The 72,089-nt window shown below is 44.6% G+C and overlaps 3 protein-coding genes and 1 pseudogene across 3 annotated transcripts; 2 read left to right on the top strand and 2 right to left on the bottom strand.

The window, feature by feature from the left end:
* Positions 1-6,449: 6,449 nt before the first annotated feature.
* On the bottom strand, positions 6,450-7,788 carry LOC136501980 (zinc finger protein 8-like). Its single transcript, XM_066497480.1, has one exon. It carries the CDS (start codon positions 7,452-7,454, stop codon positions 6,540-6,542), a length of 915 nt encoding a protein of 304 aa, XP_066353577.1. The 5' UTR covers positions 7,455-7,788; the 3' UTR covers positions 6,450-6,539.
* Positions 7,789-30,111: 22,323 nt separating this feature from the next.
* LOC136502244 (uncharacterized) lies at positions 30,112-31,328 on the top strand. Its single transcript, XM_066497703.1, has one exon. The coding sequence runs from the start codon at positions 30,180-30,182 to the stop codon at positions 31,110-31,112; it is 933 nt and encodes a 310-aa protein (XP_066353800.1). The 5' UTR covers positions 30,112-30,179; the 3' UTR covers positions 31,113-31,328.
* Positions 31,329-39,602: 8,274 nt separating this feature from the next.
* LOC136498869 (uncharacterized) lies at positions 39,603-40,810 on the top strand (annotated as a pseudogene).
* Positions 40,811-42,376: 1,566 nt separating this feature from the next.
* Positions 42,377-47,341, bottom strand: LOC136501312 (protein Brevis radix-like 1). Its single transcript, XM_066496823.1, has 5 exons — positions 47,212-47,341; positions 46,421-46,833; positions 43,697-43,832; positions 43,164-43,597; positions 42,377-42,869 (listed from the first exon to the last, which is right to left on the bottom strand). Exons 2-5 carry the CDS (start codon positions 46,822-46,824, stop codon positions 42,791-42,793), a joined length of 1,053 nt encoding a protein of 350 aa, XP_066352920.1. The 5' UTR covers positions 46,825-46,833; positions 47,212-47,341; the 3' UTR covers positions 42,377-42,790.
* Between the last annotated feature and the right edge of the window lie 24,748 nt (positions 47,342-72,089).

The following is a 72,089-nucleotide window of genomic DNA, read 5'->3' as shown; positions in this document are numbered from 1 at the left end:
TCCATCGATAGTCTCTATTCGAACGCCGTTGTTTTGGTTCACATATTTACTATCTTTTGCGTGGGTATATTACGTATACACATTGATGTCATAAGCATTCCAAGATGTCATTTGTCCCGATGGCCCCTCCGCTAACCTACTGATGGTAATAGAGTCTATGGTTTCTCCAGGCGGTATGTTTTGGTCCTTCAACCATGTAGTTAGTTGTTGCTTGTGTTGTTTTATGACCTAATCATCCGAACGACTATTTCTCTCCGCCATAATGATAGCCAAGTGTTCATCAATGTACGGTTGCATCAGTTGTGTACTCTGCAAGAAACTGTAATGCGCCCAACTCACCTCTTTGTAATCATGATCGATGAACACTTTTCTACCACTGGTGCCCTTCCCAGCTAGCCTACCCTTGTGATGAGAATCGGGTTTACCAGTCCCTTTATGTACTTTTAGGTACTCTTGACAGCACTCGATGACTTCTTCAGTACTGTAACCCTCTATCATGGAGCCCTCTAGGTATGCTCGATTATGCACGTATCGACTTAGAACCGACATGAACCGCTCGTAGGACCACATTTCATGCAAGTAGCAAGGGCCCAACGCCTGTATCTAATGAACTATGTGAATCATGAGATGTGGCATTATATCAAAAAAAGCAGGGTAAACACATCTCCAGTTGTTTTTGTGTCTCCACCACAAATTCATGTAGGTCACTCAGCTCTTGCTTGCCAATCGTCTTCTGTGAGTTCTTCGAAAAGAAGTAGCACATGCAGGTGATGGCCATTTTCAAGAACTCTGGCTTTATAGCCCTGATTGCAATAGGTAGAAACACTATCAGCATCACATGGCAATCGTGAGCCTTATAGTGTATTATTGACAAGTCCTTCATCGACACTAGCTTCTTCACATTTGTTGAAAACCCAGTCGGGACTTTGATCCCCCTCGGGAAAGTGCATATAGCTCTATTCTCGTCTGGTGTTAGGTTGAAGCACGCCGCGGGCAGAGTGTATTTTCCATTAGCCTCAGGTACCAGATGAAGCTATGGCATCATGTTTAGCTGCACTATGTCTTTCCGTGCTTTCAGACCATCCTTTGACTTGCTTGTGTCCATCAAGGTAGCAATGAGACTCTCAAAGACATTCTTCTGCACGTGCATAGCATCAATGGCATGGGGGACCTCCAAGTCTGGCCAATAAGGCAGATACTAAAAGAAGATCGATTGTTTCTTGAAAGGTACTCCTTCAACAGGAGGTGTGCTTCTATCTCTGTTCATCCCATCTGGATTCTTCTTTTCATAGACGACGCGTATGTTTTTTACCATTCTGTACACGTGTTCTCCGTTATGACATCTCTCCGGAGGGGGTTCAATCTCCGGGGCATTGTCATAAAATCTAAAGAACAATTTGCTGCAGTACTTGTGACTTGTCTTTAAGAAGCGTCGGTTCCTTAGGTAAACTATCTTTTTGGATGCATCTAGGTACACCCATGTAGTACCATCCAAGCAAACCAAGCATCATGTCTTCCCTTTGATCTGTCCAGACAAAGCAAACAACGCGGGGTAATTATTGGTAGTAACAAATATTATTGCTCTACATATGAAGTCCTTCTTTCGGAACGCATCGTACATCTGCTCCCCATGCCTCCATAGCCTCTCCATTTCTTGCATCAAAGGCTCGAGGAACACGTCTATATGAATGCCTGGTTGTTTAGGGCCAAAAATAAGAATAGTGAGGAGAAGGTACTTGACACAACCATGTTGGGATGTTGTACATGGTCAAGATCACTGGCCATGTACTGTGGTCGCTCATCCTCTCATTGAAGGGATTCATTCCATCGGTGCTCAAGCCAAACCGTACATTCTTTGGGTCATCGTTGAATTCTTTGTGCTTCTCATCAAACATTTGCCACTGACTACAATCAGCCGGGTGTGCAATCTTATCATCATCCACCTTGCGCTCATCATCCCACCATGTCATGAGTACGGCTTCTTTAGGGTTTAGAAAGATACATCTCAAGCGATCGGTCACTGGCAGGTACCACGTTACCAAGGCAGCAATTCTTCTCTGCTTTGCATCATTGCCTAATGGAGTGTCCTCTGGGGGCTGAGATTCTTGTACCACCTTTTTTGTACCCTTCTTATTTCTCTTTTTCCCCGTGGAGGCTTCGTCCTCACCGTAAAGGTCATTGTTCTTGTACCGACTGGCCCCACACTGGGGACATTTATCCAGTGACTTGAATGTTTCGCCATGAAAAAGTATACAGTGGTTGGGGCATGCATGGATATTTTCAACCCCCATTGTCAATGGACTTATGGCCTTCTTCGCTTGGTATGTGTTGGTGGGAACTGAGTTTGGTTGTGACAGCACCCATGATAGGAGATGCAATAGATCATTGAAACTACAGTCTGACCAGCCGTACTTAGCCTTCAGGATGAGCAGCTCAAGCACAAAACGTAGCAATGTCCAATGTGTCGGACAACCCTTTTCAACACTATACACAGTCTCCTTCGATGCTTTTGTCACCCTTTTCAAATTTTCTAGACCTTTCAGGCTATTTAGTAAAATCTCTGGTCTAAGGGCTCGAATCATGTCCTTCAAATCATCTTCATCCCCGACATGTGCTCCACCATCATTATTGGCACCACCTTCGTCGTTACCATCCCAACCACTAGCATCACCACCTTGTTCATTGCCAAACTCGAAATCCATTCGTGCATCAAGCTCTGCTAAATATTGGGATAGGGATTCTATGGTTTCGTCGTCGTATTCCTCCTCATCCTCGTCGTTAACAATAACCGTTTCACCATGATGAATCCACACTGTGTAGTCCTCAACAAATCCTCACATAATCAAATGTGATCTGATCATAGTCATATCTGTCCATGCCATACGGTTCTTGCAATCTTTACATGGGCAAATAATTGTATCCTTATTATCTTTCAATATCGTTGCATGCTTCTTTGCGGCTTCAATAAATTTATCCACATCTTCATGGAAACCTGCCTTGAACCTTAACGAACCATACATCCAAGAGTTCCTGTACTCCATCTTTTACAACAACAACAAAACAAATATTAAAGGACTACTTATTCAGATATATATAAAAATGAAACAAATTAATAATTACTTGAGTATAATTGTATATACTTCAGATATATATGAATATAAATCTAATATAATTACATGAAGCATACAAACACACCACGGTAAAGGAAAATTAATTAATAACCCATTTATCCATAAATAATTAAAATACATATTTATTGATTACAATAAACAATTTCAAAGACAACAATTAGCAACAATTATACTTTACCCAATATCTTTCATACAAACCCTAGTCCAATTTCATCAAACATAAATTTACAAAAATGAAATTAATAAAAAAACCAAACCCTAGATCTAGATCCACATGCACATAAAACATCCATAAAACTAACTAATTGTTCACTAAAATCAAGAAACATGGACCAAATAAGGGTATGATCTTGTCTCCCTCCCTAATTTACCCTAGTACATTTAAAACTTGGATCTAATTTGCTTCATAAGTAGCTCAAGCACCATAGAAGAGAGAGAAAAATAAAACTCTAATTACTCACTAACCAACCATTAAAACTTCAAAAAAAGTATGGAATAGCATTTTCTTACCTTCTACAACTTCTCCACCAAAGGATTTGAGACCAAAATCTTCGCCCCTTAGTAGAGCAATTTTTGGGAGGTACCCAAGGCCTCCCCACCTTTCTTTCACGGGTTGGAGTGAGTGACCTGAGGAGGAAGAAGGTGCTGCATCTGTTTTATATGGGGGGCATTTGTAGGGGCGGCTGGTGATTGAGCCGCCCCTACATATCGAAGCTATAAATACTGGGCCATTTGTAGGGGCGGCTCAATCACCAGCCGCCCCTACAAATAGCATTTTCAGGGGCGGCTGGTGATTGAGCCGCCCCTACAAATTAGACCCCATTTGTAGGGGCGGTTCGTAACACCAGTCGCCCCTACTGTTCCATTTGTAGGGGTGGCTGGTGTCTGGGCACCCGAATATGCCACTGTAGGGGCGGCTCCATCAGCAGCCGCCCCTAAAAAAAAATCAAACTGTTACTAAAAATCATTTTTTACATAGTGCGAGTGACAAGCAATGGTGGCGGCTTGGAACAACTAGCAGGCTAACCAATGATCGAAACGGGTCGTTGGTGAGAAGAGAGAGGATGTGAGCCCCAAGATAGCGTCTCAATTAAAGAGTGAGGCCATTAGAAAGCTTGTCTTTTGTGCTCTCTCTTAAATGAAATGGCAATATGAGCGAGTTGACCGACTCGACTGTTAGAAGTGCCCCATTTTGAGTAGCCACATATTTATAAAAAAATATATTATCTTACATTGGAATAATTATATATGGTTAAGTAAGTATTCTTCATGAGGAGTGTATATCGTATATTAATTTTGTAATGTCATTCTATATATATGAGATTTGATATTTGAATAGTCAAAATTAAAAAGAATAGTTTGATTTAGGCATATGACCTAGATGAAATTATATTTATTATGACCGAAGGAAGTACATGATACCACTGCTGGTAACTAATGTTATTTGACAGTAGTAAACTCTTAACATGAATACTGCTCATAAATGTGATTCCATGCTTTATTGTACAGATTGTTTTATAGTACTGTATGGCGCAACCTTGCTAGTTTCCATTAATTATCGGCTCAAAACTCAAATGTAAGTATATACGTTTCAAGAGATTGAAAACTATCTAAAGAATACAGAGTACAAACAGAAAGTTCCGACTTTGAGTAGGGTATACATGCATATATCCCAACAAGAAATGCAATAGCTTGTACTAGCTAGTAGACCTATATATGCGCTGCACTGCACCTAGCTGCTTGTTATTCAAAACTAGCATCGGATAATAAGGAGCACTAAAGAGATTTGTTTTAGTAATCTGGTGTCCTATGTATAGGATTCAAAAGCTTCAAAGTTGGCTTAATTGTCTGACTTTCCTATATGTGATGATGGATGATATGATTATTCTACTACTGCTGCACTCTTTTTAAGAAATATGCAATTATTGAACAACAGCTTTTCAGACTTTTCCGTAAAGGCAGATTGCAGTTTTTGTTGGGATGCATAAGAATGCTTATATAATTTCATATACCCAAGTTCTGCATCTTATGGTTTCATGGTACACGGAAGTGAATTGTAGGGAGCTAAGAGAGTCATCCCACCATCATGTAAACATACCATTAGCTCAGCTAATAAACATCGAAGGTGTCACTACCTAAAATAGAAACCTCAAACAGAATGTATGTATATTTGTCTTCAGCAAAGTACGTCCCCCCACCCCACCCCCCACCACACACACACACACACAAAACCGCAAAGTGAATATTTTCATCAGTGGTCCCATCCCTTTTCTTTCACAGCCAGAACCAAAGTCTGTTTTCCCCACTTCAGAACGACGAAGAAGGTAAGTAAATCGTTCGATGTAGCACCTGATTTTCTCTTTTCCGAATTTTTTTACTAGCAGTTTGTTGACAGTCAATCGGTGTTTAAGACTAGTGCAAGAAAATAGGACTATATGCTCTTTTCCGAAGGTACTGGGCCTGATGATTAAACATTTAAGTTGCCATTCAGAAAGTATTTTCAAACCTGACGATCAATTAAACATATTCGAGTTTCAGAATAAGGCATACTAAACACCAAGCCTCCAAGTATGCTCGTTTCCTTCACAGCTTAGTGAAGGGGCCATTTTAAATTGTTTATCAAAACGAAATCAACACCGAAGAAGAAGTCATGATATTCGGATTCATAAATCATGGAGTTTGGATTTTGAAATAAATGCACTAATGTTTGAATTATAGATTAACTTAAATGGGCACGGGTTAATTAACGCACAGTTCAAATCTTTCAAGAAGTGCATGCATGCGGAGTTGCGAATGTACTTCGGCAAAGACTATGTTCATCGATAGCACAAGTTCAGAATCTAAAATTGTAAATTACTCCTTTCACCAGCTATAGTAATCCCTTTTACTCTAAAAAAATCCCTTTTTTCAGTATACGAAATTTCAGTTAAAAGAAAATGCTCAAAACGAACTGAACAATTCCAGAAGTGCAGATAAACAGTTGAGAGAGAATCATTTGTTTCTTATCTTTGATTGAACACCGTACTGGATATAGAAGGAACAATTGCAAGCATGCATGGGAGTAAGGATGAAAACGGTATGGAAATATTTCGAACCGACCACATTCGTTTTCTATATTATGATACCGTTTTCTATATTATGGTACCGTTTTTGAATTTCGCCAAACATAAAAATTTGTCATTTTCAATTGGTTTCACAACCATTTTTTGTACTATTTAATTGCTAAAATATAGAAATATCCCGAACCGATCACTTCCATTTTCTATATTGTAATACCATTTTTTACATGGGAGAGGAGGCCAAAAAAAAAAAAAAAAAAAAAAGAAGAGGGCGCTCAATTTTGTTTTGTAGAAGTCTAGAAGACCAGCAATTTTAAGTCTGTGGCCGATCGACTGTCATTTGTTGCGACTACAAGCTCAGATCCAAACTCACATTATTCTCTTTAGACTCCGGTGGGGCGGGGCGCTTATGAGGCGAAGCCGACGAAGACGAGGAGGATGTCGACGGCGAGAACGACACCGAGCCAGCTCCCGGGCGCACCACCACTGCTGGTTCCTCAGCTCCGAGCATCATCGGCAGTGGTTGCACGGGCTGTTCTTGACGCCGCGCGGCCAATGGAGCCGGAGTCCCCACTCCGATGCCGCCGGCGCCTGTGGAGACCTGCCACAGCCCGGACGACGGCGTCACCGGGCTGCCGTTGATCGGCTGCGAGATGGACCCGGGTCCGCTGTAGTACCTGCTGGTGGCACCCGCCCACGACGGGTAGTGCGGCGGCGGCGCCGGTGCGGCGGCGAAGCGGTGGTGGTGTCTATAAGCTGCGAAGGCGGGGTAGAGGTGGGCGGGGTCCGGGTAGTAGTACTGGCTGTGGTGCATGGCCATGGCGGTCTGGAACTGCGCGCGCTTGGCGTGCTGCCGCTCCCGCTTGTGCGCGTTCTGGTGCCCGCCCAGCGCTTGCGACGTCGGGAAGTTCCGGCAGCAGTAGTGGCACTCGAACTTCCGGGCCCCTCCGCCGCCGCCGCTGTCACTGCTGCCAGCCCCGGCAGCGCCTGCCGCCGGTTCGGCAGCGGCGTTGTCGGTGCTACCTTCTTCCACGTCGGCGGTGGAGGCCGTCCCCGGGGCAGCGGCGTCCGGTGGGACGTCAACGCCGAACAGCCGGATGCCGGATGTCCCGGCGGAGCTTCGCGGCGGCGGCTGCTTCTGCTTCTCGCGGGCTGCGGCCGGCTGGCGGATGAACGGCAGCTGCGAGAAGGAGTCGATGCCCGCGCCCGCGCCCGCGCTGCGGCCGGTGGTGTTCCCGCCGTCATGCGCATCTCGCTCGCTCATCCTGCTAAATCGATCGATCGATCTGGTCTATCCTGATGAGGGAGGGTATGGTGTAGCTAGGGACGATGGCAGGCGTAGGGTTAGGGTTTGATTGGGAGAGGAAGGCGAAGTGATGGAGGAAAGGTAGCTGCCGCCGCTACCGCTACTGCGTTTGGAGATCAGATGTTTGGTTGCTCCTCATGGATTGCGGCGAGGTTAGAATATGGGGTGAATGGAATGCGATGGATGGATGGAGTTGGGAGGCCAGGAGGGGCCGTGTTGCTTTGCAGTGCACAGCTGTGGGTCTCCTCCTCTCCTCTGTTTGGGACCAGCTGTGTGTTGGGGCCGGGATCGATGTGGGAGTAGGGTTGTCAACAACGTAAGTGTGGGGTGTGTGTCGTGGACCCGTGGTCCTACGTCCTGCCGTCAGTTTCGGTGTTGGCCGTGTACTTATGTGCAGTGGTAAGTGGGATGTGTTAATCTGTGCATGCCATGCTCTGCTTGAAATCAAAATTCCAATTGCTTGCTTCCTCTATCTCAAATTATAAGACATTTTGAAATCATAATTTTTATTATGTATCTAAACATAATATATATCAAGATGCATAGTAAAAATTACGAATCTACAAAGTCTTATAATTTAGAACGGTGGTGGACATTTAGAGATTCCAAAGACATGCCGCTTCTAAAAGTTCCACGGATATAAATTATTACTCCCTCTATCCTATAGTACAAGGCGATTAGAGATTTATCTCGCCCTACATATCTCATGCTCATTCGAGGCAGAACAACTCGCGTCTAGCGATGATACACGGAGTCTGATTCCTATATATATTGGATTCGATCCGTTGCAACGCACGGACACGTTTGTTAGTTAATTTAAAGACCGTTTCAGGCTCTTAAAAGAAGGTTATATATAGGTGCCAATAATACTATCCACAAATCATAGGAGGATTAGCGTACTACACTGGAATGTAAAGATGGGTACGGTTGGCGTCTGCACAATCGACACACGGTACAACTGAATTAGTAGCTGGACTGAAGCGACAGGCAGTGGTAGGACGTCTCGCACCACACCAGTACACCCATGACGCACACCAATGCGTAAAGGCCGTAGTGTACAGTAAAAGCGGCTGACACGACCGTCTGCCGGCTGATTGACGCGCTCTCCTCGTCCCTGGAAAGAACGGGACCTCCTCCGCCTGACGAGTCATTGCTCCCACACCCAAACAGTGACGGATCGGTGGCCGGATGTCGTTGGTTGGTTCGCATGGCCGGAGCCGGGCCGTGGAAGTGCATGGCGTGGTTCGCGAAAGGGATGGATGGATGATGGATCGATCCCGGGGGCGACGCGGACGGCCGAACACGCGCTGTTTCCGGTACGGTGTTCCCGTCGTCGTCAAATACACGAACGATGATATACGAGCGGTCTTGGCCTCAGGAAGGAAGACGGCCGGCCGGCCGGCCGGCCGGGCGATGCGATGGAACGTACTTGGGACTTGGGAGGGAACCATGCATTGGCTGGATAGCGTCGCTTCTCCTGTACTGTGCATGCATGGATGGATGGCACGACAAACTGACATAGGTCGATCCAGCACTTTATACAGTGAAGTAGTGCAAGATGCGTTCCATCACATGAAAGTAACACATCCACGTTAGGCATCCTACAGTGGACGTACGCAACTCAAAGTGCATCCACCTATGTAACAATCAAATCCTACTTTTCATATGTGATCCACGCAAATACACGCGACTGCTAGAATTAGTTATATACTTTTCAGACCGCTGATATATGCCTCGAGCCAAGCTACCATTACTATATATCAAACTAATCTCAAAAAACGTTTGTGTCCATATATCTCAGTACCACGTATATATATGTCGACCTCACAATACAATATACACGACGTACGTGTTGCCCGTTTACCCTTGTTCCTGCCAAACGTAGCGATATTGGTGTGTTGTGCGGACCGATGTTGCACGACGACGGCACCTGTGTGTGTGGCTGTGTTCCTTGCCAATCTTGTCGCGCTATTATGTTTAATTTCTATTTTATTTAATAAGATCTATAATAAAACAATCGCATATAGCGCCGGTCATGAACGCTCGCCTGCACTACTCACAGCGCCTCGGGCCAGCATGGTGTATCGTGGCAGGTCAAGATGCCTAAGAGCAGTGGATTGGGCCAACTTAAAGTTCGCACAAAAATTAAACAATTAGCCCACTCCACCCCCGTGCCTAACAAGTGATGTCTACATCTACAACGCAAAGTTTTGCACCCTAGTTTCAACCCTACACTGTAACACCCGTGCTTGCTTAGCACCTAGGTTAATTCCTAAGAGGAATTAGCAAAACAAGTTTTCGGTTTAAAAGTTTAAAGCACACATGGAATTATAAACAAATCTGGTGTGACTCGCTTTCGTGAATAAAACAAACAAATAAGTGTCGCTAGTCAACTTGTCTCGGTGCTTAACAACTTTTTAAATAATCTTGTGGACAAAAGTTATTTAGGACTTGTTTTGGAAAAAGTATGATGAAAGTGCTTAAAATGCCTAATAGCAAATAAATAGCAAATGGCTTGTTTATTTAATTAAGTGTGAAAAACAATTTGTATAAATAAAAATAAAATATAACCTGTAATTGGTACTTAGATAAAATTTGAAGTGCAAGTTTAGTAGAAGAAAATGTAACTTTGGTTTTGGAGAACAAATATTGTTAACTAGGGTTTTTGCCAGCTCAAAAATCAAATTTAAAGTTTAAAAACCAGCTTCTCGTGTCAACGGTAAAAATCTAAAATTATACTTAAAAGCATTGTTTGTGGCGATTTGTTTTGCGCAAAATAATTACATAACACCCTAATGTTTTGTTCCATGGCTTGGTATGGTGTATGAGCTATCGCTTGAAATGTTTATTGGTGGAAGTTAATAGGATTTAGATCTTTTAAATTGCCGACAAAAGTGTCGCTGTTCACATCCGCGTCGCGTCGTCTCACGCACAGGCTCGCAGCCAGCAGAGCTACGCGACACCCATGTGTTCAGCTACAGCGTGCTCCCTCGCGTCCTTGCTCTAGCGCGTGTTATTGAGGAGGGGCCGAGCGCGCTGCTACTCCTTCCACTCCTCTCCTCCATCGACTGCGCCATATGCCATGCCGTAGCGCGTGGAACATGCGCCGTCTTTGCTGCTGCCGTGCTGCCCTTGCGTTCATGCACTAGTGGAGGCCGAGCCCTCGCGCTGCTTCCTCTCCCTTTTTTTCTATTGCCAAGGGGGAGGCGCCCCAGCTCCAGCTCGCCCTCCCCGCTCTCTCTCTCTCTCTCGACCTCTCTCTGCTTGCCTTCTACGCCGAGCCACCGTCGCCGCGCCTCCCGCCCGCCCGTCGCCCCCTGTCGCGAGCGCTCTGTAGTCCCACAACGCTGCCCTCCCAAGTGCCTTCTCCGCCGACGTCGTGTCGCGTGGGGCATGCCACCGTGGGCCACCTCCGGCGCAGCGAGGCGTGGCCATGCCCGCTGCCCCTCCACCTCCCCACCCTTCCTTGGCCTGCGTCACCCTCACATAGGTCTTGCCACCACCGCCACACAGTTACCTCCCGTCGGCCCCACGGTTGGTCCGCTGGGCGCCGTCTCCGCCGTGGATGTTGGGCATGGGCCCGAGCTCGGCCACTGCCGCTACGCGCGTGGCGGGTGCTCCATTGGCCACGCCGGCCGAGCTGTTGCCTCCCACGCGCGCGGCCGGAGCCACCAATGACCCCATGCGCTGCCCTGCGATAGCACCGCTGGCGGCGAGCCGCCCCATTGGCCGGTGCACTGCCTCCCCTGTCGCTGCTCTGTTTCAAGGTAGGACTCTAACGCAAATAGAAAGTAGTCAAGGGTTTCCATGGTGAATCTCGTGACTCAAGTAAATAGTGCTAAATAGTGTCTTTGAACTATGAATAGAAATAGTAAGAAGTACAAGGGCCTCGGCACAAATTGGTGCCCCCACCGCTGGACTCCCCACCGTGGGCCGGCTTGCTGTGCCACCGCCTGCCGCGTCTGGGCTGCTCATGCCTGCGCCGTGGGCCACGGCCTATAGTCGCGCGTGTGCCCCGCTCGCGCACTGGGCGGCTTGCCGCCGTCGCGCCTGCGCCGAGCTGGGCTAGAATTGGCCCAAGCGGTCCTCTTCCTTTTTCTTAGTCCTTTTCTTTTTCTACCAAAACAGAGATCTTACAAAATTCATAGTAAATCGTAGAAAAATCACAAAAATGCCAAACTAATTTTGTTAGGCTCCTAAAATCATGATCTATTTATTAGTATATTTGGTTCATCTAGTTTTAAAATGTTCCTAGGGTTGCTCTAATTATTTTAAAATGTTTAATATTGATAAAATGTGAACTTATGGGAATTTTTGTGAGAAAATGGTGATAGTGTTGACTTTGAAAAATTTACAGTAAATTCCTAATATTATTAGCTGCTCACTGTAATTTTTGTAGCTGCAGAGTAATTAAATTGCTAAGATAGTAAATGAGGCCTAGTTTGAATATATAGTAAATCAAATAAATAAAATAAAGAAACACCTTGGAATTGTTTAACTAAAACTCTTGTTGAGAAATGACACCTTTCTCGATGAAGTTGATACGTAGATTAGTACGTTAGTCATTAGAGCTATCTTGTTAGTTCGTAGTATGTACTCTGTTTTAAGGGTTGTTGTTGCCTTGATAATTATCTGTTGCATCATCTCTACATCTCATTGCATACCATAATAGGGACGACGATGAATCACGGAGTCATCGGAAGTTGCTGGTGAGATGGTACTTTTGGAGATCATGTCGCCAATATGGAATACTAACTTTTGGTTATATGTTACCCTGGCAAGCCCCGGTGCATAACCCCTACTTTTCTGCACTTTATATTATGTTTGTGCATTAAGTTTTAAGGAGTTAAATAAAACTCACTTGCATATATATATATATATATATATATAATCCTATGAGTCTTACTAGTACGACAGGATCGTGTAGATTGCGATGCTATAGGACTCTAGTAGAAGTCAAGTGATTGCCTGTCACTCGCGAGAGATAGGAAATATATTATTATCACCTGGAATATATATATATATGAATGATAATTGGAGACCGGGTGGAATGGTACTTTGGATCTGGACATGGTTTGGCATTTGAGCGAGGCTCGGATTGCATTTGTTCCGCCTGTGTCGATTAAGGACCGGCCGTTGCATTAGGTTCTAGGCAGGTCATGGACTTATTATCCTGAACACATACTTGTGTATGGGTGCAGGAAGACTCATTGCTCTCTTGTCAAAGGTTTCGGCTCTTTCCTGACTGGCTAATTGGAGGCGGGGATGGTGGAGGTCTAAGCGCCACACTGAGTCTGAGACTTAGGAGCGGGGGCTTAGAGTCTAAGTTTGGATGGGGACCTAGACCCCATGACAGGAGGGTAGTGGGTTGGTCCTGCTTGTGCCTGGGGTACAAGTGGGGTGTGTGTTTCAGGGTACCCAACTGGGCACATTGATTTGTGAATCGCTGGCGATTCGGTACGACTTGTCTACAATCTAGCACCGTAGTAAGAACTGAAGACAAAAGATGGTAAAATAATTCTAATTGCTTACCACCTGCTTGAAGGTCGCACATGTGTTTACATAGAATGGTTAGTTAATGAACCAATGTTGACTGCTAATAAAGTTGAATATAAGGACGCACTTTTAGTAATGCTCCTATAGATACTCTAAACCCATAAGCTAGATAGCCTTGCATATCCTTGGAAGTCTTTTCTTTCCTCCTGTTGGGTAAGTCTTGCTGAGTACAACTAGTACTCAAAGTTTTATTTCCCCCTGTTGCAGGTGACAGACGGATGCTAGAGCCGACCCTTGTGTGAGGATTCCTCCTGGTGGGCTCAGAGAGGATTCCTTTACGCTACGATCATAGTTTTATCTATAATTCTCACTAAATGTTTTTATAAATAGAAGTTTTATAATCTATTGTCATAGTTTATATATCAATGCTTCCTCATGTCATGAATAGGTATTTAATTTCGTTAAAACTCTTATCACATGTTTATATTCCAATGTTAAATTAAATTATTCATAACTCTGATGTCATATTAAAAGTGATGTAAGAAATGGTTAATAATGATGTAAGCTATATTCTCTCATTTGTGATCCTGATAGAAAAATGTGGATTTTTTGGTTCTCCCTTGGGGTGTGCTCAACAGAACTACGTAATTTGGTGTCCTCCCTTGAGTACTTAGTGTCTAAAGGAAGACAAGTACTCTTGGAAGGCATTAGATCAGACAGTTCTGCCACATGTGGTATCAGAGAATAAATGAGGAAATAAAGCTTCAGAACCTATTTCTAAAATAAAACTTGACAACAAATTCTTTTCAAAAAGTTAGGGCGTTGCATGCGAAGTTATATAAGTAGCCCTATTATTATGGTTATGTATCCAGGATAGATGGCACTCTGCTGGCTTAGGTAGGCTTAATCAAATTTTCTATAGGTACACTGACCCCGAGCATAGTTCGATAGTATCGACTAGCTACAGGGAAAGAACGATGTGCCAAAAAAATCTAAGAACGGTTACCCTATATGTTGGCAACAATAGAAGGACGTATAGGACGTGCATTCATGCATATCCTGTTTGTGCATTGTAGTGCCCGTGTTGCTTACGGATACGCCATCCATAGATGTCACGTGTGTCGTATTGTGCACGACTAACTCATTCCCGTTCTAGAGTTATTTCTGCATTGTGGCTTCGTGCTCCGCTTTCGCCTGTGGTTCACATCGGTCGTGATCCACGTCTCCCCGTACTCTTTTTTGTGCTCTTATCGGACCCTTGCCCTATCATCGTACTAGTCATTAATGGCCTTGGACATCGCTCACCTCGAATATGCGAAAAATTTGGTCGATTCATTCATAGTGACCCCGCGCTCGAACCTTGGTGGACCACGCCAGGACCACTGACCACTCTGCCTTTAGAAGCAGAGCCTGGCTTAGCCATTGGTACTACCACTCGGCGCACTTTAGCTCATCTAGCTTTTCTTTTGAGCAAGCTTTTCGCTCAGTCCTTCTTTGCAACCATTGCCAGGAATGGCATGAGCCTAGGTTAGTAGTTACTACCTGAAAGTTGAGGGTTTTCCCAAAATCCTGCATGCCACCCTACAAAAGCTTAGAGTCAAAGATCGTCCCAAGTATGAGGGCCGTGAGTATGAAAAGCATGGCGCTGAGCGGTGTGAGGTTACCTTTTATATTAGGAAGAGTGAAGAGTTCCTCGACATCACTGAAGCCTAGAATGTGACTGTAATCGAGTTTCGCTTCGTCGACACCTACCAGGTTGTGGCCCGCAAAGCCTTGTGATACCTTTGCTAGATCTATGAAGAGCCCATTGTCCATACCCCCATGAGGTTCTTTCCACCTTTGGAAAAGAATCGATGGGCATGGAGGGCTCTCATGGAGGCTTTGCAAGGGCAGGATGCAGAAGAAGATAGTCCTACCATAGTGCACTTGACCACATATCTGCTTGCTCTGGGTGAGCAGTATGACCGACAAGCCTCATAGCTGAGGAAGTGCCTCCGGTGAGCCGAGGAAGTTGAGATCTTCTCTAAGATGCTCTAGGTGCAACTTGCTGAAGCGCATGCCAGTGCGGCAGCCGTAGAGAGTCGAGAGACTGCCATGTCAGAAGCTCTAAAGGAGGCTGAAGATCGGCATGTCCATCAGTTGGGAGAGGCCTACCTAGTCACCAAGGCCAAACGGAGGATGCTGGCTGCTGAACAGCAGGATCCCTTGATCGTGGAGGGAATCCCTATCCACCCGCCAGAAAGAAGGATAACCAGTGTGGTAGTGCCGGCAGCACCTCCACCCTCGGAAGTGTCAGAAGTAGAACCCTTGATTCCTCTCACTTAGCCATTGCCAAGAGAGGAGGCAGATCCATAGCTAGGGTGGTAGAAGAATCCGCTGAGCCCAGGAATGAAGATGCATGGTCCAAAGTAGATTAGTTGCCTTGAGATGATGTAATCGTAGTTAGTAGTGTCTTTCGTCGCTGTCCACCGGTATTGTAATCTTTTCGTTGTATTTTGGCCATAGTTGTTAAGGTAGTCCGATAGTAGGGAAGGTGAATGATGTGTCGTGAATGGGAGAGTGAGTGTCTATTTGTTGTACTAGCATAAGGATGTTCAAAATGCGTATTTCATTTATTTTGCTGTGTTTATTGCGTCCATCTGCCTTTAGGTCCTAGTAGATGTGCTTACGATTTTCAAGGATGATGTTAAGTGGGTTACAAGAGAAGTTACCATTCAGATGCTAGTAAACTAGTTGTGATTGGATAACATAGGACACTGTATCGACTAATTATGGATGTCCCAGCAGAACACTTGAATCTCATTAAATCAAATCCATCGTTGAATTTGAATTCCTTATCCCTTATTGCAAAAGGAACCCTTGTTGTTTGAATCTTCCCTTGCAATACTCCTCTGCTTCTGTGGTCTATGACCCCATCGTCTTCATGGCCTGTAAGTTGGTAATAGTTGCCTGGTTAATAGCTTATGGTGACACGACAAAACCGAGGGCCCTTGTGGAATAGCTGCCACATGGTGATGCTGCTCGACACACACTGGTATCGAGGTTGTTGACCAAGTACCTTTACCAAGCTATATCGCAATACCACTTTTGCTACAAATATTCTTCTTGAAAATATTCGGGTGTTTGAACGGGAAATCCACAGCGGGTTGATGAAATAGTGTTCCCTCAAGTACACAAGAGAACGTGGTTTTGGAGGAAGAACGTATGACATGGTCTTAGTCTACATGAAAGACGGATGTGGTCAAGAAAGGGAAAGAAAAAGAAGAGTAGTAAGAAAAGTTAGCCGTGGGTAGTCGGGAGTGATTGGAAAAGCCTGAGTGGATGTCTTGTCCCAAGCCTATGTCTAGCTTGACCGCACTATGCATGCTGGGTCAATTCGCTACATGCCCTGTGGACGTCATCTGTGTTAGGACCATTAGCATCCTGTTCTTGCATAGCCATGACATCCTGCCACCCTAGCCGTCCTTGGGTACTGTGCGCTTCCCCTTTTTCTCAGCATCCGATCGGCTCTTGACCCCCACGCTCTTGTCCCCATATCGGACCCTCCCTTTTCCCCTCTATTCTTTCTTCTTTTGGGGACATGGCTACCGCACGCCTTCCTCATCGAGCGACCCCCTCTCCTCTCCTCTCCTTATCCTCCCTATACCGCTCACGCAGGAAGCGCACCATGGCCGACTTTATCCCTAGAGTGTGAACCGATAGTGTATTCCATCCATGCCATCTCCACTGCCGGTGCATTGTGCCCACCTCCGTTCATCACTATAAGATGCCCTTGGTCCTTGCTCTTCTTCTTCATCCCCATCCCTCTCGAATCCGAAGCAGAGCTACGAGATCCAGTCATCATTGTGGAGCTAGGTTCGTTAGACAGAGGTGATGGTGTAATCTAAGAAGAAGGGATCTGGTTTCGTCGAAGAAGTTCAAGCTTGTGGACAAAAGTTGTTTAGGGCTTGTTTTGGAAAAAGTATGATGAAAGTGCTTAGAATGCCTGATAGCAAATAAATAGTGAATGGCTTGTTTATTTGATTAAGCATGAAAAACAATTTGTATAAACAAAAATAAAATATAACTTGTAATTGGTACATAGATAAAATTTGAAGTGCAAGTTTGGTAGAGGAAAATGCAACTTTGGTTTTGGAGAACGAATATTGTTAACTAGGGTTTTTGCCAGCTCAAAAATCGAATTTAAAGTTTCAAAACCAGCTTCTCGTGTCAATGGTAAAAATATGAAATTATACTTAAAAGCGTTGTTTGTGGTGATTTGTTTTGCGCAAAATAATTACATAACACCCTACTGTTTTGTTCTATGGCTTGGTATGGTGTATGAGGTATCACGTGAAATGTTTATTGGTGGAAGTTAATATGATTTAGATCTTTTAAATTGCCGACAAAAGTGTCACTGTTCACATTCGTGTTGCATCGTCTCACGCACAGGCACGCAGCCAGCAGAGCCACGCGACGCCCATGTGTTCGGCTACAGCATGCTCCCTCACGTCCTTGCTCTAGCGCGTGTTATTGAGGAGGGGCCGAGCGCACTGCTACTCCTTCCACTCCTCTCCTCCGTCGACCACGCCATGTACCGTGCCGTAGCGCGTGGAACATGCATCGTCCTTGCTGCTGCCGTGCTGCCCTTGCATTCACGCTCAAGGGGAGGCCGAGCCCTCACGCTGCTTCCTCTCCTTTTCTTTTTCTACTGCCGAGGGGGAGGTGCCCCAGCTCCTGCTCGCCCTCCTTGCTCTCTTTCTCTCTCGGTCTCTCTCTGCTTGCCTCCTATGTTGGGCCACCATCGCCGCGCCTCCTGCCCGCCCGTCGCCCCCCCCCCCCGAGCGCTCTACAGTCCCCCAACGCCGCCCTCCCAAGCGCCTCCTTTGCTGATGCCGCATCGTGCGGGCGGGGCTGCCGTGCACCACCTCCGGTGCAGCCATACCCACTACCCCTCCACCTCCTCGTCCTTCCCTTGCCTACGCCGCCCTCCCATGGGTCTTGTCACCCCCGCCGCGTGGTTACCTCCCGCTGGCCCCATGGTCAGACATGTAACACCTCTGGTGTTATGAGCTTGCTTAGCACCGAGGTTTAGACCTAAGATGATTTACCGAAACAATTTTCTTGGATTTTAAAATTTTAACTTATGTTTAAAAATGTTCGATAACGATTCTAGCAAGTAAATGCCAAATGGCTTGTTTTGTTGGATTGAGTATGAAAGCAATTTTTATAAACAAAATAAAATAAGATGCCAATTTTTTGCCATTCAAATACACAAGCCGACACAAGAACTGCATACCATCCCAGCTTCCTGGCCCTTCACATACTGGGGACTAGACATGATCGGGCCTTTCAAGCCAGCGCCATTTGGTTTCCGGTACGTGTATGTCGCCATCGACAAGTTCTCCAAGTGGATCGAGTACAAACTGCTTGTCTCGGCTACTACAAAGAAAGCAGTAGTGCTCTTCGAAGATATCATCCACAAATTCAGTCTCCCGAACAGCATTATCACCGTCCTCCGAACCACATTCACTTGTTATCATTTTTGGGACTTCTGCAAAGACCGATGCATCTCCATTAAATACATCTCTGTTGCCCATCCTAGAGCCAACGGCTAGGTCGAAAGGGCAAACGACATGATCCTTGATGCCCTCAAAAAGAGGCTATATCAGAAAGAAGAAAAGCATCTGGGTAGATGGCTCAAAGAGCTACCAGCTGTGGTCTAGGGACTGTGCACTCACGCTAGTCGCAGCACCGGTGTGTCTCTCTATTTCTTGGTCTACGGCTCAGAAGCCGTACTACCAGCGGACGTTGCCTTCCGAGCACCTAAGGTGGAAAATTATGATGAAGAGTAAGCCACAGTTGTTCGGACATAGGATGTCGACAGGGCCGAGGAAGAACGCCTAATCACCTGCGTCCGCATAGCCAAGTACCTAGAAGGCTTGCAGAGGTACTACAATCGCAACATCAAAGGTTGTTCATTTGCTGTCGGCAACCTCATTCTCCGCAGAAAGCAAAAAACTGAAGGGATGGACAAGATCTCCTCCCCATGGGAAGGGAATTACGTTGTCAAGGAGGTTACTCGACCAGAGTCTTATTGGCTATGTGACTTGGACAGAATCGATACCCCCAATTCATGGCACATCGAGCACGTTATACGTTTCTATCCTTGAAATGCTCCAGATATGTATTCTCTACTCCATGATGAATAATGTTTTGGTCGCCATAATTTGTCTCCATTATTTCTCCATTACGATTTAATCTCCACTTACGGTCGCCGAGCTCTAAGCTACTCATTAACGAACTCCAATACGGGATCGCCATAACTGCTCTGCCACGTTTCTCCATATCTCCAATACGAGATCGCCATAACTACTCTGCCATGTTTCTCTATATCTCTAATACGAGATCACCTTAACTACTCCACCACATTTCTCCATATCTCTAATATGTGATTGCCATAAACACTCCGCCATGTTTCTCCATATCTCTGAGATATTTCCACGACCACCGAGCAACACACGTTCTGTTTTGTGCTCTATGAAGAAGACCCAGTCTCCGATCTCTCCCTACATATGCTACGGGCTCCGCGCTCTGCATTGTGGGTGGTCGGCTGTGGTTCCTTGGTCATACCTATTCTTCCTACACGAGCACAGGCTCCACGCTCGACGCTATGGACTATGGGCTAGCCAAGGCCGAGAGCTCAGTGAAAGAACTAAATGCTCGGACGCCACTTATACTACGTATATCTCCAAGTTAATTCGCCAACCGCCGAGCAGCATACGTTCTGCTCTGTTCTCTATGGAGAAGACCTAGTCTATGATCTCTCTCTATACATGCTACGAGCTCCGCGCTCTACGTTATGGGTGGTCGGCTATGGTTCCTTGGTCATGCCTGTTCCTCCTATATGTGCACGGGCTCCACGCTCGATGTTATGGACTATGGGCTAGCTAAGGCCAAAGAGTTCCATAACGAACTAACTGCTCGGACGCTACTTATACTACATATAATTGCATTGGGGTTAACACTATAACGATTTTTTCACCACGCTACTAGCAAACTACATAAACATGCACTTGTCATTTTACAACATTTATACATATACATAAATGTCTGTTTGCGCCCTTGCGCATTCTAACTACTCTCTCTTCAGTTAATACAACATAACTCTCCAAGCAGATCACCGAGCTTCGCCATTGCTATCCATCTCGCCGAACAGGTCAATGTCACCAGCCAATTTCTTCTCCGCATCTTCCACCTCATCTTCCAGTTGCTGATGCTCCATCTCACCCATCCCTCTAGCGAATTTGGCCCCTATCGCTTGGAGGTCAACGGTTGGGTAGTGGGACCAGACCACCGCAAGGGCATGAGTAATGGCAGTAACAATGGCATCATGGTTGAAGCTCTTAAAGTTCTCCCACACCACCTTGCACCTCTCGACGATGGTGTTCGGACGTGGCGACCTGCCATCGGGCTAAGGAGCCACCACTAGGTCAGCACAGTCGAGGGCCGGTTTGACTCTGGTAACTATGGCATCGAACTTGTCCCTCTGGGTCCTAGCCTCCTGCTCCAGCATATCAAATTGTGCCTTAACCCTCCGACGATAGTCTATAGGCATCACAAGGATCCATCAAATTAATAAATTACCCTAGCAGTAACTCCGACCACAAAGTACTTCACCTTTTAGCTCCTCGGTCAGCTTCTCCGCGTGCTCTGATTCCTTCGCCTTCTCCTCTCGGAGTTACTCGGTAGTCTGGCGTAGCTGGCCGAGCTCCGCATATTGCTCTACAAGCACAATGGTCATCATAAAAAAATAATACTTCAGCAATACAAAAGCGCATTCGCCGATACGCCATACCTATTTTATGCTCGGATACATTCCTGAGCTACTCGAACTTCCGCAATAGTTGCTCAGAAGCACTCGATGATTGCTCAAAGATAGTGGCCAGCTGCTCAGACTTGCCTCACAGCTGCTCGAACGCGGTCACCAGCTGCTCGGATAGGATGCCCTTTTGGTATTCTAGGTCCCGCGCGTTGGACTCAGTAAGGTCTCGCTCGTGCTGGGCCATCTAGATGTTCTTCTCCATAAGTTTCATCACCTCTTTGAGTTTTTCATTCTCCTTGGCGAGGGGCTCCATCCTCTTTATCAGCTGGCGCTGCTGCTCGGCAGTCCGAGTTATCCCCTACAAAAATGCCAAGACGATGAAGAAGAACAATCTCCAACATCAAAGATGAACATTATAGATGCAGTACTGACCTTGATCTGCTTCATCACTACGGATAGGGTAGACTCTAGCCTCCTGAGCTCCCGGGTGGTGTCTTCCTCCTCAACAACCACCACTTGTCGCCACGCTTGCGGAGGATTTGGACAGCTTGGGGTCAAGATTCCTCACGTTCAATCCCTTCCACCTCGTCTTCCACCGCCATAGCTGGAGGCACCACTAGGGGGCTCCGTGGTCGGACAACGTGTCTGAGCATGCCCATCAACAAATCAGGAAGCACCATTTACTCCTCGGACACTGTAGGTTTCTCCGCTCTGGCCTTTGGCGCAGCATCAGCGACTCTAGTCTTTGCTCCCGAAGACCTGGCGGTTTCCGCCGTTGCCTCAGGCACCGTCGCCAACCCATACACTGTCGACGCCAACCTCTCACCGCAACCAAGTCCACCAGCAACAGCGGCTGACTCCTCCGCCGACTGACGAGCACCCAGGGACTTTGGGATAGGGTCCAACGGCATTGCCTCCACCCCGAGACCAGCACCTGGCTACTCATTAGTTTGGACGAGCGAGGTTAGATCCTCCGTATGCCTCGCACTGCATCAGATCAGCTCGTTAGTCGCAAAAAGAGATGAGGATACTACACCAAGATAACTCCAAGTCAAGGATACTTACGTATCGGCCTACCAGTAAACTTTTTTGAACCGGCGACGCCTACCTGAGCCACCAGGCACGGCCCTAGGGTCGACTCCCGTGCCATGGGGTAGAGGTCTTGTGGCCTCCGCCATCAGCTTCGCCTCCTCCTATCGCTCTGGGCTTCCGTCACCTGCTACTCAGGGACTCCTGTTGCTTACTGCTCGGGAACTCCAGTTGCCTGCCGCTCAAGGACTCCCACCCCTCCCTTCGATTGCTCCTCCGTGCACATGTTGCGTGTAGGTGCTTTACTGCTCAGTGGAGGAGCCACTGACACTTCGTCGTCATCCAACCACTCGGACATCGCGGCGCTCCACATCCAAGTGGTCCCATCATCGCCAAGCGAGATGCCGCCTGGCTTGTGGGGGACAGCACCCGCTGTCTTCCTCTTCTTCCAGGCCAGCTCATCTACCACTGCCCTCTTCCCATGGACATTCTCTGACTCTAGGGGTACTCTTCGTCCGACTAGCATCGGTGCCTTCGGATTCCAATGAGGCGCTAACAACACCTTCCTCAGGCTGCGTCGGTGGCCGGGCATCTACTGCCTGTGGCCAATCACCCCTCGGCATGCCTGAGAAGTACACCGATCATTCCTATGAATGGATCTTTCCATGAGTGCATTAGCTCACTGCTCGACAATCATAAAGGACAAAAAAGGATTAGGAACATGCAATTGAGATGTTTACCTAAGGTGGTGGGTTCTTACAGTTAAAGGGTCTCATCATCCCTAACACGTTGAACGAGGCAAATGGAGCGAATAGCTCTATGGCTCACTCTTGCACAACGTCCCTCAATAGCATCTCCGTCCTCTCCCAGGTACCGTCCGTGTCGCCCTTGAAGTCATAGCCCACATGGGCCCTCTCCTTGCAGGGCTAGATGCGGTGCACTATGAAGCTCGCCGCCACCAGTCCACCGTTGGTTCTCACACCCTTTATTAAGTCAAGGAGCTCCCTCACCTACTCCATATCAGCACTACTTGGCCTCTCTGACTAGCTTTTCTAGCTCTTCGGGATGTGGTCGGCGTCGTAATGGATGGTAGGGTGGCTCTGCTTCATATAGAACCACCTGGTGTTCCACCCCTTCAGCGATGTGTTCAGTGGCATAGTAAGGTACTCGCCTACCATTCCATCACGTAGCTCAAGATACATGCCGCTGACCACCTTGGAACCACCACCGCCCTTCTTCTTCAGCCAGAACAGGTGACAGAAGAGGTTGAAGTGGGGAAATATTCCAAGATATGCCTCATAGAAATGGATGAAGATAGATATGTGTAATATGGTGTTTGGGTGAAGGTTGCATAGACTGACTCTCCAAAACTCCAATAAATCCCTCAAGAAGAACGCCATAAATAATCCTCAAATACTACAACTTCATCAGTATGAGGCATTAGGAAGGGCTTACCGCTGGCTAGCCACCATCCGACGGTGACACGGTCTAGAAGAATGCTCGCCTCCACCAATCTGTTGAGCTCCACCTCCCCCGTGCGCGACGGCACCCACTCTTCGTCACGGCTGGCTCCAGCGCTCGCCTTCTTTGGGCTCGCCTTCTTTGAGTTCACAGCTCCCCTCTTATGCGCCATCTCTCAGATCCAAACTAGGGCTAGCGGCAGAAGCACGCGTGGATATGAATCTAGAAGTGTGAGGGCTGAGGAGGAAGATGAATTGGTAAAGTGGCAAAGGTGGAAGCGCGGGGTGTGGTGGCGTAGTTATAAAGCACTCCCCCACCTTTTTGTATTCGAGGGATTTTGGGAAACCGTTCCCATGATTTACGCCTCTCCGAATTCTCCACAACAGCAAGGTGGGCCGTTACCTGGGCTTTTGCGCAACCGTGGCCCGTATCGCCCATTTATCTTCGCAATTTGTTCCAGCTCACCGAATATTCACCGACTTCTCCGCCAACCATTATGGCTCAGTAATTACTACTGTACAGCCATTCCCCTGGTATTTTCTCTACGATTTGTTTTCTCTAAGATTTCCTCTTGTGGCTCGGGGACTGCATCAACATTACGTCTCGGTTCCTCACCACATTGAGGATTTTCTTCTGTTGACTGCTATTTTTGACCCTGGCACCACGTGACCATGTCACCTACTATCAGGCTCGATGACTAAGTTGGCACACTTCACCTTACGGTGAATGTGCTTTTTCTCATTTCGGGGTTACGCCCGGGGACTGCCTATCTGCTCGGCTGGTCTTCTACTACTCTTCTACTTTGGACCCTGACACCACATGACTACGTCATCTACTATCAGGCTTGGGGACTAAGTGGGCACACTTCACCTCGCGGTGAATGTGTTTGCTTTATTCTAGAAGACTCCGCACCTCTTGAAGCTGAAGAAGACTATCTCCCTTTTTCGTGGTCGGACTCTAAGTTGGCACACTTGGTCCACTACGAAGAAATTTTTAATTCTGAACTTGAGCTCCTTACACCCTTATGGCAAGCCATACTTGGGTTGCACTGCTCGGCGATGGTTCACACTGCTCGGCGACGGCTCACGCTGCTCGGCGATGGCTCACGCTGCTAAGCGACGGTTCACGCTGCTCAGCGACGGTTTGCGCTGCTTGGCGATGGTTCACACTGCTCGGCAACTACTCATAGCTGCTCGGCAACTCATCACGATGGTTGGACCATGAGTTTGACTGCTCGGCTTTGTTCGTACCTGCTCGGACAAGCTCAAGACAGCGTTGCACAACGGGTACAAAGCGCTCAGGGACTAGCTGTGGGGGGTATGACCCCGGATACCCACAGTAGACCACATGGGTTGTGCCCCTAGGGATGGCCCAGCCCACAAGACGAAGCCTTGCGGGGCACGACGCTGCTCAGCGTCTCCCGCAAGACACCGGAAAGATATCCTGAAGATAGTACGAGATCTGTTAGGATACGTATGATCCCATGATTCCTGTAATCTGTTATTACTTTCTGGTTATTTCTAACCAACTTGTAACCCTGCCCTCCGGACTATATAAGGCGGGCAGGGACCTCCTCCAAACTCACACAATATCATACGATAGCCAATACAATCCAATAGACCACAGGAGTAGGGTATTACGTCATACTGATGACCTGAACCTGTCTAACTCGTGTGTCTCTGTTGCCTTCTTGTTCTTGATTACACACCTCTCTACCGATCAATTTACCTTCGTGGATACCCCTCAGAGGACTGCCGACGATATAGTTTTATCTATAATTCTCACTAAATGTTTTTATAAATAGAAGTTTTATAATCTATTGCCATAGTTTATATGTCAATGCTTCCTCATGTCATGAGTAGGTATTTAATTCCGTTAAAACTCTGATCACACGTTTATATTCCGCTATTAAATTAAATTGTTTATAACTCTGATGTCATATTAAAAGTGATGTAAGAAATGGTTAATAATGATGTAAGTTTTATTCTCTAATTTGTGATTCTGATGGAAAAATATGGATTTTCGGGTTCTCTCTGGGGTGTGCTCGACGGAACTGCGTAATTTGGTGTCATCCCTTGAGTACTTAGTGTCTAAAGGAAGACAAGTGCTCCTGGGAGGCATTAGATTAGGCGGTTCTGCCACATACACTAGCTAGCATAACAATTCTAGGAATGTAAATTGCAAGAAATTAGTAAATGCGTAGTGTAAAGGAAAGGGGCAAAGCGGTGTTTTCTCGAGGTATCAGAGAGTCGACACTCCACTAGTTCTCATTGGAGCACCAATGCATGGTTATTGCTCTCCCATTATTCATGCACGGACTAAGTGCTCTCTAGTGGTTGATCCTTCTCTATTCTGAAACGATGTATCACCAATTGATGTGTACTCCAATGACTGGTCCCTCACAATCTCCACAGAGAGATCACCAAGCTCCTCGACACCACCATGCTGTCTAGGTGATGCCAATCACCAACAGTAACAAACATGAGCTCTCATTTGACCTAACACAAGTCTAATGAGAAGAGTGGATGGACACATGCTACTCCCTAGGGAATAATGAAATCCTTAATCTTTGATTAGAAAATCTCAATCACTTCAATAGGTCAAAGCACTCTCTTGAATGCCCATTGATGTAGCTAGAACTTTGTAATGACAAGAGAGACATATATAATGCACAAGATGAAGGGGTATATGTAGAGCTCACCCTAAAAACCAGATCTTATAAACCGACTCAGCTGAAACAAATACATATAACCAAAAGTAGATTGTATTATTAGCTTCAGCCTGTTCGCTTGCTCGTAAACGATCGTAAATTTCTAGCCGGGAACAGTGTTTTTCTCTCACACCAAACCAGCCAGCAGTAAATAATCCACAATCGTTTACGGCCTCCCGAAAGCCTGCTGGCGAGTCCATACATAGTCCGTAACTACTAGTATCTAGTACTACCCCTCCCGTCTAGTTGGTAAGGCGTACACATATATTAGGTTATATTCAAACTCGATAATCTTTAATCAGTATTTTGATCAACTGTTTTTTAATACAAATTTGATATGATTAAATTTACAATACTATCCATGATTATAAATTTATAATTATATTAAAATAAATAAATAAATTGTAATTTTAGAGACCGCGTCACATTGTGTCTGCTTATAAACTGGATACTGATCTCGGCTCCCGCTAGCCTTTTCATCACTCGACAAGACCCCATCCTTTTGCCGGCCTCTTCCATTTTCTGGAGCAGTGGGAGAGGTCGTCTAGCATGCTGCATGCATGCTCCTCCTGCCGCGCCGTGCATGCGAGAGCGTGCGAGAAGCATTTTCTGGGTGGATGTTGGCCGTCGTACTCACACGACATGTTTCTTTCTGCTTTCTCCATTGCCCTCTAACCGAGGTCTTCGTCTTGTCCATTGTCAACCGTTGAAGCGGCTTGTCTCATGTTTTAGGGCTTCATATTAATCTTGACGCGTGCCTGGGGCCATCAATGCTTAGGCTCCGTCGTTCGCTTCGCTGAAAAAACAAGCCGAAATACTGTTCCGGTTAATTTATTGTGAGAGAAAAATATAGTTTTGACTGAAAAAAACAAGCCGAAAAAAAATTATAAAAAAAGCGAATAGGGCCTTAGTTGTAGAGTAGTTCCCCGGCCATCATACAAGCTCAGTTTGCCAAAGTAGTGTACCTTTAGACTTTGGAGCGAGTTCAATAAAATACTCGTAAATTGTTTAGCTATAAAACAAGTCAAAAGTCATCCATACAGCAACTAAGTTGCAATGATCGTTTTACTTGTCTCCACAATTATTTTATATATTTTTTTATAAATCCTAGTTTTATGCTAATGATCAAGTTTCTATTGTTCAATTATTTGCACCATCTCATCTTATACCCCATCGTAAAGCTGCTCCTCGAGTTGGAATACCTGAGAGCAGATCGCGGCATCTAGCGCTAAGGCCCCTTCTCTCTCTCCTCCTCTGCTGCCTTCCAGCTAATGCGCCCGACATGTCAGAATGATACACTGCGCCTCTTCTCGGGCTTGCTCTTAATAGCACTTCGACGCTAATTATACGTCTACTCTGTGTTTCTCTTTTTTTTTCAAAAAAGTGAAATAGTTATTTTGGTCCATCAACTATTGTTTGAGACTTAGTTTCATCCTTAAACTTTTAACTGACCATTTTAGAGTCCAAATTTTACTTTGGGCTCAGTTTCATCACAGACTATTAAAGTGACCATTTCAGTCCTCAAACTTTGTATTTTGCGCTCAATTTCATCTATGAACTATCAAATGCATTGCAGTCCTCAAAATTCTCCTTTAGCTCAACTTCATCCCTCGTTGTATACGTGCAATGCCGGACTGTCAACTAGAGATAGATAAATAATATTTGAATAAAAACATCACTAGTGGACAATCTAAAAACTTTTTAGTGACCATTAATAATTATAATTCATTATTGTAAATTTTACCTTGTAATGGTATCATATATATATATATATATATATATATATATATAGGGAGAGGCTATTCAATAGCCGGCTACAAAATAAGTTATTCTGTAGCCACCTCCATTTACTATAATTTTATATACTAATTTACCATAATATAAATACATATTTACGATAGTTGGGTTACTATAACACATGGGATATTTACCATAACGTTATATTAAACCACTTAGTAAGGAGTTACTATAATCTCGTAAAATAACATAGTAATTATCGTAACTCAAAGTGGCTACAGAATAAGTTATTCTGTAGCCAGCTACATGATAGTAGTTCTATATATATATATATATATATATATATATATATATATATATATATATATATATATATATATCCTACTACATTACTTTTGTGGGAGCAATCACAACTTATACGAATGCTATTTAGTACCTTAAGAACATATTGATAAATTAAAATAACAACTAATAACCAATTGCGGATACAAATATTACGTTTTTGTCCATAATCTAAAAAAATAATTATATTCGAGGATATTCAGATCTATATTTATATTCATTTTAAAATATCGATATAAATATTGAAAGTGTGCTATTTGATTCGACAACTGGGACGATGATAAGGATGAAAAATACACTTGGGTAATTCTAAGATAAAATCGAGCCCCAATTTTTTAGAACTGAAATAGCTATTTTAAAGAAACCAGGGAGGAAACTGAGCCGGGCGTGAGTTGAAAAACATGTACTCGTCTTTTACAACAGCTGGTAGCTGGCATATGTGCCATGCTAATATAACAGCCTAGTTGTTTAGGTTACCGCTTACCAGGAACTGTCAGACGCCGAGAAAGGCATGCAAACTGACGATGACGAGCCATCTAAGGGTTATCCATCTCCAAGACTAAAGTTACAATTAAGCTAAGTTGTTTTATTTTAAAATACTTTGTTGTATTTTGTTGTAATAACTAATGGGATGAAGCTCGAGACTTCTTTCCATTTTTTTTGCAAGGAATTCTTTCCATTATTTAAAAAAAACGTAGCTGTAGAGCGGTAGAATTGGAGATAGTAAGTGGCAGGAATTGAAGATAGAAACCGAATATGAATGCTTAGAAAGTAGGATGTTTGGTCATACAAGTCTGCTCTCTTTCCCTTGCTTTTCTCACACACACGGCGGCAAAGCTCCAAGACACAGCTCACAGAGCCGGAACACACACATCTTCTACCTGGGCTTCATCCATGTCTGCTTTACTTGTTAGTTGTGATGCTTGGTGTTTTTTTTTCTTTTCTCTTTGAATTCTTGTGATGCTTGGTGTTGCCGATGCTGACACCACCAGTTTAGTGGGAGCTCACGGCCCGAGCTGGCCTGTGGGAGCACGCAGCTCGTTAAGGGCCCGTTCGCTTTCCCAGGAATGACGCCAGGAAGAGTTCCTCGCAGGAATTGCTATTCAATTTATATAAGCTTTTAGTTCCTGGAATGATTCCTGTCGTGATTTTGCCTTAACCAAAATGAGCTAGTACGTCATCTATCTATATATATAGGACAAAATGACGCAAAATCAATGGATGCCAACTAAAGTTAATCGGTATACTCGACTTCTGGCGAATGCTAATTACTTGGACGACTCGTCAATCACCACTCCGGTGAAATGGAATCGAACGCACCCCGCACTTCTTTTTGACTAGTGCATCTGCATCGTCGATCGTCCGCTCTCCACATTCCTTCCGGCAAAATTAGGTCCAACCACTAATAATGAGTTCATGACGATATCCATACAAAAGCATTCGCGTGAAATCAAGAATTCATGTCTCTGTCCTTCGCCAAATCCTGTAACATGTATGAAAAAACACTTGTTGTGTGTCCATGACAAGTTTACAGTTTGATGGAGCAATGTGGTGAAGCAAAGCACTGGTGAATATGTCGATACGGGCGTCTCTTGCCGTCCACCTGATGAAGAATGATTCTCTTTTTTAGTAGCATATCACCAGGAACAGGAAGAATCTGTGAGTGTGTTCGGATGTGGTTATTTGAATTTTTTTTTTTGAGAAACTTTTTCCTAGCTCCTCCCTGATGAGAAATTAAAAATCTTTGATTGTCTGCATCAATTTTCCTTGCTGGCAATGATATGATAAATCTAAGATACACGACAAAACAAGACACCTGAAGTAGACCCGTATTTCTGTTCTGCAGCTTTTGATCTTTTCCATGCAAGCCAGCACTAGCTTGCCTGTGCATCTTTCCCCTGGAGTGGAGTCCAAACCAGCCTGCTGCATGCTGTGCCTCCCTAACATGTCCTTAAATTCTAATAACAATAACAATGGCAATGCTATCACTAACAACGCAAGTGAAGGGCCGGACCGACACCATGATCTATTTAAGCCACTGCAAACGAACACGATCGAACACCAAGCGACCAGGGACGCCGGCGTACGAGCCAAGTTTTATGCCATGGGCACCTTCCTAGGCCACTTCCTCCCCGGCCTGACCTTCGCCATCCTCGGCGTGTGGCACACGCTGAACACCGTCAAGGGCTACAAGCTCAAGGGTGCCTCCGGCTTCCGCACCGCTACCTGGTTCCCGTTCCCGTCGCCGCTGCTGCCCGGCCTGAGGCACCTGGAGCTCTACCTCCTGCTCTCCTTCTCCGTGCTCGCCATCGCCGACCAGCTCGTGGACCTCCCCATCCTCGCGCTCTCCCTCCAGCCGGACAGCCTCGAGCACGCCACCATGTACCTCCACCTCGCCGTGTACGCATCGGTAGCGCTCGCCGCCGACGTCGTCTCCTCCCGGCGCCGTGACGCCGCCGCCACGGCCACGCCCGGCGGGGCCGTTGGGGACGTGGTGACCGCGCTCGCCGCGTCGGTGTTCGGGCAGGAGCTGTTCCTGCTCCGGTTCCACTCCGCGGACCACGCCGGCCTTGAGGGCCACTACCACTGGCTGCTGCAGCTGGTGGTGGCGGCATCCCTCGTCACCACCGCCGCCAGCGCCGTCCTACCGAGGAGCTTCGCCGTGGCGGTGGTGCGGTCGTCATCGGTGCTGCTCCAGGGCATGTGGTTCATGGTCATGGGGTTCGCGCTGTGGGTGCCGGCGCTCGTGCCGGTCGGGTGCCGCGGCGGCGTGGAGGGAAGTGGCGCGGCAATGCGGAGCGCGGTGGCGTGTGCGACGGAGGAGGCGGCACGGAGGGCCGTGGTGATGGCCAACCTGCAGTTCAGCTGGGCGCTCGCCGCCGTGTGGGTCGTCACAGCGTACCTGTGCCTCAGGGTGGACTACTGCCGGTGCTTGGATTACATGCAGCTTCAGACGCCGCCCAGCGGCGTTGTCGCCGGCGACGGGGATGCGCCGCCGCTGCAGAAGCATGTCTTTCCTGTCGAAGAGCGCGTGTAGAAAAATGTTGCTCAGTGCTCACTGATCACTTGTTCGCCTGTCTGGGATAATGTCGTTGCACGTCTAGGGTCGTGTACTCGTGCCACTTTTGTAAAGTGTGTGCGTGCAACAGCTTCACATTGGATTGCCCATGAGATTGTCCCACCAAGCGAGGGCCGAGGCCCGAGGGAACCGCTACATATTCTAGCACAAGAAAAAAAAATGTTCCACGAAGAAGTAAAATTAGTGTACAAGTAAAAATGTTGGAGTTGGTGCGACATAATGCATTCTATGCTATCGCATATGCGACATATACTATGCATGTGTATTTCGTCGTAGTAGCAACACGGAGAAAGAGGGAAAGTATATTTTTACTAGCAACAAGAAGTAAAAATGTTGTTTTATGTTAGAAGATTTTGAGATTATAAATAGTTTCAAATAAAAAACATATTAACTACAAAGTTGTAGGTCACATCGATGACTATAATTTAATATAAAATTCGCCTTCATCTAAATTAATATAAAAAAAGTTAAGATTATTTTTAGATGTAACTATTTGTAGAGAGGGACATTATCGGTACTAAAATATCAGTTTTAAATCCACTTCTCATTATCGGTTCTAAACTACCAGTTTTAAATTGATTTTACACTACCATAAAAATTGATTTTAGTAAGCAATCTCTTTAATGAACAGAGATGGTCATAATTAGTAACAGCCTCTAGTTAGGCGGTCTCCAAGCAAATGGCTGCCCCTGAAAATCATTTAAGATGTCTGTCTCTGTTAATCATCAATCTACAAATACCTGTCTCTAAAGTTCGCTATTAACAGAGGCGGACATTCTAAGTGCCTTTCTCTAAAATCAATTTTGTGGTAGTGTAAATGTCATTTTCCTTACACTATTATCATTGCCTCTTGTTCACTGCTGATTTTAAAACTGATAGTTTAGAACCGATAATGAGAAGCGGATTTAGGGGGTGTTTGGATCCAGCTACTAAAATTTAGGAGGTGTGTCAGGAGGATGTTGTATGGGGTGTTCGGAATAAATTACATAATCCGTCAGTACTCCACGAGACAAATTTTTTAAGCCTAATTAATCAGTCATTAGCACATGTTTACTATAGCAAACATTGTCAAATCATGGACTAATTAGGCTTAAAAGATTTGTTTCGCAAATTAGTCGCAAACTATGCAATTAGTTTCGTAATTAGTCTATATTTAATACTTCATGCATGTGTCCAAATATTCGATGAAACAGCGACTAAAATTTAGGAGGGGCAACCAAACATCCTCTTATAGTGGTGTTCTACAGTAGTACAAGCTAGACCACCGGACACCAAATTTGAACTTTGAAAGAGCGAGCTTTTTCTTGCGGAAGCAACCGATGGTAGGGTACGAAATAAAAGTCATGATGAGCGAAACCATGGTCTCTCGTTTGGGAAGCGCACAGGAATCTTATACCAAGTGACTTTTTTATAAAAAAAATTAAAGCCTTTGTAAAAAATGATTAATCTAATTATACATACTTGTTTAGTAAGTGCGGGCATCCTCATCTTTTCCACAGGGCCTCTCGAGACGTTTAATCGAAGAAGTCAATATTTCTTTTTGTACGAATCACACCCTAAACACTCACCCTATCTTTAAAAGATTGAGCTGACATATCTCAAAACTAGAAGGATGCCCCGCTCGTTGCTGCTGAAAATCACAGATAAACTCATACAACTTATATTTACTTATATGGATGAATAAATATCATAATGCATGTTAGTGAATGATGTAGCACCCTCTAATGTAGACAACTAAATATATGTTAGTGAATGATGTGGTTTGTTGATGTAAATAGCTTGAATGAAGATATACTTGCATGTGCTAGTGAATGCTGATGTGAATATCTTGCATGATGAGATAGAATAGTGGGGATTAAAAATATAAGAGATATGATTAACAAAGTCACCATATAAGCCTTGATGTCAACGGACATATCGTCTACCACTAAGAAAATAAGGCTGTTAAATCTGACACTTGCATTAAGTCAAAAACTTAAATTTGGATAGATAAATTATGTCATAAGAAATAAAACCAGCTGAGGTACACACTAATTTCAGAAGTCAATTATTTGGCTATGTTGAAAGGTCCTAATGGCTAGAGGGGGTGAATAGCCTATTAAAAATTTCTACAACAACACTTATCAAACCGGTTAGACAAATATAAGGTGAAGCGAGTGTTGCGTTAGCCTACTAAAAATGCAAGTTACCTACCACAATTATAGTTTATATAGTCTCTATCCACACAATGGCTATGTCACTACACTAAGTTAGTGTGCTCTCAAAGGTTAACTAAAGAGTCACACTAACTAAACTAACAAGCTCTCACGACTAGCTACACTAAAGAGCTTGACAACTAGTTTGCGGTAATGTAAAGAGAGAGTGAGCAAGATGGTTATACCGCCGAGTCGAGGAATGAACCAATCAATCACAAGAATGAATACCAATGAAGACTAATCACCTCGGAATCAAATGATGACACAATGATTTTTTACCGATGTTTACTTACTTGCCGACAAGCTAGTCCTCGTTAGTGGCGATTCACTCACTTAGAGGTTCACGCGCTAATTGGCATCACACGCTAAACCCTCAATAGGGTGCCGCACAACCAACACAAGATGAGGAATCACACAAGCCACGAGCAATTTATTAGAGTACCTTTTGGCTCTCCACCGGGGAAAGATTAAGAACCCCTCACAATCACCACGATCGGAGCCGAAGACAATCACCAACCTCTGCTCGACGATCCTCGCTACTCCAAGCCGTCTAGGTGGCAGCAACCACCAAGATGAAATGTCCTAATATGGCTAGAGGGGGGGGTAAATAGCCTATTTAAAAATTTACAAATCAACTAGAGCAATTTGATTAGTATGACAAATAGCAAAATGCAAACTTGCTCTAGCTCTACAAGGGTTGCAAGCCACCTATCCAACAATTCTAGTTGCAATGATTACTAGGCACACAACTTGTATTGTTACTACTCACTAAGAGCTCTTAAACTTGCTACTCTAAAGAGCTCCACTAGATGAACTTAAAATAACAAATCAAGCTCTCAATTCTAATTACATGAAAGAGCTTGCCATGACTAGTTTGTAAGAATATAAATGAGTGAGTAGAGTGATTATATCGTCGTGTAGAGGAGTGAACCAATCACAAGGTGAATATTAAATCAATCACCGGGAGAATACCAATTGGCAAGAGACAACTAATTTTCTTCCGAGGTTCACGTGCTTGCCAACACGCTACGTCCCCATTGTGTCGACCAACACTTGGTGGTTCGGCGGCTAAGAGGTGTTGCACAAACCTCGTCCACATAATTTGGACACCGCAAGAACCTACCTACAAGTGAGGTAACTCAATGATACGAGCAATCCACTAGAGTTATCTTTCGGCGCTCCATCGGAGAAGGTACAAATCCCCTCACAATCACCGGAGATGGCCACGAACAATCACCGACTCGTGCCAATTCTCCTCCGCTGCACCAAGCCGTCTAGGTGGTGGCAACCACCAAGAGGAACAAGTGAATCACGCAGCAAAACACAAACACCAAGTGCCTCTAGATGCAATCACTCAAGCAATACACTTGGATTCTCTCCCAATCTCACAATGATGATGAAACAATGATGGAGATGGGTGGAAGGGCTTTGGCTAAGCTCACAAGGTTGCTATGTCAATGCAAATGGCCAAGAGAGTGAGCTTGAGCCAGCCATAGGGCTTAAATAGAAGCCCCCATAAAATAGAGCCGTTGTACCCCTTCACTGGGCACAACACGGGGTGACCTGATGCTCCGGTTAGATTGACCGGATGCTCCGGTCAGATCGACCGGACGTAGGACCCCAGCGTCCGGTCGCCCGATGCTTGTCACATGTCATCGACTTCAAACGCTGATCGTCTGATCTCAACGGTCAAGTGATGACCGGACGCGTAGTTAGAAAGTGACCGGACGCAGGACCCCAGTGTCCGGTCATTTCCAGTAAGGTTCCAAACGCGAAATTTCACGATCCGGACGCGTCCGGTCATGCTCGACCAGACTCACTCGGCGTCCGGTCACTTAACGTTTCCTCTATGCGCCCCACATCAGTGTACGTCAGCACTGACCGGACGTGCCCGGCCAGTGTCCGATCACTCTTCGCGCCAGCGTCCGGTCACAAGACCGAGACGCGTGCTCACTGCTGCTATTGACTGGACTCTGAACCCAGCGTCCGGTCACTACACTACCAGCGTTCGGTCACTCTGTGAACCCCTATCTTTTTTGTCTAGGGCGTCGATGAAGTTTCTAACCCTTGCTCAAATGTGCCAACCACCAAGTGTGTCACCTTGTGCACATGTGTTAGCATATTTTCACAAATACTTTCAATGGTGTTAGCACTTCACTAGATTCTAAATGCATATGCAATGAGTTAGAGCATCTAGTGGCACTTTGATAACCGCATTTCAATACGAGTTTCACCCCTCTTAATAGTACGCCTATCTAACCTAAATATGATCACACTCGCTAAGTGTTTTGATCACCGAAACAAAATGGCTCCTACTATTTATACCTTTGCCTTAAGCCTTTTGTTTTTCTCTTTCTTCTTTTCCAAGTTCAAGCATTTGATCATCACCATGCCATCACCATCGTCATGATCTCCGCCATTGCTTCATCACTTGGAGTAGTGCTACCAATCTCATAATCACTTTGATAAACTAGGTTAGCACTTAGGGTTTCATCAATTAACCAAAACCAAACTAGAGCTTTCATAAGAGTAACAAGAAAATCCCGCAGCGAAACACGAACACCAAGTGCCTCTAGATGCAAACACTCAAGCAATGCACTTGAATTCACTCCCAATCTTACAAAGATGATGAGTCAATGATGGAGATGAGTGGGAGGGCTTTGGCTAAGCTCACAAGGTTGCTATGCCAATGCAAATGGCCAAGAGAGTCAGCTAGAGCCGGACATGGGGCTTAAATAGAGAGCCCCCACGAATAGAGCCGTTGGCTCCTCTGTTCACTGAAAAAATCAGGGCGACCGGACGTGCTGGTCAGATCGACCGGACATAGGACCCCAGCATCCGGTTGCGCGATACACGCCATGTGGCCCTGCCTTCAAATGTTGATCGCTCGATCTCAATGGTCATCAGTGCACTTAAGTTGTGACCGAACGCTCTACATTGTAGGACCGGACATAGGACCCTAGCATTCGGTCACTTGTAGTAAGGTTCTAGTCACGACCGGATGCGTCAGTTCGATCATGATCGGACGCAGGAGGGGCAGCGTCCAGTCGAGTCTAGAGAGCTCCTAGAGCTGCTCAACTATAATCGGACGCATCCGGTCGGTCATGATCGGATGCAGCAAAAGCGTTCGGTCCTTCTCCTCTTCTCTGTGCCCCCACGTTAGCGGGACCGGACGCACCCACTTGACATCCGGTCATGAAGTGACCCAGCGTCTAGTCGAAGACCGACGCCAGCGTCTTCGCTGCTTCCACTGACCGGACGTGTCGGTCCAGTTGAGGCCAGCGCCCGGTCCACTCTGTGAAACCCTGTCTTTTATGTATAGGGCGCTGGTGGCACCATCGTAGATCCTAAATACATATGCAATGAGTTTGAGCATCTAGTGGCACTTTAATAACTGTATTTCGATATGAGTTTCACCCTTCTTGATAGTATGGCTACCGAACCTAAATGTGATCATACTCGCTTAGTGTCTTGATCACCGAAAACGAAATGGCTTTTACCACTTATACCTTTGCCTTGAGCCTTTTATTTTTCTCTTTCTTCTTTTCAAGTCCAAGCACTTGATCATCACCATGGCATCACCATCATCATGTCATGATCTTTATTTGCTTCACCACTTGGAGTAGTGCAACCTATCTCAAAATCACTTTGATAAACTAGGTTAGCACTTAGGGTTTCATCAATTTACCAAAACTAAACTAGAGCTTTCACATGTTTCCTCTGACTTTCTGATATAGATATATGTTAATTCTGGGAAGCTAGCATCCGTCCGTCTAGGACAATCTGTTGCTAGGCTGCGACGCCAGCCCAATGACAGCCTCTTATCTAATCATCCGCTCCCACCACAACCGTTATAAAAAAACTCACCTCACCATAGCGCTGCAACAGCGCTTCACGATGGTGCTCTGCCATGCTGCCTCGACGACCATGCTCTCCATCGTGCCTCCCTCTCCATCACGCCTCCGCTCCACCGATCGACATCTCCATCACGCCTAAGCACGACAGATGGTCTTCCTCCCTCCCCACTGCGCCTCCCGCCCACCGCTACCTTTTCCACCAGATCTGCCATGACCTTCTCCACCGGAGCGCCGAGCACCGTGCCACCGGTGAACTCCACACGCCGATGAGCCTTCATTCACAAGTAGCAAGGAGATGTTGCGCTGAAAGAGCATGTTGTAAGCCTATATTTTAAGTGTTTTAGATGTTTCATAAGTATGTTGCAAGTGTTTCATATGGATATGACAAAAGTAGATCGAGATGTTGCATTGTTGAAATGGTTGTACACGTATGTTGTAAGCTTCTGTTCCTAATGTTTATCTATTTTTTCAGACATATGTTGCAAGTGTGTTTATTTGGATGTTGCATATGTTTCACACATATGTTGCAAGTGTTTTATCTAGATGTTACGTATATTATACAATGGTTTCAAGTGTTTTTCTTCAGGTGTTTTTGCAAGTGTTTTATCTGTCTTCAGACGTATGTTGCAAGTGTTGCATATGAATGTTTCAAAAGTAGATCGGGTGTTGCATCTTTCTCTTCGCATTATATTGTCTCACCTCGGTGTCTCCTCATCCTTCTAGCGTCGGCTGGGCATTCGAACCAGAGGCACAGCGGGCACTGCACACTCCCCCTCTTCTCGTTGCTAGTGACGTTTGGGGTGGTGCCCCCATGTGAGGCGCGCGAAACGAAGTGCAGGCGCCGGTGTCCGGATGCGAGCGTCCGTCCGGGTGGTAGCACTGCCGATAGATATAGGCTACTTGATTTGACCGTTATTGGTTTGGTCAAGAGAGCAAATGACTTGAACACCACCGATGCTAATCTCTATTCATGTGTGTGTGTAATTGTATGGACGCTGCCTCTATCTACGTGGAATTTAATCTGACTTTGCTATACTAGCTAACATGACTCCAGCGAGCCATTCGGTTCGTCCGAAAGTTCTATTTGTCAAGTCATATGAACGTGGGAGAGAGAGAGAGTTGCATTTGACTTTCCGTACGTAGGAAAAACAACAAGAGGTTTGAGCTTATACATATTCACACTCATCTTTATAAACATCTTCGAGAAATTGAGCTGAAAATCTTAAGATTTTAACAAATATATTAAGGGGTCGTTTTGATCCTTTTATTTGAAGAAATTAAAATCTACTTAATAAATTAAACTATTTGGTTTGGAATTTGATATTCCACCGCTTTTCAAAGTTCACATATAAGCCTATTTTCAAAGTTCACATATGGTGGGAGACGATAGAAATTGATTCTATAGATTATTATCTTATGTTTCTATTTTGTAACTTCTAACGCGTTCTTCAACTCACTCCCCTACAATAGAAATGCAACACATAAATATCCCCCTCATATAGCCGATAATAATATACAAATATAATCCATATACAACCATATTAGCTTAATTAACATATATCTAGATTATTATTATTAAAATAAATTCAATTCCAGGATCCAGGACCTAAAGGTTATATTACTTATCCATCGGCACTCAACTAGCTGAAATGCGTGAGCACCTATACTGAGTTGCTAAATAAGTTCTATCATCTAGATATGTTGATTGCTTGAGATCTTCGCTTTAGTCTAGCTCAAGTTCATCTTTATATCCTATGGGGTAATGTACTTATATACTAGCACACGTTGTTAGTTCAAATTATTATTATTGATAATTAACTATCAAAATCACTAAACCCTTGCCTGGGTTCATATTCCTTACAATGTCCACGAGCAAAGTACATGTTTTTAGAGTCTGTCTAGTACACAACCATGCGTTTTATGCAGTTTTAATACATGATTTTTTTGCGTCATAGGATTAAGATTTAATAGCCTCCACCCTTCTTCTACCTCCAGCCTCCACAGATCACAGATCACATATCATAACTTTTTTTTTCTATGGAAGGACAAATCACAGATCCGCCGCCGCCGGGGCAAGCTCGCCGGTCCTCGACGCTGGCGCCAGTGGTCACCGGTGAGAGAGAGAGGGAGAGAGATAAAAAAAATCAATATGTTTTTTTGCGCTAAAACACATGTGTGTTGTATATCATTTGTGAAACAAAATTTGTTAAAAAAATGTTCTAGAGAGAAGAGTGCGGCACATGCACAAAATGCAACCCCTCAAGTCCAACTCCACGGAAGAAGCTCGTAAAACCTTCCAAGCCGTAGTCGAACCATCTTAAAACCCCGAGACCTCAAACCCAAAACGGCCACACCATCGCTTGCTGCCTTGCTCTCCTACACGCCCACACCGGAGAATAAGCAGAGGCCCAACTCGGTCAACGCCGGCGCGTCATGGGCACGCTCGTCGGCCACGTCGCACCGGGCGTGGGCTTTATCGTCGTCGGCCTATGGCACCTCTACAGCCACATCAGGCTCTTCCTGCTGCGTCCCGGCTCCTACGTCGCGCCCGTATGGTTCCCCGTGCGCGGCGCGCGCCACCTGGAGCTCATCCTCGTCATCGCCGGTGCCGTCGCGTCCATCCTCATGGAGCTCGTCGTCGGCCCCGCGAGGCACCAGCCGTTCGACGACGACGGCACCGTGCCATCCGACCACCTCCACCACTTCGAGCACGCGTCCATCTCGCTCGCGCTGCTCGTCTACGCCGCGTCCGCCATCCTCCTCGACCGCGCCCGGCCCCGGGCGCCGTGCCCGGGACGCGCAGGAGCTGATGCTGTTCCACCTCCACTCGGCGGACCACGTGGGCGTGGAGGGCCAGTACCACCTCCTCCTGCAGGGCCTCGTCGCCGTCACGCTCGCCACGACGGTCCTCGGCGTCGCCGCGCCCCGGAGCTTCGCGGTGAGCCTGGTGCGGTCGGCGAGCCTGGTGCTCCAGGGCGTCTGGTTCGTGGCCATGGGTGTCATGCTGTGGACGCCCGCGCTCCTGCCCAAGGGATGCGTCCTGAGCCACGAGGACGGGCACGACGTCGCGCGGTGCCGCGACGAAGGCGGCGCGCTCGCCCGCGCCAAAGCGCTCGTCAACCTGCAGTTCAGCTGGTACCTGTCCGCCACCGTCGTGCTCGTCGTCGCGCTCTACCTCCGGATGTGCAGCCTCTACAAGGAGGAGCCGCGGTACGTGCCCGCTGGTTAGGGGAAACGACCATGGAGAAGAAGACGATGATGGTGACGGCGAAGCAAACGACATCGAGGCAGCGAAAGGCGGCTCCGGGCGTGTGTTCGGCGAAGCGAGGCCGATGGAGATATCACGGCCATAAGCGGGCCTAGAGGGAAAAAAAAGGATTTTCGGCGAGGGAACCTTTGTGTAAAATGTAATTTTGTGCCCAAATAGACTTGGTGGTAAATTGTAGCTTAGGGCGTGGTTCTTTGTTTGGTGGTCAGTCCTCACTGATTTAGTCGGTAAGTTATGCTTGTCTGATCAGGTTTGAATTAGCATATGCTGTGATTGGAGGAGAGTTTGTATGTACTTAGAAAACGGGAGTAATAGGCTAATAGCTGTTGCTATGTTATCGCCTTAATTTGGTCTTGTTCATGTCAGTTGTTTATATCTTGTCTTGATTAGAATTCTGATATGTTCTTTGGCTGTCCCTCATTTACGATCTTGTTGATGATGAATTCTGGCAATGCAAAATTGCTTAATGCTTATCTTTACATATGGCCTCTGGTTTCTGAATTGTCTTGAGAACATTATTATACTACTTGCTGAACGGAAAGGTGCCACACTGGAAATTTTTCATGACTCAGAAACAGTAAATGCAATCATATGGTTACAGCCTTTGTTTCCTGGTGCATGACACTGACAAAGAGATGGAAACCCGCTGGTCTAAAGTATGATTAATCTGCCCAAAGTAAATTCTCCTACGCCCCCCTGATTGGGACGGGCACACTGCTTTCGCCCTTTTTCGCTTCATCGGTTTTTCCAGTTCTGGTATAGCAGCCGGTAGTGAGAAGGCTTAAGAGTATCGAGGTAGGCAGGTAGCACACAATTTGAAGATGATTGGCTTCGGGGGTTTTTTCTTTTCATAAAGCCATCAATAGTTTGTAGATGCTGCCTTCAAAAATACTCTTTTATTAAAACATTGCATTCTTTCTGTTTTTTAATGTGTTCAGAACATTCGCAATCTGATAACTCAAATATTATCAGCGAATGATTATATATCTTTTCAGTTTCTCTCTTCTTGAACTATTTGCACACATAATTTTAGTTACTACTAACCCTTTTATTTACTAACCTAGATATGCACATGATTTAAGGGTCTGATTAATTAGATGCATTAGCTTATATTCAGACTTGTGTACTTGTGTAGTGTAATTTATCCATGTTTGGTTCCCCGAAGAGACTCTTATAGAGGCTTGCATGTTACTTAAAGCCCAATACAACACTAGCTGCAAGTACGCCAAATTTAATCATATTAGTCAATAAATACATATTTGCACAAACCAATGGGGCAACATAAAAAATGCAGGATCTTCACCTCCCCCACCTGGATTAGAACACGAGACTTCTAGCACATATTGGTAACCACGTGCAACACAATATAAGGAACCAAACATAATCTTACCAACTATAGGGAGTGTTCGGCTATCATTATAAGCCGGCTTATAAGCCATGATACAATATTTTTCTCTCCCAACAAATTAGCCATACAAATCAGCACAAGCGGCTTTACGAGCAGCAGAACAGAGCCTGTAGTTTATTTGTGCAGAACAACAAAACAGAAGACATCGCATACATTTATGATTTATGCTAACTTATATATACTCTCCATCACAAAATAATCGCATATCTTGCTTTTTAAGGAGTCAAACATTTTAATATTTGACCAAATATATAAAAAACATACTATATTTATTATAACTATCTTTAGATTGATCGCTAAATATACATTCATAATAAACTTGTTTGGATATATAAATATTAATATTATTTTCTATATACCTAGTTATTTTTTTTTAAAAGTCACTCCTCAGGAAGCGAATGAGAAGCAAATAAACAATCTGTCTTGAAGCTTCTGCTCTTGATGCACGAAAATGACTTTACATGCGGAGAATCACTAGTGCCCATGCTTGGACTAGACATCAGTTTTAAAAAAATTCATGCGTCTTCAGTGATTATCATGAAGCCATCAGTCCAGTTTTGTTTTCCAAAACAGCAACTTATGGCTGATAAAAGGTACAATTTCTCAATTTTTTTCTCACATAAACCGTCTACCCAGACTGACTAACGACAACGCAGGAAAAGGAAAATATGTGAATATCACACAAACAGAGCAAATGTTAAACACAAAAAAAAGAAAAAGAAAAGAAAAAGCCTCGAAGCCCATTGTCAGTCCTGTCACACATGCAATGCAAACAGTCCTAGCAGCCAAGGGTCATTGTTGCGCCTGCAAGGAGCAAACCTGATGACACGATGTTAGTGCCCGATGTACAGAGATGTTTCTATGATGGTAGAAGTAGCGAATGTAAAATGTAATTGACACGTCTTCTCTCAGAGATATTGCTCATGTATCCTCGCTCGGTTTTCTTCCCACCACAACCTGGCATGCATCTCACTGAATCTCTCCCGGCTGCACAAGGAACAGCCAGAAAAGAGTAAGTTCTCTAACCATATCAAAAAAGGACAGAGGTTCTTGATTTTATAGTCAACCAATCTGTTCTTAAAAGTAAACTAAAATCTGATGAATAAGGTAAACTAAAATCTCATTCATACTATATATTGTTGATACCAGTTTAGTTTGCAAATTGGAGTAGCAATATCTTTGCCCAGGCTCTCAATGAGTACATAATAATTGCAGAGAGATAATAGTTCTATTCAGATCAGCCTATCCAAAAACCATGATCATAAGCAGAAAACAGCAAACCTGAATCTGACGCGACGTAGTTCTCTGATGCCACCAGGCAAAGCTCGAATAGTAATATACACGCCAGGCTCGTCCTCTTCTACCCATTCCCTCTCTTGGTCACTTGCGTTGCTAACATAGGCTGAAAGTTCACCTGATCGATCGACCTCTTCAGGAGATGAACTTGTCCTCACTGATGCATCAATAGAAGTCTCTGTCTTTGCTCCACTAATGCTTGATAACTTAGGCGTTGATGCCAGTCCAACTGAATCACAGCATTGGTGCCCAAGGTAGCGGTCTTGGTGGTAAACGTTGCCAAGATGATTGGGTTGGTGCTGAAGACAATCTGAAGATGAATATCCTATGGCTCCACTACCTTTTAGTGGTCTGTGCAAAGTATGCAGTAGTTGCCCCTTGTTAAGCGGAGCTGTAGCTGGGTTATCGTCTTTGGAGCTCTGCATGAAGTGCAAGCCATGACACAGCAGGGGACAACATAAGAAGGCATGCTGCAAATAATCAGAACATCTTGAAAGGTGATTCAAAGGGGCTCTTACCTCATTTTCAGACCTTAGAATGCTTGGCAGAGGAGCAGCTTGACTGTTAAACTTCTGAACGTTGTAAAGCTCCATGACCTTCTCGTAATTTTCAGTCCACCATCTTTGTGCTTTCCATTTGTTGAACATTTCACGGCTATTATGTGTTAGTACATGCATGAAGAACACATCAGAAACTGGTAAGTTGTCATTATCATACAGAAAACACTTAGTATACTTTTGTCACCTGAAACAAGAAGCAAGCATATAGTGAAGTAAATAGCAAAGAAGAGAAAGGACCATACTGGACCAACAGAAGGTAAACTTGTCGGTCTCCTTATTGTCCCAATATAATTAAACTTATGCAAGCTAATTCTTACTTAGTGCAGCAACATATTTTTGTTTATATTAAACCATACTGAGCAAGTGAGCATTTTTGTTTATATCGAACCATGCTAGAATGCTCATATACAGATATACCCATCCATTCCTACAAATTATATGAACTACGAAAAGAACTAAATTACTAGCCAACTTGCTCTCCCAGCTACGGATTAGAATCTCCTGTTTGCAAACAGCTAAAAATTGTTATCTTTACCAGTGTTTAGCTTTGCACAAACTATCAATGGATGATTGGTGGGCATTTCATTTAGAATATGATTGGCTGAGTTCTGCTGAGCTAATCAACACATGTGACAAGAATGATTGTTCTTACAATTCATGTTTATAGACAAAGCACCAACACTCAGAAAATCTCGTGATTTGTTTTTGGACCACGAAAATAAGCTACAAGTGAACCATATTAGCGTTCTAAATTCAGTTCATCTTCCCAAATAGAATAACAATATTTTATTACGCCCTCATCCCATGTAACATTACTGGTGGCAGGTAATCAAAGAAGCGTGCCACGAGGAACTTCTCTCATAACATTCTTAATACGGATTATGGAAATACATTCCAATCTGGAAAAAAAAATTACTTAACCATTTCAAAAGTTCAGAATATCGTAATAAAATTCACAAGTATCTTTTTGTGTATGTATCAAGTTTCTAGGAGTCATTTACAAGATCTACATGAAAGCCAGCACTACTTCAAATAAAATAGCCAAAGAAGTGCCACCAATCCAATTATATAGGTTGGTTGGCTCCCCGCGTAAGCAGGGGGTGGAGGGACCCCATTAAAATAATGAGATACCAAAGCAAGGCTACCCGTTTCTTTATTACAGAAGGACAATGAACGAACACAACCACTTGCAGTTTTTGTCCTTTAATTTTGTTCCATTAAGACTACTAGATGGTGATCTTCTACATTTCAGACTCGCTTTTTTCTTCCTGCTCTATGATGAGATTATTAGGTTAACACAGAGCAGGAAGAAAAAAGTTGAGTCTGAAATGTATGGCATGGACTCATAGAAGCACGAATGTGCAAGCTGGACTGCAGAGCTATTCTACCTAGTAGAGTTTCAAATGTAAGTGACATTTAATTGCTGCTCTGATGAATAATTTAGAAGTACAAATCTATTAGCTTTCTGGCAGACAGATCCAGATATTGTCCTGTCGCAGCGTGTGAGTGACTAACTAGATGCTCTTTGTAGGAATCATGCCCTTAGACCCATGTAGTTCAAATGCACAGTGTACCTTTTGAAGAATGGAAAATTTTTCAGAAATCAACACACGATGCTTTGAGAAATATGAGATCACATAACAAATTTCCGTGTGCTTTTTAACTCATCTGTTCAAGCCATATTGTACAGACACGTTTATAACTGCCTGCGCTGATTAAACACTAATCTGATGGCAAAACATCTTACATGTCCCTTTTCTTGGTGGCGGAGACAAGTGGAATATTTTTTCTTTGGAATTAAAAATACACAAATAACTTATGTCTGGAAAAGAGAGATATTGAAATTGCAGAAGGACTGCAGCTCATGCACAGAAGTTGCAGGTGTTGAGATTCTCACACAGTTCCCCCCAAATTTAGAAATATATTGTGCATTGTTATAAAAATTCCTTCTAATTCTAACTCATGTAATCATACGAGTACCCAAAGCGATGTCTTTTATGCATTATTCAGAACAGTGATGAATCAGAGTTTCTATTTGACTCTTTGAATGGTAGATATGTCTTTATCCCTTCCTTCTCCATTTTATTCTCAGTTTACAATCTCCTTTTCTTTTCCTCTTTCAAATTCCGAACTTCTCATGAAAGCAAAGGTGGAAAAGATCAAAAGGAACAAAACAACAAAGGCGAAAAGCAAGATAAAGCATATACTTGTCTCGTTTACCTAAAAAGATCAAACCAATACTCAATCGAAGGTTCATTGGAACTCCAAATTTAGCTAACAAGATCAAAGTTTAAATTTTCCCAGGATTAGATGCTTCAATTTTTTTCCGGACCAATAACTTTCTTACTCATTTTGCTTCCTCTGTTCCCACATAGAAACATGAAATAATCCTAGAGCTCAAGAACAATTATTCAGGAACAGAAGGAACAAACCAAATGAATTGTACAAGTTTCCTTAAATAAACAAACCAGTATGCACAAAATTCTGCATCGAAGAGATGCAAACCTATGTTTTCCGGTTGCTTAGGCAATGGAGAAGGTCATGCCCACAGCATCCAACGAAAGTAAACTAACAATCTGAACCAAATTTATTGAATTTTAAGCACTAGTATCTGTTGCAAGTATCAACCAAGTTGTTCTACCAATGAGCAAATGTTTGGCACAAATGAGAGCAAGACCTCACCTGAATCGGATGCGCTTCAGACCATTGCCGCCGCGCGGCAGCGAGAGGAAGGTGATGAGCACCCCGGGCTCCACCTGGGCGACCCACTCCTTCGCCTCATCCTCCTCGCTGCTGCCAGCCGCCGTTTCCTCTTCATCGTCCCCGTCCTCATCGCCGGCGAGGAAGTCGGTGCGCGCGCTGACCGACGGCGTGACGTCACCGCTGGACATCGCGCCCCCCGTGCGCAGCCTCGGCGTCGATGCTGCGGAGCTGCCGGCGCGCTGGTACGAGTAGTGGAAGCGGTCGGACCCGGACTCCGCGAACGCTCCGTGGTAGTACGGCTGCTGCCGCCGCGACGCCGCCGGGGAGGACGAGCCGGCGCACGGCTTGCAGTGCCGGTACGCGCCCGACGCCTTCAGCGCCATGTCCTTGATCTGAAACCCACGAAAATCTCCCATCATCCATCAATCGTAGTGCCCAGCTCGCACTTCACACCGTCAAAACAAATTTTGTACCAAACATTTCAAAAAACATTGAGATTTTGGAGAAATTCAACCATTCCAACGCCTCAAAACCCTCAAAGCAGGCCGAATTGGTACCAGTTTGCGCTTCTCCCAGGCCAAGGCAAGGTACATTTGATCAGATACGCACACACAAAAAACCAATTTTATCACTCAGTCTAAACCAACAACGATTGGAACCCTGGTCCATTTCATGATCAGAAAATCACAAAGGCACCGAGAACAACCCCTGGATTTCAATTCTCGCCACCCAAGGGGGGACATTTCAAGAACTCAAGCACGGCGACCAACCTGGGCGGTGAGCGACTTGACGGCCTTCCTCGTGCCGGGCGTCGTCGCCGACTTCACCCCCACCTCCGGCGATGGCGTGGTCGTCGTCGTCGTCGTTGTCGTCCTCCGGCGGCTCGCGCAGCGGCGGCGCGCCGCCCGGGAGGTGCTTGGAGCACGCGATGCACGTGAAGCATCGCCTCTCGCGGACCTGACGCAAGCGCGCGCGCCCCTCGGATCCCGCGCCGAAGAGGGGGACTGGGGGCGGGGAGAGAGGACGGGAGGGCGCGGCGCGGGTTTATAACAGAACGGGGAACTCGCGCCTCTGCGATAGGAATCGAGCTCTCGAGCGGAGGGCGTTAATGGCGGATTAGGATCCGGCGTTAGAAGACAGAGTCGAGGGGTGGTGGTTATTTTTACTTACCTTTTTCCCGGGATTCAGTTGCGCCTGCTGTTGATCACTGAGATAGTGAGATGGTCAAACTCAATCAAATCGGAGGATTTTTGCAGTTTCACCTTCCTTTCTGTATAAAGAAACTGAACTGCATCTCTTTTCCTGTTCTCGGTATGGGACGATGGACACGTTTTGTGACGTTGAGCGGCAAAGTTTTATTCTCTCTCCAAATTTTATAGTACTACTGTGCATGTACTCATCCGCCGCCTCTCTGGCACATATTTTCGGCCCAAGGCCTTACAGCTTTGACAGCAGCACTGAGCTCAAAACCTCAACGGGCGTACCTTTGCTCTATCCTCTACGTCTCTTAAAAAAAAAAAGAGTCGCTACAGGAATCGTGCTGGTCAAATTTTTTTCAACTTCAACTAGATTTATAGAAAATACGTGCAATATTTATATATCCAAATAAGTTTGTTATGAAAGTATATTCAACGATCTACCCAATAGTACTAATTATGTACCATAAATATTAATATTTTATTAAACATATTTGGTCAAAGTTAAAAATTATTGACTTTTTAGAAGCGAGAATGACTTTTTTTTTATAGAGGGAGTACGTGGGTATGTTTAATGATGAAAAAAAAGTTTAACATTAAGGTTCCGTTTGATAGGGTTTTACTTCACTAGTGAAGCTAGCCCTTGTTTAGTTACCCCAAAATCTAAACTTTGGCACTATGCAAAAAGAAGATTCCCCGTCACATCAAACTTGCGGTACATGCATAGAGTACTAAATGTTGACGAAATCAAAAACTAATTGCACAGTTTGGTTGTACTTTGCGAGACGAACATTTGAGCCTAATTAGTCAACGATTGGACAATTATTACCAAATACAAACGAAATACTACAGTGCGCTACAGTGTCTCCAGATTTCAGTCGGCGCCAACTTTGGAGCCAACTAAACGCACCCCTATTTTTTAAGCTTCGGCTCCACGAACAGCTTCTCCGGGGGAGCTCAAGCCATTTTAGTAAATTGTTTGCGGCTTCACCTGTCCATCGTGCATGGCTTAGAGAGGTCAAGTATTCAAGATACCCATGTGTACGCACATGTGCAGTACGTTTCTATATGTTTGTTTATCGAGTAAATTTGAACTTAAATAAAAATTAAAAATGACATAAAGTATTAGCAACCAATATTTAATACATTATTTTTTTGCATAGCACGGAGGCAAGGAAATCGGGCGGAGGAAAGGAAAACAGATCCATGCATGGCGGCAACGTTTCTTCACGCGGACGGAGGGAAGGGAAAAAAAACGGAAGAAGAAAAAAAAATCTCGCGATCATTTTGGTGGCAGATGGTGTAATTTATGTGAAGGCCCAAGGGCAGTAGCTCACGGACCTGAGAAAGGAGGTAAAGAAAGCCACTTTTTTTCGCTTCATCTCACCCAAAGCTATCTGTTTCATTTTACTCCGTTTAACTTAAAAAAAAGTTCTAAAGCCGATGGAGAAGCTAACCTAAATGGGACCTAGGGCTTCGTTTGCCATCGTTTGCCAGTACTTCCACCGACTCCAGCTTTTCTGACGTATACACTGTTCACATAATGTTCGAGCTCCTTTTTCTTTCTCCTGTCTCCTCTCACAAAGCCGATGGAAGCTAGTTTATTTTTTTGCTTCATCGGCTCCGTGGGAGAAAGAGAGAGCAAAGAGAAAAAGAGGTCCTATGCACAGTACATGAACAGTGTATGCGTCAAAGAAACTAGAGTCCGGTGGGAGGCTACCAAATGGAGCCTAAATCTCTTCACCACCTAACGTCACATATAGTCACTAAAATTCTCAAAAGTTGCCTTTTGCTACAGTGCTAAGTATTACTAGTAGGTTAAAGGCTCGTTTGGATCTATTATTATAAAAAATAGCAGCTAAAGTTATTGCTAATGGATCAAAACAGATCTGTTAATTATTAGTTGGAGGGTTGCTAACCATTAGTTCTATTAGCAGATTTAGAGTTGCTAATAGGTGCTAATAGTTCGTATCTAGCCTTCAACTCACTATCCCACCATATATTAGCAGGTGGATCCCACCATCCTCCTGCTAAAAATTAGTTAGCTAAGGGCCTGTTTGGTTCCTAGACTGAATTTTAGTTTCTATCCCATCGAATGTTTGGACACATACATGGAGTATTAAATATAGACTAAAAAATAACTAATTACACAGATTACGACTAATTTGCTAGATGAATTTTTTAAGCCTAATTAGTCTATAATTTGACAATGTGGTGCTACAGTAAATATGTGCTAATGATGGGTTAATTAGGCTTAATAAATTCATCTCGTAAATTAGTCTCCATCTGTGTAATTAGTTTTATAATTAACTCATATTTAGTCTTCCTAATTAGCATCCGAACGTCCGATGTGACATGGACTAAAATTTAGTCCGTGGAACTCAACACACCCTAAAAATTAACATAGTTAGCTATTAGCTAGCTAATTTTTAATATTAATGGATCCAAATATACCGTAAGCATGAATGTAGCGATACGGCACACATGTATATATTTAATAAAACCGTAAATCTTCTATACAAGTTAAGGTCCTGTTTGGTTGAGCTGTGGCTGTGGAAAAAAGCTGTTGTGGGCTGTGAGCTGTGAAAAAGCTGCTGTGGGCTGTGAGCTGTAGAAAAGCTGAAAGCTGTTTGGTTAAACAAGTATAAAATATACCTTCTATCTTTATCTCTCTTGAAACAACTATGGAAGAGCTTTTTATTCTACCAATTTTGAAAAGCAGAAAGCCAAAAGCCAAAAGCAGGATCAAATCAGCTTTTAAAAATGTACTACGGAAAAGCAGCTGCTTCTGAAAAAACAGCCTCCAAAAATAGCCCCTTTGATTAGGCTTTTGGCTTTTGGGGCCAAAAACCAAAGCCAAAAGCCCAACCTGGTTGAGCTGTGGATGTGGAAAAAAGCTGCTGTGGGCTATGAGCTGTGGAAAAGCTGCTGTGGGCTGTGAACTGTAGAAAAGCTGAAAGCTGTTTGGTTAAACAAGTATAAAATATACCTTTTATCTTTATATCTCTTGAAACAACTATGGAAGAGCTTTTTATTCCACCAATTTCGAAAAGCAGAAAGCCAAAAGCCAAAAACAGGGTCAAACTAGCTTTCAAAAATAAACTACGGAAAAACAGTTGCTTCTGAAAAAGCACCCTCCAAAAACAGCCCCTTTGGTTGAGCTTTTGCCTTTTAGGGCCAAAAGCCAAAGCCAAAAGCCCAACCAAACAGGGCCTAAGTGTCTGGCTTATAGCCGTAGCACGCCATGTTCGAACTGCGCCATCACGCCGTACCTCAATTTAGTTATTGCCGCCCGCGTCTTGGGCGTGCTGAAAGTGCGACGCCGTTCATTGTGTAATTCTACGCCAATTCTTACCAAATGTGCATCCCTAAGTCACAGTACTCATACTTGGCCAACTCACCTGGTCAATAGGCTTGTTCAACCATGGTTACAGCGGTTTCAGCCGGTTTCGTAAACCAGAAATTGAAGTCACAACACCCATGTTAAGAAACTGTGCTTATTATTATACTACACTTGTACTAAATTGAGACATTAGTTGTTAACATAAATACAGCTAGGGAGTTGTGCATAAGAAAATTAACTTCTAAACACCTACGAATGCCTATAACAAATCAATGTTAGTTGTAAGCATGCAAATCATTTTGGTAAAGGATCCAAAAACAAAAAGGAAAATATCACTGAAGTTATGAGGTACTCACTCTGATCTAGTTTATAAGGCATTTTGTGTATGTCAGCAATCAAACTATATAAACTTTGACTAATAATTTGACCAACATTTTTTAATTATTCTAATACAAACTTGATAATATTATATTTGCAATCAAATATAGTATCAAATGATCTTAGTGGGAGTTTCATCATACTTTTATTTGTATTTAATAGGTTGCCTACATAAATATTTTTGATGATATGACAATTTTTTAAGAAGAGAGAGAAGAAGTGAGTTTCATAGATAAAACTCTCTTAGCTCAGTTTTCAACTCTAGAGAGTCATGAAATTAAATATCCACGAAACCAAAGAATAAAACTATCCATGGCCTCATGTTGTACCTGAAACTCTAGCTGTAACACCTCGATGTTACGCCCTAAACAAACTACTAAATCATGTCATGAGCATCATGTTATGTGATAATGTATATGATGGAATGTGTAAATAATATTTTTATAACATTAGATGATCAATAAAAATGTTAAATGATAAGCTATTCCATAACTATATGTATCAAGTAGGGTTTAAACTAATTTTTATTGAACAAAAATGCTATAGAACATATATGTGGCGCTAAATAAAGTTTGGAATATGAACTTTGTAGATGATAATAAAATACTTGGCGTGGAAAAATAACAGTGCTAGCCAATATTTCTAATAGCCTAGAAATGCAATTTGGAATCAAGTTCAGCTTAAAAATTTAGAATATTTTAAGTATGTTAACAACTAGACAATGCAATGTTTGGCGATTTATTTTGTGAAATCGAGTTAGGAGGTGGTGTCGTGTATTAGCTCGGGTTGGTAGCCTCATATCCCCTCTAGAGCATGGTGAAGATGCTTTAGGTCTAGAGCAACCGTTTAGTTTTTATAGGCGCTTTAAAATTCGTGCAAAACGTGATTTCAGGCTAGTAAACTGGGTGAGCGCGGTCACCACCTCTCGGGGGCGTGAATTCGCCACGCCTGCTCGCTCTGCGCGCAGCACGCGCACTACCGCGTGTGCTCGGCTGTGACCTGCCCTGGCCTGGTCGTCACTGGCTTCGCCGCGTGCAGCCGCTTGCTGCTGCTCGCACGGGCGGGCGAATGCTTGCAGCCTGCCTCATCGCGCTGCCGATCCGCCCCACGCCATGATGCAGCTGCTGTCCGGTGTCATCGCCTTACCGTCATGTCCGCTCTTCCCTCTGCATCTCTGCGCCGCTGTCGGCCCTGGTTCGATGCCGCCACTGCCGCATGCACGTGGTTGAGCTCGCCTGTCGCCTTGTCATTTATGGCACTACGACCACGCGGGCCATGCCAGTCAGTGGACGCATGTGCTTGTCCATTGCGTCTGCGCGTGCGTCACACCTAGATCAGCTGCCACGTCCCACCAAGGAGAACCGAGATGAGCCCACTTGCCTGCCTCGTCTCTCTCCCTCTATTGCCGTCGTCGAGCCACATCATCCAATTGGCCACCGAGTGATCACTTCCGTAATTCAGCATGTCTGGGCTTCACACCATCAAGTTCTCTCGCTACTCGACCCCACCCATCCATGAAGAAGGCATTGCCAAGCTCCAATTTGCGCTTTTCCTGCCACTGTGCGTTAAGGCCGCGTCCGACCGTGGACGAGGGACTCAGGCCTCCCTACTGTTCCTCACGAGCATTCACCTTATGTCAGTGGAACCACTACCACCTCCCTGTCGCCGTTGACGCGACCGCGCCACCACGGTGCGCCACCGGCACTGACTCGGCCGCACATGGCCACACCGCCTCGGCCATCCTCTACCCTAACGTTATCTTGGCTAGGTCCACGGTAGTCTACTGATGCTCCCTCGATAGCCAGTTAGGTTCTTAGGTGCTCTGGTTCGCTGGGGCAGCTGCGCCACCATCGCGGACGGCCGCACGTCGCTGTAGCTCGCTCCAGCGCGTCCCGCCGCCTCGTGTTGTTGCTTGGTGTAGGCGGTTGGACCATAGTCGAAGGTCGGCCCGACCAACGGGCCAGCGCGAGCCTCTAGTGGCTGGCGCGGTCATGCTGTGTCGCCGTCCGCCGCGTCGCCGTGCACTGAGCCGCTGGGGGTGCACGCGGGTGAATTAGGGAAAGGACGGAGGTTAAGAGAGAAGGACTGAGAGAGGGGGAAATAGTGTTAGCACTTAGTTATGATTTGGGAGAAGTGCGAGGCCTCTTTTGCAAAAGCGCCAAAGCGCGCGGGACTCCCCCACCGCGGGCCGCCTCGCGAGCGGACCGACCTCGCGTGGGCCACGCTAGCGGGTCACTACACACGCGCTGGGTCATGCGGGCCACTCGTGAGATTCGCTTTTCGTTTTCCTAAGGAATTAGAAATAGTTTTCTAATTTAATTTCTGAGATGATATTTAGTAATTAATATAAAATCATGTAGGTGTCCAAAAATTGTGAAACAAATTTTGTTAGCTTCCTAAAATTGTGCTCTATCTGTTTGTGTATTAATTCATGTTTATATGTGTTGATATTAGGAACTATTAAATCATTTGAGAATGCTTCATAATATTAAGTTAATTATTGTAGAAATTTTGTGGTGAATTGATGATAGTTTTGATCCTAAAATTTTACAGCAGTTTCATTGTATTATGATGTGCACACTATAATTTTTATAGCTTTAGAATAGACTAAGCATTAGGGTAGTTAAATGCTCTTTGTTTCAATATACATTAAATCACTAGTAGAAATAAAGATATATCCCTAAATTGCCAAGCTAAGGGTTTGTTAGTTGAACCCAACACTTTGCTTGATGAAAATGATAGTTAGCTTAGTATCCTAGTCATTAGAACTATCTTAGTAACTTAGTATGCGTATTCTTATTTTAAGAGTTGATGTTGCCTAAATGCTAAGTGTTGTATCATCATCGCATGCATGTAGAGAACAAGTTGGCAGAGATCGTGACCACCGATGATCATGAGTTCAAGGAGATCATCGAGGAGTATGAGGAGGAGATTCTCGTGCAGGAGGTCCAGAGTCACCAATGACTGACTCAGCTGACACCGCTCCTGCCCAAGGCAAGCCCCGGTGCATAACCACTATTTTATACTTCACTGTATATATATGTGTTGTGCATTTACATTATAGGAATTTTATGGAAACCACATGCATAGATATACCTGTCCTAAGAGTCTTACTAGTGCAGGTTTGAGTAGATGCTATGCTTAGGTCATCGGTTGCATGAGTAACCTACCGTTGCTCACAATAGGGGATTATTATTACTCTCGTAATAAAATGATGAAAGGAAAATGAAGACAGGGCAGTGATATGGTATGGGTGAAAGCATCTAGGCCCCTAGTTGGATTTCAGTGGTTAATGACAATACAAGATTGCTATGACTAATGTGTGTTTTGCAGAGGCAATTAAGTTAGGTCATGGTAATGGGGATCGATTGGGCAATCGAGGTGGTCATGCCCCTACGATGGAAATCATTTCGGTTTTCAAAGATGGACGACAAGGTTAAGGATGACTAGTTCTAAGTGTCGATTAGAGTTGGAATGACACTTAGAGTAGTTTAGGACTTTGTTTTTTCTTTGGCTGTACTATTAAGGGGGGTATGGACGGGTAGCTTGACCTAGATGAGTCTAGTGAGTTAGGTGTGGTGCACATTTGTTAAAACTAGTACTAGGTAGCTCCTACATATGCCTAAGATCCAATGGAGCAAACTTCATTCACATATGATCGAGAGTTGGAAGTGAATGGAGGGTCAAATGCTGACCGGACGCTGGCTCCGGTGCGACTGGACGCTGGCCGTAGGGTCCGATCAGTTCATTTGACCAAGGTGATTGCGTTCGGTGCGACCGGACGCTGGAGTGGTCAAGTGACCGGACGCTGAGAGGTAGCATCCAGTCGACTCCAGTAAGGTTCTAGAGAAGGAAATCTGTGACCGGACGCGTCCGATCAATACTGACTGGACCCTGAGGGTTCAGCATCCGGTCGAGTATAGTAAGCATCTAGTGAGGGTTTAATACGACTAGACGCATCCGGTCAGTGGTGATCGGACCCTACCAGCGTTCGGTCAACACTTAAACACTGGTGTGCGGGTTGAACTGACCGGAGCGTCCGGTCAACATGACCAGAGCATCCGGTCAACATGACCAGAGCGTCTGGTCACCTCGCAGAGGCTTATAACGGTTCGTTTTTCAGGCTGCCTTATAAATAGAAGCTCCACTCGTGTGTGGAGTTACTTTTGCTCATTACAACAGCTGAGAAACATGTTTGTGAGTGCCAAGAAGAGCAAGGTCCTAGTGAGGTGATTGAGATTTGAGAATCCAAGAGAGTAGCCTCATTAGTGAATCAAGAGTAGCAAAGTGTGCATCCACCGTTCTCATTAGGCTTCGCGTGGTCAAGTAAGAGTTCATGCTTATTACTCTTGGTGATTGCCATCACCTAGATGGCTTGGTGGTGATTGGAAGTTTGGTGATCACTCGGCGGAGCTTGTGGGTGACCCAACTCAAGTTGTGAGCGGTTTTGGGTGATTCACCGCAACGGAGTGTCGAAGAATCAACCCGTAGAGAGCACTTGATCCTTGTGCGGATCAAGGGGGAGCTACACCCTTACGCGGGTGCTCCAACGAGGACTAGTGGGGAGTGGCGACTCTCCGATACCTAGATCCCATGATAGGAGTGAATGGGTTGGTCTTGTTTATGCATGGGGTACAAACGGGGCGTGTGTTTCAGGGTACCCAACTTGGATACATTGGTTCATGAATCGCCGTTTCCATGAGATGGTATGACTTGGCTATGTTCTAGCACCGTCGTAAGAATTGGAAGATAAAAGATGGTGAAATGGTTCTGATTGCTCAACCCTTGCTTGATAGTAGAACATGTGCTTACCTAGAATGGTTAGCTAAGGAAGTAATCATGACTGCTAATAAAACTTAACTGTAAGGATGAACTATTAGTAATGCTTTCTGCAAACAAAAAGAAAACAACAAACCTATATTGCCTATCATATCCTTTAGAGTCAGGAAACTATTCCCACTAGTTGGGTAAGTCTTGCGAGTATATTATGTACTCAGGGTTTATTTTACCCCTGTTGTAGGTGCAGCTTGAGGAGTAGCTCTTGTGTGGAGGATTCTTCTGGTGGGCACAGACGGATCCTTGTATTGTTTTCGCTAGATGTTTATTTTTATTTCGCTATTATTATCGCACTCTGAACTCTGGCATTGTAGTAGATAATTTCCAAGAACTCTTGTTATATGAAATGGACTAAGTATTATAAGCTCATACTCATTATTGTATTCTAGATGTAAAACGTAGATTGTTTTGAGTTCTCTCTTGGGGTGTGCTCGATGACACTGTTCGATGTAGCTCACTTTCGAGGTGCTTAGTGTCTAGTGGAAGATGAGCACCTCTGAAAACATATTATTTTGGGCAGTTCTGTCATAGGTGGTATCAGAGCCAATAATGAGTCTACGAGTTTAAAAACTCTTTTCAAAACCTAAAATTTGATCAATAAAAGCTTTGCGAAAAGTAGGATGTGATAAATTATGTAAATAAGTATAAGCCTAGTAATATGGTCTATCTAGGATAGTGGCATTGGTTTTATCTATTTAATCTTATGTAGGTACACTAACTTATGCTGCGTAAGAATCATTTAATGTATGGGAAGTGAGTGTGCGTTGTGCTAAAAATTATATACGAACGCCGCTATATTTTGGCTTGAGCGAACGAATAGGTCGATCCATGCATCATGAAAAGAGAATCTTGCTTAAACTAAACTCCCCCACACGTATAATTTTGGGTAGTAAATTGATAGGATAATAAGTAAAGAGAAATACTTTAACTCTTAAGGAAAAGTTCTCGCTTGTAACCATTTATTGGGCCTTATCATCTCTCTAGCCGTTTGTTTCTAAGTATGGAGGCCTGGTCCCTAACGATGGGTTCCTATCTATTTATAGATGAACCTAAGGTCTGGTTGCAAGAGCACCAGTGTTGGGACGGGTCGTGGTCTTGGTAAAGACTAGGGCAAAAATGGTCATGGCGATGATCATGGCAATGCCAACGGGGAGAGCCATGAGGCCCCACTCCTTGGTCCTCCTTCTCCACCACCGCCACCTTCAATGACCTATGCCGAGATGATGGCTGAGATGTTGGCTACTCGTTGTGTGTCAGCCCGTGCCCTAGAGATGCTGGCATAAGCTATTGGTGGCTTCGTCCGTGGAGGCCCCAGTGGCAATGGCAGGAACGGGGGTGGTGCCCGCGGTCCTAAGAGGCCTTGTTCCTATTAGGACTTCTTAGGGACACACCCGCCCACGTTCACACTGACTGCTGAGCCTCTAGACGTAGAGCATTGGCTTTGTATTCTAGAGCAGAAGTTTCAGCTGCTCAATGTGACTGACGAGCAGAAGGTGCGCTTTGCGCACAACAGCTTCTGGGATTTACTAGTGCTTGGTGGGACACTTTCAATGCCATGCAACCTATGGACCACCATGTGACTTGGTGGGAGTTTACCACTGCTTTCCGTCAGTACTATATTTCTGCTGGTTTACTGAACATGCAGTTTTCTGAGTTTCTAGAGCTGAAGCAAGGAAACATGACTATGATGGAGTATGTAAACAAGTTCAACCATCTTGCATAGTATGCTAAGACTCATGTGGATACTAATGAGAACAAGATGGATCGTTTCAATTGCGGTCTCTCTTGCATCTTGTAAGAGAAGCTGTATATAGAGGTTATCAGACCTTTGGTGCTTTGATGAATGCCGCCATTGCTATGGAGGGACTTCAGCATAACTCTCAGGCTAAGTGGAAGTGCAAGAGCGTGATCACTAGGTCATCTAGTCACCCATAGTCTCAGAAGGTATAGGTTGTAAGGAGGGTGTCCTATCACTCTCCGGGTGGATAGTCGTCTTGCCAGATTCAGCAGACTCACCAGGCACCTCCCACTCAGTACCGTGCACCTACTCAGTAGGTGTAGCAGCCTCAGGGACAGCAGGTTCCACTTCATCAGGGATAGGGGAACAAGTCGAGTGCTTGTTTCAAGTGTGGTAAGGAAGGTCACTATGCCTGAGAGTGCCCTCAGAATCAGCATCCCTAGTCTTCTCAGCCTTCAGCCAACTCTCGTTTGGTCAAGAGGACTATCATCAGAAAGAAGGTGCCCGTGAGCCGCTCAGGACAGGTTAACTTCACTGAGGCTGAGGAGATCCCATAGGGAGAGCCTATGATGGCTGGTATGTTCACCAATGAGTCCCACCTAGCGTGTGTATTATTTGATTCTGGTGCATCATATTCATTCATGAGTATGGGGTTTGCACAAATATACAATATATCTACTATGGCTATTCCTTTTGCCTATAGAATTAGAACCCTAGGTGCGTAGTTGTGCATTAAAACTCACACGGACATAGTGGGACTAGTGCTAGCAACTCACTCTTATCGTCTCTAGTTCATGGTGCTGCCTGGTCAAAGCATAGATGCAATTCTGGGAATGAACTGGTTGAGAAACTATGGAGTAGTCTTGAACCTTAGGCAAAGAATTGTTGAGTTGAAGCTTCCTTCTTCTAAGAATAGAATGTCTCTCTTTATGTCTTCAGTTTCCACCCTATTAGTTGTTGCTCATGTTGAAGCTTCTCTTGACCTTGCTTCTATTCTTATGGTCTGTAAGTTTTTGGATGTCTTTCCTGAGGATCTACCTGGGTTACCATCGGATCAGGATGTGGAGTTTGCCATTGAGTTAGAACCTAGTACTGCTCCTATTTCATAATGTCCCTACTGCATGACACCAAAGGAACTGGCTTAGATGAAGAAATAGTTAGAAGAATTGTTGGAGAAGGGATTCATCTATCTAAGTTCTTCACCATGGGGTTGTCCAGCTATTTTTGTGAAGAAAAGGACGACACTCTTCAGATGTGTGTGGATTATCGCCCTCTCAATGCGGTAACCATTAAGAACAAGTATCCTTTACCTCGTATTGATACTTTGTTTGATTAGTTGGCTGGTGCCAAGGTGTTTTCAAAGACTGATCTTCATTTTGGGTATCACCAAATTAAGATCCGTCCACATGATATACCAAAGACAACTTTCTCTACTAGGTATGGACTCAATGAGTACCTAGTCATGTCTTTTGGTCTCACTAATGCTCCTGCATTCTTCATGTATCTCATGAGTTTAGTCTTCATGTCGGAGTTAGACAAGTTTGTAGTGGTGTTCATTGATGACATATTGATATATTCTAAGAACAATGAACAACATCTTCGGATAGTCCTGACCCGATTGTGGAAACACAAGTTGTATGCCAAATTCAGTAAGTGTGAGTTTTGGTTGGACCAAGTGCAGTTTCTGGGACATGTCCTAACACCTTAAGTCATCTCTGTGGATCCTGACAAGGTGCAGGATGTGTTAAATTAGAAATCTCCAAAGTTAGTGTATCAGATTCATTAGTTCCTTGGTCTCGCTGGTTATTATCGGCGCTTCATCCTCGAGTTCTCCAAAATAGCTCAACCAATGACTAAGTTGCTCTAGAAGGATGTCGAGTTTGTATGGAGTTTGGCTTATGAAGAAGCTTTCCAAGCCCAGAAGAAGTTTCTTACCTCTGCTCCTGTTCTTGCACAACCAGATATTGATAGGCTATTTGATGTGTATTGTGATGCCTCTAGGATTGGACTGGGATGTGTGCTTATGTAAGGCAGACCTGTGATCGCTTATGCTTCATGTCAGCTAAAAAAGCACGAGTTAAATTATCCCACCCATAATTTAGAGCTAGCTGCAGTTGTGCACGCTCTAAAAATTTGGAGACATTACATGTTGGGAAATAAAGTGCATATCTACACGGATCACAAGAGTCTCAAATATATTTTCACTCAATCCGAGCTGAACATGAGACAACAAAGGTGGCTTGAGTTAATCAAAGATTATAACTTAGAAGTTCAGTATCACCCTAGAAAAGCTAATGTGGTAGCTGATGCCTTAAGTCGGAAGTCGCATCAAGTTGATGAAGAATCTTTGTCCCTCACCCATTCTAAAGTGTTAGCCCATATTTCTCTAGTCTCGGATTTACTTGAGCAAATTATTATAGAGCAAAGGCAAGATGCTTCTGGAATTTCGCATATCAAGAAGTTAATTGCTGAAGGGTGTGGTCCTCATTTCAGTATTGATGATCAAGGTGTGGTGAAGTTCAAGAACCGATTGGTGGTTCCCTCAAGTGATGAGCTTAGGAGAAAAATTTTGGATGAAGCCCACGATTCCAAATTATCCATTCATTTGGGAAGTAACAAGATGTATCATGATTTGCGTCCTTTGTATTGGTGGCCAAATATGAAACAGGATATTACCAAATACATCTCAGAATGTGACATTTGTGGAAGGGTTAAGGCAAAGGGAGGATATTTTCAGCTTGCGTACATCTAGATTTTTACAGCCCTTGCCTATCCCTATTTGGAAATGGGAGGATATTTTCATGGACTCTGATGTGGGTTTGCCCCGCACGACAAAGGGGTATGACTCTATTTGGGTCATTGTGGATCGCCTCACCAAGTCCGCTCATTTCATCCTGGTGGATACAAGGTATTCAGCCAAGAAGTATGCCAAGTTGTATTTTGATCAAGTCGTGACTCTACATGGAGTTCCTCTTACCATCATTTCCGATAGAGGGTCAGTCTTTGTCTCTCGTTCCTAGGAGCAACTCTAGAAATGTCTTGGTACTCGTCTCCTCAGAAGTTCAGCTTATCACCCACAAACTAATGGTCATACAGAAAGGGTCAATCAAGTACTTGAAGACATGTTGAGAGCTTGTGTCATTTCTTATCCAGAAAATTGGGATGAATGCTTGACTTTAGCTGAGTTTTCCTATAACAATAGCCATCAAGAGAGCATTCGAATGACACATTTTGAGGCTTTGTATGGCAAGAAATGTAGGACACCTCTTAACTAGATTGAAGTGGGTGACCGTGGTTACTTTAGACCTGATTTCATAAAGGAAGCAAGAGAGCATGTCAGTGTTATTCAGAGTCATTTGAAAGTGGCTTAGAACTGGCAGAAAGCTTATGTGGACAAGAGGAGAAGGCCCTTACCATTGGAAGTTGGTGACCATGTGTACCTAAAGGTATCCTCGATGAGAGGTGTGCATCGGTTTGGAGTCCATGGGAAGTTAGCTCCACGTTATGTTGGACCTTATAAAATTTTGGAGTGGTGTGGTTCTGTTGCTTACCGTCTCCAACTCCTGAATATTTTGTCAGTAGCCCATAATGTATTCCATGTTTCCCAGTTAAAGAAGTGTCTGAGGGTTCCCGACAAAGTGGTGGAAATTGAAGGACTCCCTCTCCAACTAGATCTTTCTTATAGTGAGCACCATGTCAACATCTTGGATGAAAAAGAGAGAGTCACTAGGGACAAAGTGGTAAAATTCTATAAAGTCCAATGGCAAAATCATTCAGATGACGAAGCAACTTGGGAACAGGAGAGTTATATTCTGGAGCATTATCCCCATCTCCTTTCTAGTTCACCAAGGTAATTATGTAAATTGAAATTTATTTCTTATCTCTTTCCCACACTAGGCACACACATGAAATCTCGGGATGAGATTTTATTTAAGGGGGGTAGAGCTATTGAAAGCTCTAGTTTGGTTTTGATGAATTGATGAAACCCTATGTACTAACCTAGTTTATCAAGTGATCATGAGATAGATAGCACATTCCAAGTGGTGAAGCAAATGAAGATCATGACATGATGATGGTGATGCCATGGTAATGACCAAGTGCTTGGACTTGAAAAGAAGAAAGAGAAAAACAAAAGGCTCAAGGCAAAGGTATAAATAGTAGGAGCTATTTTGTTTTGGTGATCAAGACACTTAGAGAGTGTGATCACATTTAGGTTTGATAGCCATACTATTAAGAGGGGTGAAACTCGTATTGGAATGCGGTTATCAAAGTGCCACTAGATGCTCTAACTCATTGCATATGCATTTAGGATTTAGTGGAGTGCTAACACCCTTGAAAATGTTTGTGAAAATATGCTAGCACATGTGCACAAGGTGATACACTTGGTGGTTGGCACATTTGAGCAAGGGTTAGGAACTTCACCGGTGGAGTATCTGCCCGTAGAGTGCGGATAGTCCGACGGTGCTACCGGCGCCCTAGATAGAAAAGGCGGAGGTCACTGTAAGTGACCGGATGCTGGTCTCAGTTGGACCGGCGCGTCCGGTCAGTGGTTGCAGAGGGCGCGCAGCGTCGGTCTCTGACCGGACACTGGGTCACTCAGTGACCGGACGCTGACAGGGTGCGTCCGGTCCTGCTGACGTGGCAGTGGATAGAGGAGTCGCAAAGTGACCGGACGCTGAGTGTGTCCGGTCGAGCATGACCGAACACGTCTGGTCATGAAAAGTCATCTATGGATGCTTACAGGAAACGACCGGATGTTGGGGTTCAGCGTCTGATCACTTTGAGCTGTTGTGTCCGGTCGTCACTTGACCGTTGAGATCGGGCGATCAACATTTGAAGAGAGGGGACACATGGCACGCATCGCATGACCAGACACTGAGGTCCAGCGTCTGGTCAATATGACCGGAGCGTCCGATCACCCCGTGTTGTGCCCAGTGAAGGGGTACAACGGCTCTATTCGTGGGGGCTTTCTATTTAAGCCCCATGGTCGGCTCAAGCTCACTCTCTTGGCCATCTGTATTGACATAGCAACCTTGTGAGCTTAGCCAAAGCCCTCCTACTCATCTCCATCATTGATTCATCATCTTTGTGAGATTGGGAGAGAATTCAAGTGCATTGCTTGAGTGTTTGCATCTAGAGGCACTTGGTGTTCGTGTTTCGCTGCGGGATTCACTTGTTACTCTTGGTGGTTGCCGCCACCTAGATGGCTTGGAGCAGTGAGGATCGTCGAGCAGAGGGTGGTGATTATCTCCGACTCCGAGCATGGTGATTTTGAGGGGTTCTTGACCTTTCCCTAGCGAAGAGCCAAAAGGTACTCTAGTGAATTGCTCGTGGCTTGTGTGATCCTCATCTTGTGTTGGTTGTGCGGCACCCTATTGAGGGTTTGGCATGTGATGCCAATTAGCACGTAAACCTCCAAGTGAGTGAATCGCCACAACGAGGAGTAGCTTGCCGGCAAACAAGTGAACCTCGGTAAAAAATCATTGTGTTCATCATTTGATTCCGATGTGATTGGTCTTCATTGGTATTCATTCTTATGATTGTTTGGCTCCTTTCTCGACATGGCGGTATAAACATCTTGCTTACTCTCTTTACATTACCGCAAACTAGTTGTCAAGCTCTTTAGTGTAACTAGTTGTGAGAGCTTGTTAGTTTGGTCAGTGTGGCTCTTTAGTTAGCTTTTGAGAGCACACTAACTTAGTGTAGTGTCATAACTATTGTGTGGATAGAAATTATATAAACTAGAATTATGATAGGTGGCTTGCTATTTTAGTAGGCTAGCGCAACACTTGCTTCGCCTCATAATTGTCTAACCGGTTTGTTAAGTGTTGTTGTAGATTTTTTTAATAGGCTATTCACCCCCCTCTGGCCATTAGGACCTTTCCGCTGTAACACTCTCGGTGTTACGCCCTAAACAAACTACTAAATCATATCATGAGCATCATGTTATGTGATAATATATGTGATGGAATATGTAGATAACATTTTTGTAACTTCAGATGATCAATAAAAATGTTAAATGATAAGCTATTTCATAACTTATATGTATCATGTAGGGTTTAAAACTATTTTTTATTGAATAAAAATGCTATAGAACATATATGTGGCGCTCAATAAAGTTTGAAATATGAACTTTGTAGATGACAATGAAATACTTGCCGTGGAAAAATAACAGTGCTAGCCAACATTTCTAATAGCCTAGAAATACAATTTGGAATCAAGTTTAGCTAAAAAATTTAGAATATTTTCAAGTATGTTGACAGCTAGACAATGCAATGTTTGGAGATTTATTTTGTGAAATCGAGTTAGGAGGTGGTGTCGTGTTTTAGCTCGGGTTGGTAGCCTCATATCCCCTCTAGAGCATGGTAAAGATGGTTTAGGTTCTAGAGCAACCATTTAGTTTTTATAGGCGCTTTAAAATTCGTGCAAGATGTGATTTCGGGCTAGTTCACCGGGTGAGCGCGGTCACCACCCCTCGGGGGCACGACGTCGCCACGCCTGCTCGCTCTACGCGCGCACGCGCGCTGCCACGCATGCCTGGCTGCGACTGCCCTGCCCTGGCCACCACTGGCTCTACCGCATGGAGCCACCGCTGTTGCTCGCACGGCCGGGCGATGCTACAGCCTGCCTTGCCGCGCTGCCGCACCGTCGATCCGTCCTGCGCCACGACACAGCTGCTGCCGGTGTCATCACCTCGCCATTATATCCGCGCTTCCCTCTGCACCTCTACACCACTGCCGGCCTAGTTTGATGCTGCCACTGCCACGTGCATGTGGTTGAGCTCGCCGTCGTCTTGTCATTTATGGCACTGCGACCGCGCAGGCCAAGCCAGTCATGGACGCACATGCTTGTCCATTGTGTCTGCGCGCGTGTCACACCTAGATCACGCCGGCCACGTCCTGCCAAGGCGAGACGGAGACGAGCCCACTTGTCGCCTCGTCTCTCTCCCTCTGTTGCCACCGTCGAGCCGCGTCATCCAATTAGCCACCGAGTGATCACTTCCATTTAATTCAGCATGTTTGTGGCTTCACCATCAAGTTCTCTCGCTGCCCGACCCCACCCAACCATGAAGAAGGCACGACCAAGCTCCAATTTGGTGCTTTTCCCGTTGTCGTGCTAATAAGGCCGCATCTGATCGTGGACGAGGGCAGCCCTCCTACCGTCCCTCCCAAGCCAATTCACCTGCACCACTAGCTTCGCCTTGCCTCCCTCTCCACCTTGCGCACACCACTGGAACCGCTACCGCCTCCCCATCACCGCTGACGTGACCGCGCCACTGCGGTGCACCACTGCACGGCTCGGCTAGGTCCACGGTAGTCTACTGATGCTAAGAAGGTCTCAGAGAGGGAGAAATAGTGTTACCACTTAGTTGTGATTTGGGAGAAGTGCGAGGCCTCTTTTGCAAAAGCGCCAACTCGCGCAGGACTTCCCCGCCGCTGGCCACCTCGCAAGTAGGCTGGCCTCGTGTGGGCCATGCCAGCGGGCCACGCGGGAGATTCTTTTTTCGTTTTCCTAAGGAATTAGAAATAGTTTTCTAATTTAATTTCTGAGCTGATCTTTGGTAATTAATATAAAATCATGTAGGCGTCCAAAAATTATGAAACAAATTTTGTTAGGTTCCTAAAATTGTGCTCTATTTGTTGGTGTATTTAGTTCATATTTATATGTGTTGACATTAGGAGCTATTAAATCATTTGAGAATGCTTAATAATATTAAGTTAATTATTGTAGGAATTTTTATGGTGAACTGATTATAGTTTTGATCCTGAAATTTTATAGCAGTTTTATTGTATTATTAAGTGCACACTGTAATTTTTGTAGGTTTAGAATAGACTAAGCATTAGGGTAGTTAAATGCTCTTTGTTTCAATATACATTAAATCACTAGTAGAAATAAAGATATATCCTTAAATTGTCAAGCTAAGGGTTTGTTAGTTGAAACCAACACTTTGCTTGATGAAAATGATAGTTAGCTTAGTATCTTAGTCATTAGAGCTATCTTAGTAGCTCAGTATGCGTATTCTTATTTTAAGAGTTGTTGTTGCATAAATGCTAAGTGTTGCATCATCATTGCATGCATGTAGAGAACGAGTTGGCGGAGATCATGACCACCGGCGATCATGAGTTTGAGGAGATCGTCGAGGAGTACGAGGAGGAGATTCTCGTGCAGGAGGAGGTCTCGGAGCCACCACTGACTGACTCAGCTGACACCACGACTACCCAAGGCAAGCTCCGGTACTTTATATATATATATATATAATTCACCGTTTATAATTCACCACGCCTACCCAAGTGTTGTGCATTTACGTTATAGGAATTTTATGGAAACCACATGCATAGATATACCTATCCTAAGAGGCTTACTAGTGCAGGTTCGAGTATATGCTATGCTTAGGTCATCAGTAGCGTGAGTAACCTGTCGTTGCTCACAATAGAAGATTATTATTACTCTCATAATAAAATGATGAAAGGAAAAAAATGGAGACAGGGTAGGGATATGGTATGGGTATTGGTGGGTGTAACAGGTTATGTCCCGCAGCCAATGGGGCTTAGCTTGGTTATACTGTTTTCCCTGTTCGTGTCGATTAAGGACCGTCTGTTGTTGTGCATGGTAGTCAGGTCATAGACTTATTATCCTGAGCACATACTTGCTTATGAGAGCGGGAAGGCTCGTTACGCTCTTGTCGTTGGTTCTGGCTCTTTCCGGACCGACTGATTGAAGACGGGGAAAGATGGAGGTCTAAGCACCATGTTGAGACCGGGCCTCAAGTATGGGGGCTTGGAGTCCAAATTTGGATGGGGACCTGGATCCCGTGACAGGAGTGGAATGGGGTGGTCTTGTTTGTGCCTAGGGTACAAATGGGGCGTTTGTTTCAGGGTACCCAGCTGGGATATATTGGTTCGTGAATTGCCGTTTCCGTGAGATGGTACGATTTGGTTATGGTCTAGCACCGTAGTAAGAATTGGAAAATGAAAGATGGTGAAATGGTTCTAATTGCTCAACCCTTGCTTGAAAGTAGAACATATGCTTACCTAGAATGGTTAGCTAAGGAAGTAATCATGACTGCTAATAAAACTTGACTGTAAGGATGAACTATTACTAATGCTTTCCGCAAACAAAAAGAAAACAACAAACACATATTGCCTATTATATTCTTGAGAGTCAGGAAACTATTCTCACTAGTCGGGTAAGTCTTGCGAGTACATTGTGTTTTCAGGGTTTATTTTACCCCTGTTGCAGGTGCAGCTTGAGGAGTAGCTCTTGTGTGGATGATTCTTTTGGTGGGCACAGACGGATCCTTGTATCGTTTCCGCTAGATGTTTATTTTTATTCCGTTGTTTAATTATCGCACTCTGAACACTGGATTATAATAAATAATTTTCAAAAACTCCTGTTGTATGAAATGGACTAAGTATTTTAAGCTCGTACTCATTATTGGATTCTGGATGTAAAACGTGGATTGTTTCGAGGTGTCTCTTGGGGTGTGCTCGACGGAACTGTCCGATGTAGCTCATTTTCGAGGTGCTTAGTGTCTAGTGGAAGACGAGCGTTTCCGAAAGCTTATTATTTCGGACGGTTCTGCCACGTCTGCCTACAGAGGCAGAGTAAACTGAAAAGGTTTTTTTTTGTACCCAAAGCATGTTCTTTTGGTGGCAGATGATTTTGGCCTCATTTTCAAATTTGCAAACCAGTTTATTGCGTGATTTTGTTCTAAGCAATTGTCTATTAGAAAATCAAGGGTTTAGTTATTGCATGTAACTAAGGTGGGTTTGCCATCGCTTCCAAATTTGCAATCCAGTTTATTGCGTGATCCATTGTTCTGAAACAATTATCTGTCTAAGAAAATCAAGGGTTTAGTGTTAGAGTAGGGAAAGGAAGGAATCGTAGTGAAGAACAACAAGCACAGAGACAGATAGCAGAACAACGATGACCGGTTCTTAGGATATTTGTGTCTGTTGTTTCTTAGTCTGTTACAAGCCAACACGGCAACACTTTGCTTATATTCAACGCTCATGCATTTTGTTTTTCTCAAAACCACATTATCCATGGCTTTTCAATGCAAGAAATAGTTTGTGATTTTCATTTTTACTTTGGTCTCTTGGCAGGTATGGAAGGAGAGAAACGCCAGGTGCTTCCATGACTCTACAGCCATGATCGCTGAGCTGCTCCACATCATCAAGATGGAAGCGGATCGTTGGATCGACGCGGGCGCAACCGGGCTTGCAACGCTCGCAGAGGATAGCTGCACCACAGGGCTTAGGGACGTTGTTGTTATCTTCCAAATGTAGCCTCATCTGTTAAGCCGACAAGGCCGACAAAACCCTGTAATCTAAAACTTGTTCTCCTGCGTATTCAAGAAAAAAAAATAGTTTGTGATTTTCATTTTTACTAGCAAAACTCCTTTACTTCGTCGCAAAAAAAAAAAAGAAAAGCAAAACTTTTTTACTGAAAGCAAGGGCTGTCACAAAAATGATTTTTTTTTCAATGAAAGAAGAATTATATTAGATAATATCTGGTTACATGAACACGTTACAAGCACTCTGTATTACACAAATATCCAGAAACTAATTTTTATTTAAATTGTACCCACGCTGTAAATAGCTCCAGATCTTAAAACCAAACATATACGACGCTTTGCAGTATGGACGATCGCACAGACAAAAAAACTCGATAAAAGGCCTAATAATAGATGCCTAACGAACGACGACGATACTCTGAAGAGGAGAGGGAGGGGGACCAGGGTGGTGGAGGCGAGAGCGGCGGCGGCACAGAGTCGCGACAAACATGCTTGAGCTGTCCAAGAAGCATGCTTGAGCTGTCCAGTGCAAACTCACGGCGTCCAGATTTGTAATCCTCAGGCTCGCTGCCACCCAGGCCCACCTGTCATCCTCGTTGGGCCTTGGGCCCTGGGCCGAAGCACGTGGGTGCTGAATCAGAGCGGCAACCTATGCCTAGCTGCTAACTATTCCATTCTGGACTGTTGTAAAAAAAAAAAAACTATTCCATTCTGGACCACCGTAGCGTGTACTGGGCCGATCACGGCGGCCCGACCTGCGAGGCCCATCAGCAGCTGGAGCTTCCTTTCTGTCTTTAGGAACAACAACAGCTTCTGTTGTGTCTTTAGAAACATCTTCAGACGTCCGGCCTCAGGCGGAGATAGCTCTTGCAAAAGCTGCCCCGTTTTGGAAACAAACGTCGTTGGGCTTCCTGCAGGATGCATGACCTTGATCTATCCAAATCCAATTGTTTCTCCTCTCGAAACAAACGTTGCTTAAAAAAAGAGAAAAAAAACTATATGGTGCATATATATATTTTCCATTATTATTGTTTGTGTCCGCTGTCCTGTCCTACATTATTACATACGTGATCTGTGTTTTATTTTTTAATTTTACACTAGTACTTGTTATTTCCTTCCCAATCCATGTACTATATATATCAGAAATCAAACTCCTATAATTTCATCGTTTGGATTTGTACTTGAAAAGTCAAATAACAAACTTGTGTTGACCAGCCCTTGTCGATCCTCCTTACCTACAGCTGCAGTAGAGTGGGACAGGTCGATCCTCATTACCTACAATATTGTGGTTTTTGCCGGTGGTGTTGTACATTGTCAGCGATAGCGAATGAAGCATCCATTTGCTTTGGTTTTGGGCGGATCGGATGAAGGTGATGATGCGGCGACGGTGGCACGCTGGTCTTTGGGCGGCGGTGGTCAGTTGGTGGGTTTAAAACTTTAAATTTGCATCCTTCCCCGTTTTGGAAAAAAACGATACGTACTATAGACAGTCCACTAATAAAATGACTGAAAGTTTGAGGATGGTGGTTTGGATTAGTAGTATGAATCAAATCATCAAAGTTTAAACCAACAGATAAAATACAAAGCGCACCACAGCACTTACTGTTGCGCCCTATCACTCTTGTTTGACTCACCCTGCTCCAACAGCATACGACAACTAGGCCTCACAACAGTTTGGTGACCCGACACTCCGACAGCAATTAGCATGTGGTGGGCAGGATGTGTGCTTGAAACAACGGTTATTTTTCTATTATATAGAATCTTTATATACAAAAATCACATGTATATATGTCATTCTTAATTAGGACCACTCAACATGATGGCTTATATCTTTAAGAAGATCATCGATATCGGTGTCGCAATCAAGGAGGCAGTTCAAACTGCCAGAACGAATGAGAATGCAAGACAATTGAGAGAGTGGTAGACCGGGTGTGTGGCATGCTCACTGTGAGCGCAGAACCAATGTTGCATCAGCCTATCGTTGCAAGGACCCTTGATGTCCTTGGATAGCTTAACAAGGCTTCCATGGCTGAAACTTGTAGGAGGTTGAGGGGGCTTGATGGGTATGACTATAGTAAAGGAGGGGAGGGGATGTTGGATCCTCCCATGATATTCGTTGTAGTTGTTTTGTTCACACAACCAACATCTGCATCATAACTAGTCCTCCTATCGTCATCACAACCACAATGTATATCATCATCAGGTTGAAAATGATGCCAAGGAATAAAGTACTTTAAGGCGATGGAGCGCCACCCGCTTTGATAGATCCCTCTGCTGGCTTCTCGTTTTCATGATGCTACCCACCGTCGCCGCCACCGCAAACCTCCTCCAATCCGTGCCTCCCTTCGTCTCTTCTCCACGCTAGCTGGTGGCTGCTGCAAGATTTGCCAAGCCGCGCGAACACAACGCCGAGCACTAAGGGACCCCGATCGACGCGCCGCTCCGATCCCGCTCGGCACCGAACCTCCACGGCTTTCATTCTTCCCTTCGCACGACGTACCGTGGTGAGTCCTTGTTCTTCTCAGTTGTCATCACCACACGCGCACACGGCAAGTAACCGCTGCCAAAGGCCCTCCTTAATTTCCTTGCCTCCTTGCATCAATTAATGCCTAAGGTCATGCTTTCTTGGTGCTAGAGGCTGCCGACGCTAACTTTTTACAAGTGTCTGTGTGAGCACCAGCTCATACATGCAGCTTCTCTCTTGAATTAAAGAGTACAAAACTTGTAGCTTGTAATAAATCTTAATTTCTTATTTATGCCACGCATCTTCCATTCTGCGGTTTTAAAAAAATTGAGCTTTGTTGATATGTTTTTTACTGCTCATATCTGTGATATATATATTCCAGCTTAAAGTAGCTTTTTTTTTAAGATCCGGTTGCCCGGCATTATATTAATAAGATGGAAGAAGAGTTCACAACTATATGCGCGAGGAGCGCAGCCGCCTATAGCAGACCACTACAGGGGGTTTAGAATACATAAGCTAATTACTCCGTAAATTAGTTGCAACAATTAGGGGTATGAGGACCCTCCCTCCAGCACTACCCCACAAGGAGGATTCATGTTTGATCCTAGCAAACACCTGCATCGCCGTACTCGTGGAGTTAGTAAAGACCGTGACGTTTCTTTGCTCCCAAATGCACCATTAGTTCAGGATCACCAAGGTGTGGGCCATTTTGCTTCCCCCTCTATCGTCGACAAGAACCAATCTTTGACATCCACTGCCTCGTTCCATTGAGAGGGGTGCAGATTCCCATTATTATTCCATATAGCTACACTCTCCCATATGGCACGGGAGAAGGGGCATTCAACGAATAGATGCATGGCAGTCTCCAGGTTTCTAATGCAAAGCCCACAAAACGCTTAAAGTAGCTCTCATTTGTTTTTTCCTGCCCTCCCTTAAAAAAGCTATGTACTCTTATAATTGTTAAGTTTAGGCTGCGTTTAGTTCCCGAAATGAAATTTTTTGGATGTCACATCGAATGTTTCGGGGATGTTAGAAGAAGTTTTCGGATACTAATAAAAAAACTAATTATATAGTTCGCCTGGAAACTACGAGACGAATTTATTAAGCCTAATTAATCCGTCATTAGCGCATGTTAGTACTGTAGCACTTATGGCTAATCATGGACTAATTAATCTTAAAACATTCGTCTCGCGATTTCCAACCAAACTATGCAATTAATTTTTTTTGTCTATATTTAATACTCCATACATGTGCCGCAATATTCGATGTGATAGTTTAGGGTGAAAATTTTTAGGAACTAAACCAGGCCTTAGACGCATGTAAGCTTCCAGTCAATTATGCATGTTTCTTCCAAACAGTAGCTCTTCATTGATATGTGTGATCTAATTACCTAATT

Source organism: Miscanthus floridulus, chromosome 13 (genome assembly GCF_019320115.1).
Source record: "Miscanthus floridulus cultivar M001 chromosome 13, ASM1932011v1, whole genome shotgun sequence".
Lineage (NCBI taxonomy): Eukaryota > Viridiplantae > Streptophyta > Magnoliopsida > Poales > Poaceae > Miscanthus > Miscanthus floridulus.
The sequence above is the reverse complement of the archived record's forward strand: the minus strand, read 5'-3'. Positions and strand labels throughout refer to the sequence as shown.

Coding starts and splice junctions, on each gene's coding strand:
- LOC136501312 (XM_066496823.1), bottom strand. CDS start 46,824: ATGGCGCTGAAGGCGTCGGGCGCGTACCGGCACTGCAAGCCGTGCGCC. Junction 43,598..43,696: donor TTCTAAGGTCTGAAAATGAG/GTAAGAGCCCCT, acceptor CACTTCATGCAG/AGCTCCAAAGACGATAACCC. Junction 42,870..43,163: donor CTACGTCGCGTCAGATTCAG/GTTTGCTGTTTT, acceptor TTCCTTGTGCAG/CCGGGAGAGATTCAGTGAGA.
- LOC136502244 (XM_066497703.1), top strand. CDS start 30,180: ATGGGCACCTTCCTAGGCCACTTCCTCCCCGGCCTGACCTTCGCCATC.
- LOC136501980 (XM_066497480.1), bottom strand. CDS start 7,454: ATGAGCGAGCGAGATGCGCATGACGGCGGGAACACCACCGGCCGCAGC.